Consider the following 72,089-nt stretch of genomic DNA (forward strand, 5'->3'; position numbering starts at 1 on the left):
TTGGAAGTTAAAAAGGCTTCCTCTATTGCAGAAGCATTCATTGAAAGAGAGGACTTGTCTTCGAGTGCCTTGCAATAATTAGTAAAGGATAATTTGAAGGCAATTGCAGAAAAGTTGGAAATAGATTTGAAAGTAGGGGTGCTAAGAAGGCTATAATTGGTGCAGTATTGTCTCAACATCTGAACCTTAAGGAATGAAAAAGTAATTCAAATAAAACACAGGGTGAGTTAGCCAGGATTCAGTTATAATGAAGCAACTCAATTTGCAAAGAGGTAGAGAAAAACAAGAAGTGAACTCAAAAGAGAAATAGAAGAAAGGGGAAAAGGGAAATGTGAAAACTTGAATTAGAATTCCAAAGAGTATAAGAAAAGGAATTGCAAACAGACATGAAAGCCAACAAATTTGAACTGGAGAGAAAAAGCCTTCTATTACACAAACAGGGAATAGTAGACAGACTTGACGATGAGTCAGCTTTAATTCCTGGTTTGATTTGGCGAGGAATATTTGTTTAGTGCCTAAATTCAGTAAGGAAGGTGGTGCAATGTATTTTGTCTCATTTGAAAAAATTGCTATAAAGTTATAATGGTCTAGAGGAATTTGGATGATTTTGTTTCGGGGTGTTTTGGTAAGGAAAGCATTGAAGTTTATTCGACCCTTTCAGATGAATAGCCAGTGGATTATGAAATAACGTTAGGACTGCTGTGTTTAATGCATATGGGTTAGTTCCAGAAAGTTTAGGAATCTGTGGAAGAGACAGAATCAAACTTTATGGAATTTGTCAGAGAAAAATAAATTATATTTCATTGATGGCATAGAGCAATGAAGACTGAGCAATATTTTGCAAACCTTAGAGAGCTGTTATTCCTGGAAGAATTTAAAAATAGTATCCTTTAGGAATAAGAACCCACCTGGAAGACCATGATGTTTCTAAAAGAAGAGAAGCTGCTGTCATGGCTGATGATTACAAATTATCTCACAAACACAAAGGTGGTACCAAAACTTTGTTTGAAACCCACACAGAAACTGGAGGGATAAGAGAAGTGATAATGAACCTCACTAATTACCATGAGGGGGTGGCAGAGATAAAATGACAGATGCTTCTCAGAGTAGTAAAAAGATAGGGGGATAAGTGTGAACCAAGGGGGCCAACATGTTACTTTTGCCATAAGACACGGCATGTAAAAGCAGGTGGCTGGAAATAAAGAGCTAAGCCAGTGGCTTTGTAGGTGTGTCTAGTGTTTTTCCAGAAAATGCTGTACCATTGAGTGAAGCTTGTTACAAACCAATACCATCTAATGTATTTACAGTGGATGTAAATCAGAACATAGAAGATTATGGGAGTTTTATGTTTGAGGATGAAGCAACTCCATTTTTGTCTGATAAAGGGGTCAAAAAGGTTGTTATTCTTAGAGCTGCAGATCAGCTCAATACCTGATGTTAGCAAAAGATGAAATCCTCTCCAGAAGGTTTGCTAAATAAGGGTGCTATAGGGCATTGATTGAAGTTGTTTACCTGTTCTATTTTGTAGATGAATTTAAACTGTGCTTTAGTCAGTGGTTCAGTTAGGAAAATAGGAACAGGAGAAGGCCATTCAGCCCATCGAGCCTGCTCCGCCATTCAATACGATCATGGCTGATCGAACACTTCAATGCCTTTTACCTACATTATCCCCATAAATCTTTACGTTATTGTTCAGAATCTATCAATCTCTACCTTAAACATACTCAATGACTGAGCTCCCACAGCCCTCTGGGGTAGAGAATTCCAAAGATTCACAACCCTCTGAGTAAAGAAATTTCTCCTCATCTTGGTCCTAAATGGCTTCCCCCTTATATTGAAATTGTGTTCCCTGCTTCTAGATGCCCCAATCAGGGGAAACATCTTACCTGCATCAACCTTGTCTACTCCTTTAAGTATTTTGTAGATTTCAAAGAGGTCACCTCTCATTCTTTGAAACTCTAGAGAAGACAGGCCTGGTTTGCCTGTTATTGTGGGAGTGATGACTAAATTGCCTATTAATGATATTAACGTTATCTTGGAGAACAATCTAGCTGAAGACTATGTGCTGCCTCCAGACGTTTCCACAAAATCCACTGAAGTTGTTAAAGATAAGGATGTATCAGCAAGATCAATGGATTTGGAGAAACACACATGCCTGTCTCTGAATTTGTTGTAAAGAACAATGGTTTGACTCAAGAGGTCTCCAAAGAGCCAAAAGCTGAGATTTCTGAAAAAGACACAGCGACCTCAGACTGACAACAAAGAGTTAAAAATAACTAGAAAATAATTGAATTTGTCTGAATTAAGTCTGCCTGCGGACTCTAAACTGCAGGTGTCAAAGCAGAATACAGGAGCAGTGTTCCAGGCAGGTGGTGAAGTAAACAGAGACAATGGCCGGGATTTTCCATGCTCGTTGATGTCAGGCGTGTTCGGTGGCATAAGCAGACACTATGGCGCGATCGGTTTCACAACGGCATGAAGCCAGTTTGCAATCATTCGCTCAGCCTGCCAATGGCGGGACGCGTTTTCCACCATTGGAAGCTGGGAACTTCATTGTAATACCATATCATCCCCCCGCCGCTGGATCGTCCGCCCACATCGGTGGGAAAACACGGCGACGTGTTTCACAACAGTACATCTAAGGCATGCACTTGGCGAGCTGCACTTTGCCCAGGACTTCAAAGTTTGCTTGCCTACCTTGCACTCACAGTCGTCAGCGCCAGGATTCACAGACAGCACCACGTCACTTTTAGGGGAGCTCACAGGCAGGACTCTACCTACCAGATCAGCCATATGTGGGTGGCATTTCAATGGCTGCAGGGCTAGGGCTTGCTTGGGGAAGGAGGAGAAGTGGCCTAAGGCAAGGGAAGAGGCTGCAGGATGAGAGCTATACTGCGGAAGGAGGGTATCCCAGGATGTGTGTGGGGGAACATGTTTATCTGAGCAAGTGGCCTTAAGATGGTGAGGGCTGAGGAGGCAGTCTCTAGAGGAGATGAGGCCAGATGGAGATGTGAGGGTATGTGTGTGAGAATGGGTGGTGATGTTCCTTCATACGCCACTGAAGGTGTGATGGGCTTGAGTGTGTGAGTTTAGAGTGATGAGATGGTTGCCTGGCAGCATGGATGAGATCTTCTAACTGCATTGGATGACAAACCTCTTCTGTGCAGCATTGGCACTGATCACCACTGCCATCGCCTACCAAGCTGAAGTGGTAATGTTGCTGCCCTTCCTGTGGCCAGAATGGGAGTAGAGGACATCACTGCAGGCCTCCACGGCAACCAAAAGGCACTCGAGGGCTGCAGCCTTCTTGACTTTCGGGGCCATGTCTTCTTTGCAGCAGTCCGGGGCTGGATGCTCTGAGCGCGGCTGTACTTTAAATATGGTGCCTGGCGTGATGAAGCGGTGAGATGATGGTGTGGCAGGCAAATCAGACCCCGCCCACCATCAAAACAGCATATATCCCAGGAACGCATAATTGATTGGTTTGGAATGACATCGCGTGAAAAGCCACCATTTTGGCCAGCAGGTAAAGCATGGTTTTTCCACCGGCTAACGTGCTTAGTGCAAATCTGGGGTGATTCTGCCCAATGTTTTAAAACAAAATGACTTAGCTGTAACTAATGCTAATACCATGGAACTGCAAAGACAAGTTCAAATTTTGGAATATAAATTAAAACTTCAGAAGGTTGAAGCTCATTGCTCTTGTGGAGGGAAGTTGATAAAGTTCATGCTGATTGGAGAAAAGAACTTAAAAGAATTCATGAATTGGCTAAAAAAAATGAGTCTCAGGATTTCCTAACTGATCATCAACATGACCTTAATGAGATTCTTAAAGCAGCAAAGGAGAACTCTAATCCTGCATTTAAATAAGAGAAGGATGATTCAGCTGTTTGGCTGACTGAGACTTTTTTTACTTGGCCTGGGCAATAAAAAACCTGCAGCCATGAAAGAGATCTGGAATTAAAACCTAAACAAATAGGTTCATAGACTATGTTTAGAAGTCAACATCCTGTTGACGATATAATGTCTGATTCTAAAGGAGAGCAACAGGACATATTGAAGCCACATGAGCAGAGGAGGTGTGTCAAAGGATTTCATTTTGATTTACAGCTTACACTTAATGAAATTCAAAAATCACAGGGATTGTCAGCAAGCAACAGTATGTTTCTTGACAAAGTTATCCAGACTGAACCAATTACGAGTTTTTTTAACCAAAGGCATAGAAATTTGGGAAATTTACTCAACATGAGAAAGGAGATTTACTGTGACGCATGACAGAATGTGAACTTGCCAGTAGCAGAATTAACTCTCATGTGGAAGAGAGCTGGAGCTCTAAACATCTACATAAATTGAACTTGGCCTCCTAAATGTTGAACACATTTAGTTGATACAGGTTCAACATTGTGATGCTGCCAATACAGACTGTTTAATGGCAAAATGTGACAACATGGGGTGGGGGGGGTGGGGTGGCGGTGAAGGGAAGAACATTTCTTGTGCTGTATATAGCAAGTTAGTTGTTAAAATGTCTACAATGTTATAAGTTGTTATGTTTTGAATAGTGTTTTAGAGAACTCATCACTTCAGTGATGAATTTTCATCTTTTGGGGGAAGGTGTTGCAAATATAAGTTTGTAAGATTGTTGTGTTTTAGGACTGTCACTTTAGTTTAGGGTATGATGCAGGGGCTCATGTGACCTGTGAATCTGCTTACAACAAGCCTGGGTGGCTTGGTTGTTAAAGGTTAAAGGGAGTCCAGAAGGCTCTATAGTGCCTATCAGGTGATTAGATCACCTGATTTTGCCTAGCTCAAAACCTATTACGTTTCTAGTTTTTCCCAGTTCTGATGAAAGGTCACAAACCTGAAGCATTAACTCAGTTTCCAGTCCTGCTGAGTATTTCCAGCATTTTCTGTTTATATTTCATATTTTCAGTATCTGCAGTATTTTGCATTTTTATTCAGGGTGATGGTAGATGTCTCAGAGAATACTAGAAAGCCTGATGATAATACTGCTGATGCTCCTGACCTGGCCTATTAAGACAGGAAGCAAGTGCAATGGCATTGTCTGCTTGATTTCCAGGAGAGCTCTGACAGAATTATTCAGCATGCTTGTGAGGTAGTCCAAAACTTATAGGTAAAAGGGAAGAAAAGAAAGATTTGTATTTATATAACATTTTTCATGACCAATGGATGTCTCAATGTGCTTTACAGCCAGTGAAGTAATTACTGATGTTTAGCCACTGTTATAATGTAGGAAATGCAGAGAGTAGGGATAAATATGCCTTTTGGGTTGGCAAGATGTGAGGAGTGGAGCACCACAGGGATCAGGGCTGAGGTCTCAACTATTTACAGTTTATACCAATGACTTGGATGGAAGTATGGTTGCTAAATTTTTTAATGACACAAAGATAGGTAGGAAAGTAAGTTGTGAAGAGGACATAAGGAGTCTGCAAAGGGACATAGATAGGTTATGTGAATGGGCAAATATTTGGCAGGTAGAGTATAATGTGGGAAAATGTGAACTTGTCCACTTTGGCAAGAAGAATAGAAAAGCAGCATATTATTTAAATGGAGAGAGATTACAGAACTCTGAGGTACAGAGGGATCTGGGAGTCCTGGTACATGAATCAGGAGAAGTTAATGTGCAGGTACAGCAAGTGATTAGGAAGGCAAATGGAATGATTTTGCAAGGGGAATGGAATATAAAAGTAGGGATGTTATGCTACAGTTGTGCAGGGTGTTGGTGAGGCCCCATCTAGAGTATTATGTGCATTTTTGGTCTCCTTATTTAAGGAAGGGTATAAGTGCATTAGAAGCAGTTCAGAGAAGGTTCACTCAACTGATACCTGGGATGGGGGTGTTATCTTATGAGGAAAGGTTAGACAGGTTGGGCCTGTAGCCATTGGAGTTTAGAAGATTGAAAGGTGATCTTATTAAAACATAAAATCCTGAGGGGACTTGACAGGGTGGATGCTGAAAGGATGTCTCCCCTTGTGGGAGAGACTAGAAATAGAGGCACAGTTTAAAAATAAGGGGTCTCCCATTTAAGATGGAGATGAGAAGAAATTTTTTCTCTCAGGTGGTCGTGCATCTTTAGAATTCTCTTCCCTAGAGAGTGGTGGAGGCAGGGCCATTGAATATTTTAAAGGCAGAGGTAGATAGATTCTTGACTAACAAGGGAGTCAAATGCTCTCAGGATAGGTGGAATGTGGAGTTGAGGCCACCATCAGATCAGCCATGATCTTACTGAATGACGGTGCAGGCTCAAAGGGCTGAATGGCCTACTCCTGCTCCTAATTTGTATGTTTGCATTTAAGTGCAGCAGTGATTTTGCGCATAGAAATATCCCCCAAACGGCAGACTGCTAATGACCAGATAATCTGCTTTTGTGAGGTTGATTGAGGGATAAATATTAGCAAGGACACCGGGGATAACTCCCCTACTCTTCTTTGAAATTGTGCCATGGGATCTTTTACTTCCAGCCAAGCAGGCAGATAGAGCCTTGGTTTAACATCTCATCCGAAAGACAACATCTCCGACAGTGCAGCACTCTGTAGGCACTGCACTGGCATGTCAGTTTTGATTTTGTTACTCAAGCCTTTGAACCCAAAACCTTCTGACTCAAAGGCAAGAGTGCTACCAACTGAGCCACAGCTGACACTCTAAAGGTCGTAAGCTCATAAACATAAGATAGTCACTAATAAATCTGATAGGGAATTCAGGAGAAATTTCTTTATCCATAGAATGGTAAGAATGTGGAATCTACTACCGCAAGGCATAGTTCATGAAGCAAATGGCATAGATCAAATCAAGGAGAATCTAAATAAGCACATGAGGGAGAAAGGAATAGAATTTTCCAGGTAATTCTGTTTTTGTTTTGGATTTCCAGCATCCGCAGTAGTTTTTTGTTTTTTATACTGGCAGTGTTAGATGAAGATGGGTACGAGGAGGCTAAATGCCAGCATAGACCAGTTAGACCTGTCCCTGTGCTGTGTACTCTCTGTTACTTAATGTAACCGTCATAATTGAATAGAGCAGTGTTATTTTGAAGTATCAGCCTATCAAACATCTGGTGACTCTCGCCAAACTTTCAATTGTCTATGTGAAATCTTTGCTCCTCACAGCTAATCATCACATCATAATCCAGACTCTAACATCTATTTCCCATTGAAAAGAACAAAATATCAAGCAGGCCTCACGTCAGAGAGTCCAATGATTTATTACAAATATTTACCAAAACATCACTTGATTGTAGCAGTGTATACACCCCTTGTGACTACCCAAGTATTTCTGTGCCCCACTGTTACACTTTTTCTGCATACCACCTAAAGGCTTAGGGTCTGAAATGTAAACAGCTGCTGCAAAATATTATGAACCTTTTTGGCTTATGGCCCTTCTGAGGACACATTAAGCCTTTGTCATGAGTCCCTTGGCAGCCTGGTCCTGCGAAGATGATGGCTTCCATGGTGAGCTGATGGAGTACTCCTCTATGCTGCTACCTGAAGGAATGCAGCCTCTGAGGCATGTAAGCCATTTGTATATGCTTCAGAAGCTGAAATATCATTCCTTCTCAAGCAATGATCTAATAACCATTTTCTCATCTATTATTCTCTCTGTATTGGAATACAGGGCACCCGAGTGGTCGCACGGAATCATAAAGCAGCAATGTAAAGCCATTGAAAGTATTCAGAAAAGGGTTTCCAAACTCATTCTTGGCCCTAATTACCATAGTTCCTAAGATGCCTTATATGATGTGGTCTGGAGATACTCAAGAACAGACACAATCAACGTTATCATTTTCATGAGATTGCTGCCAAGATCCAAACTTCACTACTAGATCAGACAGATCTCACAGTGGCTACCAGGTATGGAACTCAAAACAGCCAACTGAATTAAGATGTAAAATGACAAGATTTAAGAATTGTCCATATCTCATCCGCGCAACAAACAATCTCGGATAAAAACAGAAAATGGTGGAAAAACTCAGCAGATCTGGCAGCATTTGTAGAGAGAGAAACAGAGTTAACATATCAAGTCCGTATGTCTCTTCTTCAATCTCGAATGACTGTTTAACTTTGAAATAAAAACAAAAAGCTAAAAGCTACTGCGGATGCTGGAAATCCAAAACAAAAACAGAATTACCTGGAAAAACTCAGCATCGGTGGAGAAGAAATCAGTTGACGTTTCGAGTCCTCACGACCCTTCGGCAGAACTGAAGTATAGTTAGGAGAGAGGTGAAATATAAGCTGGTCTAAGGTGGGGGGCGGGGGGAGAGAGAAGTTGAGGGTGGGGTGGTTGTGGGGATAAGCAAGCAGTGATAGGAGAAGATAATCAAAAGATGTCACAGACAAAAGGATCAAAGAGGTGTTGAAGGTGGTGATATTATCTAAGAAAAGTGCTAATTAAGAATGGAAGGCAGGATACTCAAGGTACAGCTCTAGTTGGGGTGGGGTGGAAAGACTAACAAAGTTAACAAAGACTAACAAAGACTAACAAAACTAAATCTAAAACTAAAACTTTGTTAGTCTTTCAACCCCACCCCCACTAGAGCTGTACCTTGAGTATCCTGCCTTCCATTCTTAATTAGCATTTTTCTTAGATAATATCACCACCTTCAACACCTCTTTGATCCTTTTGTCTGTGACATCTTTTGATTATCTTCTCCTATCACTGCTTGCTTATCCCCACAACCACCCCACCCTCAACTTCTCTCTCCCCCCGCCCCCCACCTTAGACCAGCTTATATTTCACCTCTCTCCTAACTATACTTCAGTTCTGCCGAAGGGGCGTGAGGACTCGAAACGTCAACTGATTTCTTCTCCACCGATGCTGCCAGACCTGCTGAGTTTTTCCAGGTAATTCTGTTTTTGTTTAACTTTGAACCCTGATAACATAAGGACCTAATCTGATGATCAGTACATCATTCAATTCTGTTCTTTTTTCAGTCACTTTTAGTATTTTATATTTTACTTGGAATGATAGATTGTAAAACTTATCTCCATTTAGCCCTTGACTGTGACAGAAGTTGTTTTTGAAATAAATAAACCTCTGACAACACAAAAATGTACACCAGGTTCTCACCTGGTCCTGGGAGCAAGATTCTGGTTCAGGTCAACTGGCAGGACAATGAACCTCACACACTCAGAAAGTCCCTTACGTCCCTGGGAGACAACCAACTGAATATCCTTGAATCCCTTTGAAATGTTGCTCTGTATACTTTGCAAAGCAATTGATATTAACTTCTCCAGAAAGTCCTCATAGCAGCTGCATTCCTTTGTTCAATTTGAGTAGACTGGCTTTGCTGGGTAGTTTATGAAGTGGGGGAGCCTTTACCGATGCTCTAGTAGCTGCAAATTTCTCAAGGCTGCCCTGTTCTGAGTGGAAACCATCTTGGATTTTGGTGCACTACAGAGCAGTGAGCTCCACCACTATTCCACCCATTTGTTGCACATCTAATGGGGACCCAGCGTGACATTTAAAATCACCAGAGGCAGCTCCCTGAAGGCTGCCAGGAGTTGGTGAGGACCCTCAGGGAGCTCTCCAGGAGAGACTGTAAAAACTTTCAGCAGTTATGGCCTCAGCACCCACTGGGCATGCCAGGCTGGAGGGCAATGCCAGTGGGCACTCTGCCCCCCGCTTCACAGATGAGCGCCTGCGCACTCTAGTGGAGGCAGTGAATGCCAGGCAGGACATTCTCATGCCACGGGGTGGCAAGAGGAGGCCACCACACCAGACAAAGAAGGACTGGATAGAGGTGGCAGCCTAGGTCAGCGGGCATGACGTTGTGAATTATTTCTGGATCCAGTGCCACAAAAAGTTTAATGATCTTCTGCGCTCAGCAAGGATGAGTACCGAGTTGGCGTGGTAATGTGTGCAGATGTCATGGTGCTCAGGGGTGTAAGATTCAGAGTGACCAAAGGCACATACACCTGTGCCGGCCAAGGCTGGGAGATGTGGCCACTAGCTTTGGGGGAATAGAGAGGTGGGATGTGCAAATCTGACACGCTCCAACCCAGTCCTCCAGTGAGGGGGGAGGGGGTTGGCGTGGGGGGTGCGAGGCTGGTATGGTGTTGAAGGTAGGGGGTGGACTAATGAGTACACTTTTTTCCAAATAGAAGAGAAGCCATAATGTCATGAAGCACAGACAAACGGGTGGCCAATCTGCTCATATTGAGCAAATTTGAGATGGATGCCCTAGAGTTAGAGTGCTAACATGGAGCACTGTCCTTAGGTCACGGAGAGGCAGGGGTCCTGGAGGAAGGTAAGAGCCCAGTGGACAGATGCAAGACTGGCAGAGAGTGCAAACAATGTAGGATCATCTCATCTCAAATGAGAAGTTCTAAGCAAGAGTCCCCAGTGATCCAGCAATCACTATGCCACCATATCCCACCAGTTGGCCATAGCCTCACCAGCCCACCTAGCATGCACATTGATGATGTGGTGATTGATAATACTGGTGTATTGTCTTCCTCCCTCAAATGAGCCATCCTCCAGAGGCTGTCGGCACCCCAGGAACCCTCCCTTGCCACCTGAGGAGGAGCCACATGCAGACCCACCAGCTTTACAACCTCTCTCACTACCAGGTACCAACGCAGATACAAGCATGTCAGTGGGCATTAGTTTGTCAGCTCAGATGGTAATGCACTGTGGGGAAGACATGGCACACTCACATGATGAGCTGGTGGAGGCATAGAGTGCCCAGGGCACCAGCTGTTGAAGACTGTTGGAGGCTAGGATGATGCTGAGTCTGAGGCAGATGATAAGCCTCTGGAGTGGCCATCAGGTTGTAGATGCTAGATGTCTAGCAGGATGAGTGGGAAGATCTGGCGGAGATCCCTGAAGGTCTGCATGCCATGGTCTCTGTCATGGAGGAGTCCATGCGGAGCGTGAGCACTGCGTTGACCTGGAGCTCCTAGTGCACAGCCTCCTCCATTGAGAGAGTGGCAACTCTCATGGAGAGGCAGCTCCAGGAACAGAATCAGGGGTTCCTGGGGTCGCACTTGGACCTGCAAACCCAAACACCGGCTGTGACCTCAGGAGGTCACTGCCAGCATGAGAGATGGATGAGGTACCTGGTATCTCCGCTAGGTGCCCGTCCATCAATGGTGAGCAGGGAAGTCTAGACATACCTCACGCTGGCAGACGAGCAGCCTGTCGTCCCTGTGGGCTCCACTCACAGTGCTCTGGATGAGGGCAGCAGCTCCTCCGACCCACTGCCAGTGACCATGGCATCTGATGAGGCCTTGATGACTGAGGAGTGCCTAGCCATATCATTGCTCACACACTCCCAGACGGGGCCTGCTCAGTCCCCGCCAGCCAGAGGACGACCGCCGAGGTCATCGGGGCCAACACGACAGTAGAGTCAACAATCTGCCTCCAATGCCATTGTCAGCAATTGGGGAGTGGGTTTGGGGGTGGGGTAGGGCTTAAAGACGCAGCACTCGCAAGCGTAAGTTTAAGGCACTGTGAGCACAGGATGGGGTTATCACGGATGACACTCTTTCATTTCGTCAGCGTTATGTATTATTTTTGTGTGACAGCAAACACAAAAAAATGTTATGTTCCGTTTTTGCAACTCTGGAAAAGATATAAATCTAGATGTTTCAATGCCCCCAGTGTCCTTCATGTTTCCCACAGGTTCAGGCCCCATCAGTGCCTTATAATAGACGGCAGGGGCAGCAAACCATAATACAGAGGTTGTGAATCGACACTGGGGTCATGGGATTGCCGCCTCAGAAGTATGTGGTAAAGAGGCGGCACCCTTGCCATGAAATCAAAGCCATGCTTTGGCAGCCTAGTTGAAGGTCTGTAGAATCAAGGCCTCCATGGTGACCCTGCCTCCCTGAAGCCTCCTCATGTCTGCCTCCACATTTTCACCCTGTGCCTCCTCATCAGATCCATCAGTAGAGTCACCCTTTGAGGCCTGTGGAGCTGCCTCGCTATTCTCATCCTCCCGTGGTTCCCCCTTGCCAGTGTCAGATTGTGCAGAGCACAGGAGACAAAGACTATAAGCGACACAGGCTCTGCAGGGTATTGCAGAGCTCACCATGATTGGTCCAGGCATCAAAACCTCATCTTCAGCAGCCCGATGGTCCTCTCAACCACTGACCTTGTGGAGGCATGACTCCTATTGTACCTCTCTTCCATTTCTGCCCTTGGGTGCCGGAGTGGCATCATGAACGACCTTTTCAAGGGATATCCTTTGTCACCCAGCAGCCAACCATTCAGCTGAGCTGAAGCCATGAACAGCCTTGGCACTGGAACGTGCCACAGGATGTATGTATCATGGGAGCTGCCAGGGTACTTTGCACAGACTTGCAGAATCTGTGTCTTGCGATCACATACCATCTACACATTCATGGAATGGAAGCCCTTTCTGTTCACAAAGGCACCTGGCTCACCCGCTGGTGCCTTGATGGCCACATGAGTGCAGTCTATGGCACTCTGGATGCAGGGCAACCCAGCAATTACTGTGAAGCCTTGGCTCGCTCAGCCTGGCTGGCTTTGTCTGTCCGGTAATTATTGAATGCCATGGCCCACTTGAAGAGCGTGTGAGTGACCAGCTTGACACAACAAATCCCTACTGACCTCTGGAAAGACTCAGATGTGAAAAAATTGAGATCTCCTGTGACCTTCAGAGCCACTGGCATTGGGTACCTGCCCAAACAGTTGGAGGTGATCTCCAGCCCAATCATCTGGCATATGGATATCATGGTGTCCCTATGAGGTGGAGCCTCCTTTGGCACTGGACCTCAGACGTGCTGATCCCTGCCTGTACACTCTGCCTGCAGGATAGTGGCGACTTCTGTGGTCCCTTCTGCCTTGCTGTCCTTGCTGGCCCTGCACCTCCTGTGGCTGCACCTCTCCCCCCACAGGTCTCTCCCTGCGATGCTGCCTGTGGGCACCTGGCCTCCTCTCCCGTCTGCCCCTCTCTTCCTCTTCAGAGGAAATCCCACCTCCCAGCGGAGTAAACAATCCCCATTTGTTGACTTGCAGATGGCATTATCTTGTGCACTGAAGGGTGCACTCAGCAGATGTCCACCAAGAGAGTTGGAAACATAAAAGAGTCCTCAAAACAAAGCTAACAAAGTAAATACTTCAGCAGAAACCACAGGGAAAGGTATGAAATCTCAACACTAAAGCAGCAGCAAACTCTCACCTGAACTCCTAACAACTCACATTGCCAATGTTCCGGTCCCCTTTTATCCCACCCTTGGATGAGGAATGTGAAAAAACAGATTGGCTGCCTGCCCGTGTTGCCCGTGTGACGAGCGCTAAATCACTTGGGCAACGTAAAATTGTGTTCAATTGGCTTGTTAATGTGCTTAATTGACCGTTTAATTGTTGGCGGGCATGCTTCTGACTCCCATGCGGGCCCACCGACTGTAATATTGCGTGTGAGCGCAAGGACACCAGGATGCGCACCTGACGTCTTCTTGCGCTGTTCCGGTTGGGCGCGGGCCCACACAATCAATGTAAAATTCTGGCCCTGGTGTCTAATCCCATATTCTGTCAGGGGCCTGGCACTGCCTGTTTTCTTCTCCTGCAGGAGGAATGCATAATGTTAATTCATAGCTGCAGTCTCCAGATCTTGCAGTCATAAGCAGTGAGGATCGTCAAATGGATGGTAGCTGTAATAGGTGTAAGAGATCAAGGCCCTAGGTTGTGAGACTTCAGTGTACTAACACGCATTACAGAGTATGAAAAACTGGAAATAAATACTGCCAAAGGTTATTTTAATGAAAGGAAAGATATGCTATGCCATAATCTAAAGGGAAAGATTTGACTAATGTTTTAATACCAAAGTGCCTTTCTGTAATTCTAATAATGATATTCCACTGCTCTCTTTTTTGTGGCAATAACACTTTCACATTAGGTCTTAAAATAGAAGCTCATCTTCTTTTCTTCCCTTTGGCTCCAGCAAGTTTATTCCCTCTTTCATGAACCAGTTCATCCTTTTGACTTCACAAAGTTCTCTAATTAAGCAAGGTACCCTTTAGTTCCATCCCTTCTGCATTTTCCGATTCATCCCACCACCCCCACCATTGTGTATGCCCCCTGCTAGCAGAACTCCTATCCATATTCTTCCAGCAATATTTAGATGAGCGGACTTCAGAATTTCCAACAAGGTCAGTCTTCTCCCATTCCAATGGGCATAAGTATCACTCTGTCTCATTACAGTAACAGAGTGGGGCCCCAAGAATCTCCAGGCCAGTAACGTGTCAGCAGACACACCAAGAACAGTAATGTACCATTACCAAAAAAGATTAAACTGAAGGAAAAAGGTCTCCATTATGTGGACTTTTGATCTGAGGGTGTCATTCAGGTTTCTCTTGCATGAGGGTGTCTATCCTCACTTGCACTACATTTAGCATTTTACTCAGCCTAGCTCATAACTGACACGTAGGTTCCAAGCACCTGAAGTGCTGCAGGGTTACATTATCGAGCAACGTACACATTGAACATTCCATAGCCTTCAATGCCCATAACATGGAGAGCTGGTGCCCATTGTGCAATGGTACTTCTGATGTTATAGATATATCAGCCGCTCAGTGATCTGCCAATACTTGCTATTCTGTAACTCAGTATTTGGGTTCTTACCTTTCAGATATCCAATTTGCCTACCATGAGCAATGGAAAAATAATTCCTCACAATATCCTTCACACTTTTCTTTTCTCCTGTTTTCCTCCCTACATTTATATATTAGCAAAATCTTTGCTTTATATGATGTCACACTCACATCATACAAACTTATGAGGTAAATATTAAATTATGAAGTACAAACCTGAAATGGACACTTTCCTGTAAAATAAAATGGAGTTGAAAGGTCAAGTGACCTTTCCTTTCCTGCCAATATACATGGAACTGCAAAGACCTGACTTAATCTTCATATCTGGGCCAACTTTGATGAAGTCAATAAAATGCATAGAACCTTTCTGAACATAACTTTGAGAAATCATTAAAATGCAAACAACCCTTTCAGTGGTTAATGGGCTGCACTTATCCAACTAATTTTAATGAACAATACTGTTTGCAGACTCTTCAACTCTAAAGTTGAAATCCAGAAAATGGGTGTGCAAAGGTCTATCTCACTCATCAAGACAGTGTGTGGATGAGCGATCCATTGTCTGATAACGGCCCAGCCACCAGAAACTATTTGTGAGAACAATGGAAAGAGATTTAGTCACCTGACCAAAACTGGGTTTCTGATAAGGAGATTTAATAAGGCATATTTTTGGAACAGACAAATTCAGAAACATCTAGACCAGCAAAGGGAAAATACTCTGCCTACGAAACACTGGTAGACAGAGATTCGGGTTAGCCATGAACTCTCTATCTAAAAAAATCTTTCCACACTGTGCACACTGACTGCAGTAGAATAAGAGAAATCTGCTTCTGTGAATTTAAAACAACAGCGGCTCTGTCCTCCTGAACTTCCAGAGCTTTCCTTCAGTGGACCAAAGAAGGATTACAGGCCTGCATCATTTCAACTCTTCACCCCGGAGAAAGGCAAGTGTGACAAAGAACTCTTGAACTCTTAAGACCTAAACGCATCCAGATACACCCTTCTGCATTCACAACCTTTTCTTGTGTGTGGGTGTATCTGGATGAGTGTGCAAGTGGGTGTAGCTGCATAAATAATCGGGTGTTGAATAGTAAACATTTATCTTTCATTTAAAACTTACGAGAAAACCTGTCATTTGTCTGTCCCTGACAGGTACAGCACTCAGGAAATAAAACATTCTTTTTAAAAACATGCTGTCTTCAGTTGGTCATCTCTCAGTACCTGTCAGTAACAATGATTCTTTCTGTTTCCTAAAACTCTTCTGTTAGTGCCTTAATTTAGTACTTATTTATTTTGACTTATCTCTTCATATTAATTGTTTATTCTGAGTGACCGTTACATTATGCTTTTGGTCCTCATTAGAAGGCAGTGTAATTGAATCTTTTAACATTTTTTGAAAAATAATTGGACATTATTCTTCCTTTTACTAATTTTAGCCAAAAGGTAGTCAGACCAACAAATTACATTTATGTAGCTCCTTCCATATACTAAAACTCACTTTCACAACTAAACAGTGTAATACTATGAATAGAAAGTGATAGCATGTTATGGTCAATTTTTCTCTATGGTTAACTGTTGGGCACCTGACAGGAACAGCACATCCAGAGAGAACACATATTTTTCTCCCCCGGGCTTTCTACATAGGCTGCATGGATTCCAGTACATTGAGGACAGTATGAGAGGTGAATGATCTTGATCTTTTATCCTCTCCTTCAGTCATCTAACCTATTAAGTATCATAAATTAATATAAGTCTGTTATTAATGCTGGAGCTGAAAAACTTCCTTGTATTTAATTTGAAAAAAAATTATACTCACTATCTTTCAGAATTAACTGGATGTTTGAAATCTCTCCACTTTATCCTGCTATGTTAGCTGTTGTACCAGAAGATTGCTGATACTGCAAGTCACCTTTTGACTGTAATATCCATGGCCTTGAAAGAATTGGAGAATTCTGCTCCCTATTTATCTGCACTTTCAGTTATCAGAGGAAGTTAGTGGGGTCAGCTTCAGTCAAAGAGCTATATATGACAAAAAGTGAAAAATAAAAACAACAACTTAACCATGTAAAAGCATTGTAGGCATGTTCTGAGAAAACCATTTTTTTGCATTGATGTATATAGCAGCAATCAATAAATGATAACAGCAACTGGCCTGTAAATGCCATAATGTCTTAAATAAGAGTTATACCACAGTTTCTGCATTAATTCAATATGCTTTTCTGTTATCTTAACTCAGTGATCTGAGAATAATTATAACTTTATCAACTTGTGCGAGATCACCTTGAAGACCTAGGCAGCCTCATAGAACTTAGATTTCATATTAGTTTTAGTTGTGTAAGATACTGCTGGTCCATTCTGTTTAAAGCATATATTCCTGATTGACAATATAAATGTATAAGAATTGAAAAGAGACTGCTATTGAAACCTGTCTGTTCAATCAGATGTGAGCACAGTATTCCACATTTAGCATTGCATTCTATTTAGAGTGGGCACTGTAACTTTTGAATTTCACTCCAGAATGCACAGATTTTGCTATGGCTGTTTTTTTTATAATCAGGATAAACAATTACCATCCCAGGATGTAAGCATAAATAAAGTGAAAGCAAGATAACAAGATGGAGTTTATCCAGGAACAATGAAGCATAATGATAATAATATGACCAGATATGACTCTTTTCCACTTTCATCTCTCTTTCCCATCACATTTTGCTGCAATTTTTGGTTATGAAGTCTTCATCTATTGTTATTTATAATGGTTCTTTTTTTAAAATTGTCTATTTTCTCATTCATTGTACAAAAATTCATGTTTGTTTGATGTTCAAAGTCTGATTCCAGTACTAATTCACTTCTTTAATTGCCATATAGCATGCTAAAATGAACATTGCATTCTTTTTTAAGGTTTCATTCTAGAATAATCCAATAACATTCTTCTATTTTTAAACCTTGGAACCAAGCCTGGCTGCTCTGCAAAAGAAAGAATGCATCAGCCCAAACACAACAGTGGTCGTGTTTGCCTTTGAAGTCTTCTGTGGTTGTTTGGAAAACTTGGTATTACAAGGGTGGTTTCTTCCAAAAATAGGAGCGGTGAGACCAGGAGCTTCCTTTAAAAAGATCCTTTAAACGGGCAGAAGTCATTAATTAACTAACACATTATTCAGCTGACACTTTAATCAATCAGCTTTCTTATTAGTATTCTGCTGATCCCCTGACCCTGTGTCTCTGTACTGTCTGCATGAAGCTGCAGAAAACAGACCACACACCAGAGGAAGGAGATTATTCCTCATTTTATCCTGTATGGGACAAGGGAATGAAGTTGAATGCATGGGGGAAGGGCAAGGCTGCATTTGTTTCTCATTGCGCTCCAATAGCCAGACATTCTGCCAACCAATATACATAACGTTAGTCTTTAAAGTTTAAGGTTGCCACCTTACAAAATCCGCTTCTTGTCTGATTTCCCATCCTTAATTTTTACTATTCTACAGTGAAACTGGAATTAATAGTGGAAGTTTTGTGCAATGCTTTAAGTAATGGCGCTATCCTTTACAAACAACTCATGTTTGTATAACAAATATTGAATAAATTTCTGGCAAGTTTAGAACATGCTGACTTACCTTGCACAAATTTATTCTAAACTGCATCATCTTGCAGAGGTATCTGCTTAATAGTTCTAAATATCAACCAGCTGCCAGCTACCGAGTAAACCAATGGTAAACTATCATTATGAATCTATTTTTGACAGATTATCAGTGATAGTTTTTTTTAATATTCAGTTAAAGGTAGTTAACAGGTTAAATAGCATGGTTACCTTCAACAGTAAGAAAAATTCTCACTGTTCAATGTTAATAGTAAGTGGTTCTGAAATTAGACTTGCAGGTTATGCACAGAGCTGTCTGTAATGTCTTACATGGGTGACATAGAATAACATTAAATAACATTAAATGTACAATAAAAGCAGGCTTTATTTGTATATGTGGGTGCACTGATGTAGTGCCAAATTTTGAGGTGCGAGAGCTCTAAGAAAATGTGTTGGCTATATCATTTCTAAATGTACTATTACATTGTTTTCTTGTGTATTAATCATTTGAGTCCATAAACGTCAGTTAAACTATGCTTTTATGTGAAAAATATTAGTGCCGGTAGGCATTTTATTTTGAACAATGTTGTATTTTTAATTATTAGTCTTTAGCATGGCTAGAATTTCATTATGCAATAGCTTAATTATTTAATTCAAGCCTATTAAAAATATGAATTGCAGAAAACTTTGCTTACTTCTGACTGGGGGATGATACATAGGGTGGCCACTGCTTTTCTTGATTTATCTTGATAACCTAGACCTGGGCAGACAGGGCACAATTTCAAAACTTGAAGGTGATGCAAGACTTGGAGGTGCTGTGAGCTGTGAGGAGGATAGCGATAGACTTCAAGAGGATATAGACAGGCTGATGGAATGGGCAGGCATATGGCAGATGAAATGTAATGTAGAGAAGTGTAAAGCGATACATTTTGGTCAGAAAAATGAGGCGAGGTGACATAAATGAAGGGTACAATTCTAAAGGAAATGCACGAGCAGAGGGACCTGGGTGTATATGTGGATAAATCATTGAAGGTGGCAGGGCATGTTGAGAACGCAGTTACTAAATTATATCGAATCCTGGGTTTTATAAATAGGGGCACAGAGTACAAAAGCAAGTAAGTTATGAACCTTCATAAAACCACAACAGGAAGGATGTGAAGGTTTTAGAAAGGGTGCAGGAAAGATTTATGAGAATTGTTTCGAGGATGAGAAACTTTAGTTGTGTGGATAGATTGGCGAAGCTGGGGCTGTTCTCCTTGGAGAAGAGGAGGTTGAGAGGAGATTTGTTAGACATGTTCAAAATCATGAGGGATCTGGATAGAGTAAATGGGGAGAACCTGTTCTCATCAGCAGAATGTCGAGAACCCTAAGGTGATTAACAAAAGAAGCAGAAGCGACATGAGGAAAAACTTCTGTACGCAACAAGTGGTTTGGATCGGGAATGCACTGCCTGAGCATGTGGTGGAGACAGACTCGATTGCAGTTTTCAAAAGCTGGATAATTATCCAAAGAGAAAAGATTCCACAGGGCTACAGGGAAAAGGTGGGGGAGTGGGACTAGCTGAATTGCTGTTACAGAGACAATGTGCTGAATGGCCAGACAATGTGCTGAATGGCCTCCTTCTGTGCTGCAATCATTCTACGGGTAGAATTTTTTGCTGAGCGGGCAGGAGAGCGCCCGACCCGGTTGAGCGTAAAATAGCTCATGATGACATCGGGTGAGCGTCCCAATGTCCACAAGTACCACGCACTTGTGTGGTATTTCGGTCAGCAGATGCACGTGGGAGTTGGAGCCGTGCCCACCATCAATTCTGAGGCCAGTTAAGGCCATTAAAAAGGCAATTAAGCTGTATTTTATGTTGCCTGTGCAACATCGTGCTCATCACACAGACAAAACGGGCAAGCGGGCAGCCAACAATTTTCTAAATCTCATCCAAGAGTGGAATTTAAAAGGGTCAGCAGCATTGCCAGGGTGAGTAGTGAGAAGCTTTGGGGATATCTTGCTGCTAGTTGCTTATTGGTACTTAGCAGCTTCATCTCTGTTCGGGGCTTCATTGTTAGCATTTCCAGGCTTCATTTCAGGATTATTGGTGTCTCCAAGGCCCCTGAGGATTCAGACTGTATGGACCCTTCCAGGTATCAGACAGCCTTCCCTTACCCTGGTAATGGGGACTGTGATCTCCTCCTCTGAGGAGGGAGAGAGAGGCAGAAGGGGGAGGAGGCCAGGTGTCCCTACGCAGCTTCCAGGGGAGGGACCTATGGGAGGAGAGGCACAGGCACAAGGGGTGCAGGGCTAGCAAGAAATCCAAGGCAGAAGGGGCCACAGAAGACGCCACTATCCTACTGCCAGCCTTTACAGGCGGCGATGCAGTTACCTCAATATGTCTGAGGTGCAATGCTGAAGGAGGCTCCACCTCTAAAGGGAGACCATCACCTCCATTTACCAGATGACTGGGCCTGAGATCAGCTCCAAATGTGTGGGTGGACACCCCATGCCAGTGGCTCTGAAGGTCTCAGCGGCCCTCAGCTTCTACGCTTCTGGCTCTTTCCAGAGGTCAATGGGGGATCTGTGTGGAGTCTCCCAATCAGCTGTCCACAGTTGCATGAAGCTGGTGACAGAAGCTCTGTTCAGGCGGGTACTGATCTTTATTCTTTACCGTACGGACGAGGCCAGACAGGCTGAGTGAGCCAGAGGCCTTGCAGCGATTGCTGGGTTCCCCCGCATCCAAGGTGCAATCAACTGCTCACATGTGGCTATCAAGGTGCCAGCGGGTCAGCCCGGTGCCTTCGTCGACAAGAAGGGATTCCACTCCATGAATGTGCAGGTAGTGTGTGATCACAGGATGCAGATTCTGCAAGTCTGTGCAAGGTACCCAGTCAGCTCCCATGATGCTTATATCCTGAGACACTCCCAGGTGCCGAGGCTCTTCAGTGCTCCAGCCCGACTGGATGGATGGCTGCTGGGTGACAAGGGCTATCCAGGAATTTTTAATTCCTCTCTGGCCACGGGGGAGGTGCCAGAGGACTGAAGTACAGCTAATGTGGTTCCGCTATTTAAGAAGGGTTGTAGAGATAAGCCAGGGAACTACAGGCCAGTGAGTCTCACGTCAGTGGTAGGAAAACTATTAGAGAATTTTCTGAAGGAGAGTATCTATCTCCACTTGGAGAGGCAAGGTTTGATCAGGGTTAATCAGCATGGCTTTGTCTGAGGGAGGTCATGCCTAACAAATTTGATTGAATTTTTTGACGAGGTGACCAGGTGTGTAGATAAGGGTAGTGCAGTTGATGTAGTTTATATGGATTTCAGCAAAGCCTTTGACAAGGTCCCACATGGGAGATTTATAAAGAAGGCAAATGCACATGGGATACAGGGTAATTGGATAAGGTGGATTCAAAATTGGCTTAGTTGTTGGAGGCAGAGGATGATGACAGAAGGATGCTTTGGTGACTGGAAGCCAGTGTCCAGTAGCGTACCACAGGGATTTGTGTTCGGTCCTCTATTATTTGTCATTTATATAAACAACATAGATGACTATGTGGAGGGTAGGATTAGTAAGTTTGCAGATGACACAAAGATTGGCCGGGTGGTTGAGTGTCTTGGGCTACAGGAAGATATAGACGGGATGGTCAAATGGGCAGATAAGTGGCAGATGGAATTTAACCCTGAAAAGTGTGAGGTGATACACTTTGGAAGGAGTAATTTGAAAGGGAAGTATTCAATGAACGGCATGGCACTAGGAAGTTCTGAGGAACAAAGGGACCTTGGCGTGTGTGTCTATAGATCTCTGAAGGTGGAGGGGCATATTAGTTGGGTGGTGAAAAAGGCATATGGGACACTTGCCTTTATCAATCGAGGCATAGATTACAAAAGTAGGGAGGTCATGTTGGAGTTGTATAGAACCTTGGTGAGCCCACAGCTGGAGTACTGTGTGCAGTCTGGTCGTCACACTATAGAAAGGATGTAATTGCACTGGACGGGGTGCAGAGGAGATTCACCAGGATGTTGCCTGGGAAGAATCATTTAAGTTATGAAGAGAGGTTGGGTAGACTTGGGTTGTTTTCATTGGAGCAGAGAAGACTGAGGGGCGACCTGATCGAGGTGTACAAGATTATGAGGGGCATGGACAGGGTGGATAGGGAGCAGCTTAGTTGAAGGGTCAGTCACAAGAGGGCATAAGTTCAAGGTGAGGGGTAGGAGGTTTAGGGGGGGATGTGAGGGGAAACTTTTTTAGCCAGAGGGAGGTGACGGCCTGGAATGCGCTGCCTGTGTGGGTGGTGGAGGCGGGTTGCCTCACATCCTTTAAAAAGTACCTGGATGAGTACTTGGAATGTCATAACATTCAAGGCTATGAGCCAAGTGCTGGTAAATGGGATTAGATAGGTAGGTCAGGTGTTTCTCACGTGTTGGTGCAGACCCGATGGGCAAAAGGGCCTCTTCTGCACTGTGATTCTGTGATTGAAAAGGTGGCTTACGGTGCCTCTCCACCACCCAAGAACAGAGGCAGAGCATCGTTACAATACAAGTCATGCCTCCACAAGGGCGGAGTTAGAGTGGACCATAGCTCTTCTCAAAATTCATTTCCGATGCCTGGACCATTCAGGGGGTGCACTACAATACCCCCAGAGCGGGTGTCACTGATAGTGGTTGCATGATGCACTCTCCACAATCTGGCACCGGCAAGGGGGGACCCACTGGAGGAAGAGGATCTTGACGCAGCAGCACAAGCCACAGAGGATGAATCCAGTAGTGAGTCAGAAGTGGAGCGCGGTGAGGAGAATGCTGAGGGCATGGAGGCAGACCTCAGTAACCTCCAGGGAAGCAGGGACACCAGGGATGCATTGATCCAACACTCCTTCAACTAAGCTGCCAAAGATCAGCTTCAACCTGATGCCAGGGCTGCCGTCTCCATCCTGGAAGTCTAAAATGTCCCTTCCATTTGCACCCAAAGTCCACTCAATGCCTGAGCAATAAAGTATCAGGCCATTCACATCCAGCATTACATACTGGCACACCCTGCACTAGAAAACAAAAAGGTGAAGCATACTCAGGCCATCCGAACCAAAGTAAATTTAATGTTATTGTCACATTGAGTGCATAATGACATTACAATTACTGGTGTTGATGTTCACACCAGCAGACATATAAACCAAGCATAAATGAACAGAAAATCACCCGTGAACTGTCCCTCTTCTGCTCATGGTGCCTTTAACTTACATTTCCCACATTTCCGAGTGCTATGTCTTGGACCCGCCCCCTCGCTGGCAGCAGCATTGGAGACAGCTGCTGACTCTGCTGTCTTGTTGGCCTTGATGACCTTGGCAGTCGTCCTCTGGCCAGTGGAGCCTGTGCTGGCCACACCTGGGAGGGAGTGGCCAGTTCCTTGGTTGGCATCTCCCCAGTCATTGCAGCCTCATCAGATGGCACAGTCACTTATAGAGGGGCAGAGGAGCTGCTGCCATCATCGAGTGCCCTGAGAAGAGCCCACAGAGATTGCAGGCAGCTCGTGCGCCAACATGAGGTCTCCCTGGACCTTCCTGCTCACCATTGATGGACGGGCACCTAGCTGGGATACTGGGTGCCTCATCCATCTCCCACACTGGCACTGACCACCTGAGGTCAGTGCCCGTGTGAGAGCTTGCAGGTCTAAGCGCAACTCGAGGAACCCCTGATTCTGTCCCTGGAGCTGTCTCTCCACGAGAGTCGCCACTCTCTCAATGGCGGAGGCAATGCGCTTGGCCATGAGGGTCACCGCAGTGTTCATGCTCTGCCTGGACTCCTCCACAAGAGAGACCATGGCACACATACCCTCATGGAACTCCGCGAGATCCTCCCACACATCCCGCTGGACATCCAGCATCTGCCACCTAATGGACAACTCCAGAGGCTCATCATCAGCCTTCGCCTGAGCATCATCTTGGTCCTTAGTAGTCCTCCGACTGCCGGCGCCATGGGCACTCTCTGCCTCTGCCTGCACCTCAAGCAAATATTAAGTGCCCTCACCGCTGTGCACCGACATTCTAGCCGCAGATCTAACGTCCACCAAGCTGCTGATATCTGCGCTGGTGCCTGGTTCAGTGAGCGGGTGTGTTGCAGGTGCAAATGAAGCCCAGTGGTCCTCTGGCACCAGGGTGGCCCTTTGGGGTCCAGGGAGCGAGTGCGTGTTGGCAAATCTAAAAGGGAGAACAAGGACATGTCATTAGTTAAATTCATCACACTGTCACTGTGCGTGCCAGACACCCTGGTGAGACAATGGAGATCCGCATCGTGGTGCCAGTGTCTTTCAATGATCAATGGGGACTTCAGGTTCGAGGCTCACATCAGTGAAGAGACTACAGTGGAATGGTTGCACAATCTGAAACTCTCACCTCTGTGCACTGCGCTCTTATCTTCGTCTGGTACCCCCACCTCTCCAAGCCCGGTTGCACGTGGAGCATGCCGGCTCTCCAATTCAAGGGTGTCCTGTTCAAACTTGGTGAGCAGCAGCAAGTTGGGCAGGCCTCTGCCTGTATATGACCTCCCTGATTGGTTATGGCTAGTCTTCTCCTAAAAGGAGAGAGGAGCACTGATTAGTCCACTCTCTACCTGCAGCACCATTGCAGCCTGGCCAACCCCACCTGAGGAACACCTTGCAGGGCACATCCGAGTCATGGCCCTCGAGCCGCAAGGCACTCAGTCCAAGCAGCCAGGGCTCACCCCCTTGGCCAGCTCCAGCGTCATTGACAGTTGGCACTCAGACTCTAACACCCTTGAAGTCCACGGGGGGATGGCCACACCTTAACACTTCTGCACACTGACCCATGCCAACATGGTACTCACCCTTCCTGAGAGCAGCAAGTCATTGAACCACTTCCGGCACTGCACCCATGTGCGCCGCACCATGTCATGGCTGCTAACCAGCACTGCAACTTCCTCCCATACCCTCTTTGTGAGGCGCAGTGGCCTCCTCCTCCCATCTCTGGGGACAAGAATGAGTCTCCTGGCAGCCACCTCCTCCAGAAGGACCGCGAGGCACTCATCCAAAAAGCGGGAGGCCAAGTGCCCACGGCCCTGCCCTCCCACCTGACGTCTCCAGCCACACTCGACTCCATCACTTGAGTTTGCCAACACAGAACAGACGTTCTTCCGTGGCAGCCTTCCAGGGGCTGCCTGTGCCATTTTTAAACCAGCTGCCTGGTCGCCATTGGACCTGGCGGCCGACAGACCTCTGCGCAGCCCTTACTGGCCAGTGGGGTGCCACGAAACGCGAAACGTGAAACATACTGGGCGGGCCTTAATTGGCCTGCCAGCGTGAAATTGCAGTCGGGGGCCAATCATGGGCTGCGGCCCATTTCACCGCTGATCTCGGGCCCGCCGACCATGGGCCTGCCAACTGCAGCTGCCCACCGAACTCAAAACTCTACCCTATGATTCTAGTATAGGTATATTCAAGGAGCTTGATAAACACATGGGGAGGAAAGAAGCTGAAGGCTACCCTGATAGCTTGATCAAGAAGGGTTGGAGGAGGCTTGTGTGGAACATAAATGCCAACATAGATGACATGGGACAAATACCCTGCTTTTGTGCAGTAAATTTCATGTAAAGCTGCAGCAGGGAATACAAACGCTGTTACGTTTCACATCCTCAGGCCATCATAGCCAAGGAATTAATGTTCAGTAGGCAAACGCAGCAGGGAGTTTGAGGATATTGATGCTGCTTTAGAGCCCGGGAACCTTGAGCTTCAAAAACCCTGAAATGCTTGTTTATGAGAAAGCTGTGTGCAAGGAGTTGTAAGCTCTGTATTTTTTTACAGTCAGGGAGCTGTACAGGACAGTTACTGCTGCTATTACTGCTGCTGCACATTGACTCAAAGACATTCAGCAGCAGCAACATGAGGTCCGGAATCCTGGGCCCAGCATTCCCTCTGCCACCTCTTAACCTCCCCAGGCTCTGGATTTACAGCCACACCGCGAGCTTCGAATATTGCAGCCAACTCTTACCATCTGGCCTGAATTCAAACTCCAGGAACTCATGGCCAAACTTGCCTTTGTGCGCCACATAATAACTCAGGTACAATTCACTCCACATGGTCCCCACGCCAGCTGCCTCTGCATCACAGGTCACGCAGTCCCACGTGGTTGGGAGAGGATTTCCCTCCAGTTCTGATTGTTGCAGTCAATGAGCCAAATCCCCCGGCATGTGTTACTCACAGAAACAAGTAGTTTCAATATTGGAGGCAGTGAGGATAAAAGTCAACACCAATCTTACAGATTGGAACTCCAATCAGAAATTAATGGAGTGGATTCCACTAAGATCAGTGGAAAGAAAAATCAGGTGGGCGTATAACGGATGGCCAATCTCAAGGCACAAAACCCAAGATATATGAGCAGATGAGAGAGGTGAGTCAGAGAGCTGGTGTCAGAGACAGACACAAAAAGACATTCAAGCAGGAGACAAAATACCAGAGAACAGAAGTTAACTTCTGCAGAAAGTGCAGCTAGAATTTGAATTAGCTGCTTGCTGCTACTTTAAGTTGCTTTCTTAAAAAATAAATAAATGCTGCAAGTATAAAGCACATGGTCTGTTGTGTAACAAATATTTACAGAAACACTGCATTGTATCTCCATCCTTATTTTTTAAAATACCTTTGATACATCAGGATTGCTCAGTGTATCAGCATTGTAAAAACATTTCTGAAGGCTTTCTTTGGTTAATATTTCTAATAAAGCTCTAAGTATGTGTATTTATGATTTCCCTAAGAATACTGACCAAAGGAAAAAGAGTCATCGAGTCATCTATGGCACAGAAGGAGGCCATTCAGCCCATCGAGTCCATGTTGGCTCTCCTTGGAGCAATCTAGTGAGCCCCATTCCCCTACTCTATCCCTGCATCCTGTAAGTTTAATTCCTTCGAGTGCCCATCCAATTTCCTTTTGTAATCATTGATTGTCTCTGCTTGCACCATCCTTGTGAGTAGTGAATTCCAGGTAATTACCACTCGCTGCATAAAAAAGTTCTTCCACACATTCCCCTGCAGTGCTTGCCAAAAACCTTATATCTGTGTCCCTTTGTCTTTCCACCTTATGCTAATGGGAACAGCTTTTCCTTGGCTGGGATTTTCCATGCCCGTCAGCGCTGGGCATGTTTGGTGCCATGAGTGGACAACATGGCGTGATAGGTTTCACGATGGCATGAAACCAGTTTGTGATTGTTCGCTCAGCCCACTGATTGTGGGCCACATTTCCCACCATCAGACGTTGGGAACCTCATTGTAATACATTAGTATATCATTATTAGGCCAGTCCACCAGGATCATTCACCCCTGGCTGGATCATCTGCCCACGTCAATGGAAAAACACGCCAACGTGTTTCACAACTTCACATAAGCAACATCCACCTGGCAAGCTGCACTTTGCTCGGGACTTCAAGGTTTGTTTGCCCACCTTGCTTCGGTCAACACTCGCAGTCATCAGCGCCAGGCTTCACAGACAGCAGCACATCACTTTTAGGGGAGCTCACGGGCAGGTCTCTACCTACCAGATCAGCCATATGTGGGTGGCTTTCCAATGGCTGTAGGGCTAGGGCTTGCTTGGCAAAATGGGAAGAGGCTGCCGGACGAAAGCTGTACTGGAGAAGGAGGGTAACCCAGGGTGTGTTGGAGGGGCACATGTTGATCTGTGCAAGTGGCCTCAAGATGATAAGGCTGAGGAGGCAGAGGAGATGAGGCCAAAGGGACATGTGAGGGTACGTGTGTGAGAATGGGTGGTGATATCCCCTGAGTCGGCAGTGAGTGAGATGCCAGTGAATGTATGATGGTCTTGAGTGTGTGAGTTTAGTGATGAGATGGTTGCCATATCCTGGCTGTACGGATGAGATCATTCATCATCTGTCTGCATTGGATGGCCAACCTCTTCTGTGCAGCATTGGCACTGATCCCCACTGCCACCGCCTCCCAAGCCTGGTTGGTCATGTCACTGCCCAGCCTGTGGCTAGAGCGAGGGTAGGGGACACTGCAGCAGGTATCCACGGTGTCCAAAAGGCGCTCCAGTGATGCATCACTAAACCTGGGGGCTGCAGTCTTTTTCCCTTTCATGGACATCTTCCCTGTAGTTGTCCTGGGCTGGAAGCACTGAGATGTGTGCACGCAGCTGGACTTTAAATATGGCGCCCAGCATAATGAAGCGGCATGGCGGGCGAATGAAAGCCCGCCCGCCATCGAAACGTGTTCCCCGGGAAAGCAGAACTAATCGGTGGGTTTGGGACGATAGTGTGAATACCCGACATCATGGCCAGCAGGTAAAACGTCATTTAACCCGCCCGCTACTGTACTTAATGTAAATTTGGGACATTTCCGCCCCTTGTCTCCCTTATCCAAACCTGTCATAACTTATACACCTCTTGTACTCCATGAACACACTTAACAACATCACTCCACATGGGAGCTGACTTGCCCTGTGTGTTAAGTGATTTCTTACTGAATTCCTTTTTTTCGCAAGGGACTAGGATTTCCAGTGGGAATATCATAAAACAGAATTGAAAGGCTGATTCCTCAAAGTAATTCACACAATTTGACTATCAGCAACATGATATCAATTTTAAAATTCTCATCCTGGTGTTGAAATTCCTCTATGGCCTCACCCCAATCTCTGTAACCTCCACCAGCCCTATAGCCGTACTAGAACCCTGAGGTACTCCAACACTGACCTCTCCTGTGCCCACACCAATTTAGCCCCATCAATGTTGGCCTTACCTTCAGCTGCCTAAGCCCTGGAATTCCCTCCTTACATCTGGGGTGTTTTACTATATTAAAGGTGCTATATAAGTGTCATACAAATGCAAGTTATTGTTAAGCAGCAATAATGAAGATTTCACCAACTGATTTAGGGGAGAAATGGATCACAAGCTATCCTCGAACGTACCACAGGCTAGCTGTACACTGCGATGCTTATAGGGGCTGGCAACTTGGTCGGCCTATTGGCTTAGCGAACAGTTCTCAGCAACAGGAACTTTCAGTTGTAACACAAGGTCTCTGTTCCATCCTATCTGCCCGCTCTCTGTTGGCACCAATAGACTTGGCTTGTAGCGACAGAAAGACCATGGTCTGAATTTTTAGGATTGCGAGGGCTCTGGCCCTCTAAAGAGTGTTGATTGGCATTAGGCAGGACTTCCACCCCTCACCTCAATTAAATCTCCCCCAGCCTCCTCTGTCCCAAAGAAAATAAACCTAGCCTATCCAATCTTTCTTGATAACTAAAATTCTCCATTCCTGGCAACATCCTCATAAATATCTTCTGTAGCCTCTCTAGTGTGATCACATTCTGCCTATAATGTGATATCCAGAATTGTATGCAGTACTCCAGCTGTAGCCTAACTAGCGTTTTATACAGTTCTAGCACAACCTCCCTGCTCTCATTCTCTAGGCCTTGGCTAATGAAGGGAAGTATCCTGTATGGTTTCTTAATCACCTTAAGTACCTGTCCTGCTACCTTCAGAGATCTGCATATGATCCAAGAACCCTCTTTTCCTTTACACTTCTCAGCATCTTATCATCATGTCTCTAAGACATGAAAGAGATCATAAACTGTTTAAGTCAAGCCTTACCTTTTTGCTTATTCAAAAAGTGGACTTTGCTGAACCAGGAGATGGCAGCTCCAGTTTCTGGAAATTTCCAACAGCAGTTCTAAGGCAAAAGCTCAACTCTCATCCTTGTGGAACCTCGCACCTCTCATTGTGACAACACATTACAATCAATGAAATCAGGGACCAGCAGGTGATCTGTCTCCCTAGCCTGGTCGTATAACAAAGGGAGAGACATCGAAACTCATTATACCTGCAGAGGTGCTAATAGCCGCCAGCTATCTCCTAAGGTGAACAATGGATTTTGACCAGAGGCATAGAAACTGCTTGTTAGCCTGCAACTGACTCATTAATGGACAACACTAGAGGACCTAAGCTTCTGGCCTTTGGAAAGTTTTAATGTTTCATTCCTAGACTCGCAATTCAGTTTGCTGTTTAATCTCCAGCCTGCAAACAACAAAGCAGGGCTCCAGGTTGACTAACAGCCATTATCAAGTCTAAGCCTCTTCAAAGCCTGTTTCTCTGGAAGATTCCTGCCATTACCTGCTGAACAGACCAAGTCTCTGTATACCAAAATCATCTCACTGCGTCACCATCAACTTTCAAGGAATTCTGCAACTCCAGCTTCAGCTAACTGAACCCTCTTGAACTGTAACTCCTTTGTGCAGGAACGCTCAGTGGACTCTAACTTTCTGGACTCTGGCAATCACATGAACTGATATCTATACCTGTGGTTCTTTTTCTTTTAAGTTATTCATAGTTGTAGAAGCTCCTCTTTCCTTTCCTTTTATTGTGTGCTTGTGTGTGCATATATGAAGTTGTGATCATTCTTCAGATTTGATGTATGAATATTTCTGATTTAACTGTAAAGAGGGTTTTCTACAAGTTTGGTTTGGGAAAACACACCACAAAAAATTAAAACACCTCCGCTTACAGACAGACGGTGAGAAAAATAAATTAGTTCAGGTTTGCCTCTCTCCATTGTCCATAATGTTACAAAATAGGGGAAGTAGGGGTGTAGTGGTATCTTCACTAGACTAGTAATGCAGAAACTGAGGAATAACGCTCTGGGGGACCTGGGTTCATAATCCCAGCACAGCAGATGGTGGAATTTGAATCCAAAATCTTAAATTAAAAGTCAAATAATGAATGTGAAACCATTACTTTTTGTCATAAAAACCCATCTGGTTCACTAATGTCCATTAGGGAAGGAAATCTGCCATCCTTACCTAGTCTGGCCTACATGTGACTCCAGATCCACAGCAATATGGTTGACTCTTAAAAAAAATGCCCTCTGAACAAGTGCAATTGTGGATGGGAAATAAATGCTAGCCGAGCCAGTGATGCCCACATCCCATGGACGAATACATTTTTAAAAATTCCCTTACCTTACTTGTCCTCCCAACACACATTACCTCACACTTCTCTGAATTCTATTTGCTACTTTCTGCCCACCTGATAAGTCCATCAATATCTTCCTGCAGTCTCCAGCTTGCTTCCTCACATTCAACAGCAAAGGTAATTTTCATTTCATCTGCAAACTTCATAATCATGCCTCTACATTTAGGTCTAAATCATTGATATATATCACAAACAGCAAGACTCCCAGTTCTGAGGTCTGCAGAACTCCACTGGAAACAGCATTCTATTCACAAAAACACATGAACACATTGCCAATAATGCATTGCTTCCTGTCACTGAACCAGTTTTGGATTCAACATGCCACTTTTCCTTGGATCCCCTGAGTTTTTAATTTACCGATTAGTCTGTCTTGTGGGATCTTGTCAAAAGACTTGCTAAAATCCATGTAAACCACATCAAATGTGATATCCTCATAGACCCTCCTTGTTACCTCCTCAAAAGATTCAATCAAGTTAGTCAGATGTGACCTTCCCTTAGAATCTTACCAGGATTTAAATGATGGAAAGTAAGCATCAGGGCAGAGAGATGGTACTAGTCAATTAGGCGATATGGTGTCGGGACAGCACTGCTTCACAGGTTTCCGGCGCATGCTGGAGACACTTCTGCAGGCACCATTTTGATCGAGCCTCATCCTGTGGGCCACACTGAAATCCACTGGTGGTGCTCCATGCCCCTTGAAAGCGACACTGGGCCTGCATGGTGCAACTGAATTTCATGCCCAGATAATTATATATCCAACTTTGCAAATGACACTAAGTTAGAAGGCACAATAAATTGTGAAAATGGCAACAGGAAGTTACAAAATAAATTAAATTAAGTGGATGAGTAACACTATGACAGATGGTGTTCAATGTGGGGAAGTGTGAAGTCATCCAATTTAAATGTGAAATAGACAAATCAGAATATTTCCTAAATAGTGAGAAGTTAGGCAGAGGATTGGGAGTTGGGTGTCCAGGAACACAAATCTCTTAAAGCCAATGCACTTAGTGCTGTCTTGGGCTGCATTTAAATGCTTCAGCTGGATTTTGGTGAGTGAGGGGGTTTGGTGAAGAGGGAAGGAGGTGGTTCTTTCATTTTCTACCCTTCCTCAGAAAGAAGAGCAGCGGTCTTGGTAAGTAGGACTTGATGAGTATTTTTACTATCTTTAATATTCTCTAAACTAGAGGAAGTAAAAGAAAAGGGAGTAATTTAAGGGTCGGTCATGGCAGGGCAGCTCGGTCATGTGGAATGCTCCTCCTGTGCGATGTGGGAAGTCAGGGACACTTCCAGTGTCCATGGTGACCACGTGTGCAGGAATTGTCTCCAGCTGAAGCTACTCGAAATCTGCATTTCAGATCTGGAGCAGTGGCTGGAATCACTGTGGAACATCCACAGGGATGAGATCTTTGTGGATAGCATGTACAGTGAGGTGGTCACACCGCAGGTAAGGAGTGCACAGGCAGAAAGGGAATGGGTGACTGCCAGACAGATTAAAAGCAGGAGGTGATGCAGGAGTCCCCTGGGTCCATCTCACTCTCTAACAGAAATATCCATTTTGGATACTGCTGGGGGAGATGGTTTCTCAGGAGAATGCGGCGAGACCCAAGTCCGTGGCACCATGAGTGGCTCAGCTGCACAGGGCGGGGGAGGAAATAAAAGAGTGGGAGGGCAATAGTGACAGGGGATTCTATCATAAGGGGAACAAATGGATGTTTCTGCGGCCGCAGACGTGACACCATGTTGCCTCCCTGGTGCCAGGGGCAAGGATGTCATTGAGGGGCTGCAGGACATTCTGAAGGGGGAGGGTGACAGCCAGAGGTCGTGGTCCATATCGGTACCAACGACATACGTAAAAAGAGGGTTGAGGTCCTACAAGCAGAATATAGGGGGCTAGGAAATAAATTAAAAAGTAGGACCTCAAAGGTAGTAATCTTAGGATTACTCCCAGTGCTACATTCTAGCGAGATCAGGAATAAGAGAATAGGTTGGGTGAATGGCTGGAAAAGATGGTGTAGGAGGGAAGGATTTAGATTCCTGAGGCATTGGCACCGATTCTGGGGAAGATGGGACCTGTACAAGCTGGAGGGGTTGCACCCTAGCAGGACCAGGACCAGTATCCTCTCAGGGGTATTCACTAATACTGTAGGAGAGGGTTTAAACTAGATTAGCAGGGAGGTGGGTACCTGAGCAGGGAGACATGAGAGGGAAACAAAAATAGAAATGAAAGACATAAGAGTAGAAAGCAAAAGTGGAAGGCAGAGAAAACAGGGGCTAGCAGCAAATAGGGCCATAGCACAAAAAAAGGTGTGTAAAAAGACCAGTCTAAAGGCACAGTATCTGAATGCACGGAGCATTCGCAATAAGGTAGACGAATTAACAGCAAAATAGATGTATATGGGTATACATCTACAATTTACAATTTTAGAGGTGTGGCTGTAGGGTGACCAAGGCTGGGAACTGAATATCCAAGAATGTTTAGGAAGGACAGGCAAAAAGGAAAAGGAGGTAGCATGGCATTGTTAGTTAAGGATGAAACAGCACAATAGTGAGAGAGGATACTAGCTTAGAAAATTTAGATGTAGAATCAGTCTGGGTGTAGCTAAGAAGCAACAAGGGATGGAAAACATTAGTGGGAGTTGTCTATAAGCGTCTAAACAGTAGTGGTAAGGTAGAAGATGGTATTAAACAGGAAATTAAAGATGCATGTAACAAGGATACTATAGTGATCATGGGTGACTTTAATCTACATATAGACTGGGAAAACCGAATTAACAATAATACTGTGGCAGATGAATTCCTGGAATGTGTACGAGATGGTTTTTTAGACCAGTACATCGAGGAACCAACTAGGGGACAAGCTATCCCAGATTTGGTCTTGCGCAATAAGAAGGGGTTAATTGATAATCTTCTTGTGCGGTGTCCTTTAGGGAACAGTGACCATAACATGATAGAATTCTTCCTTAGGTTGGAAAGTGAAGTAGTCCAATCCGAAACTAGGGTCCTAAATCTAAACAAAGGAAACTATAAAGGTATGAGGCGTGAATTGGCTAAGATAGTTTGGGGAACTTCATTAAAAGGTATGACGATGGATAGGCAATATTTAAGGAATGAATGCATGCATTGCAACAGTATATATTCCTTTCTGGTGCAAAAACACAACAGGAAAAGTGGCCCAACCATGGCTAACAAAAGAAATTAAGGATAATATTAGATCCAAAGAGGAGTCATATAAAGTTGCTAGAAATAGTAGCAAGCCTAAGGATTGAGAGCAGTTTAGAATTCAGCAAAGGAGGACCAAGAGATTGATTAAGAGGGGAAAAATAGAGTATGAGAGAAAGTTTGCAAGGAAAATAAAAGAGGGCTGTAAAAGCTTCTATAAGTATGTAAGAAGAAAAAGATTGGTGAAGACAAATGTAGGTCCCTTACAGTCTGGAACGGGGGAATTTATAATAGAGAACAAGGAAATGGCAGAACAATTAAACAACTACTTTAGTTCTGTCTTCACAGAGGAAGACACAAATAACTTCTCAGAAATACTAGTCTAGTGAGAAGGAGGAATTGAAGGAAATTAGTATTACATTAAAAAACAGTGTTGGAGAAATTAATGGTACTGAAAGCCGATAAATCCCCAGGCGGCCATGGAAATAATGGATGCTTGTTTGACATCTTCCAAAATGTTGTTCTTTTTCTGAAAGGAGTTGGAATACTAAGGGAGGAAGTTATGCTTAATTTGCACTTTGTCAAACACATTGTAGCATTCAGTCCTTAAAACCACTTTTATGTAATCAAATAGTAACTTATCTTTCAGTAGTAAAGAAGGGAAGCATTAGGATCACATAGGGCTGGATCCAATTGACAGGAAATAGCCATAGTTTTGCTACTAAATAATTTTACTCATGAACTAGATCAGTGTTACCTAACATATTTATTAATTTCAAAATAACTCCACAACACTGCATTTATATAATAACTTTAACATAGGAAAATGTCTCAAAGCCCTCACAGGGGATTAAATAAGCACTCAGCATAAGTGGGAAGAATCAGGAGAGGTTTCCAAAGGCATGGTCGAATAGGTGGCTTTGGGAAAATATTTAAAAATGAAAGAGAAAAAGGTGAAGGCAGTTCCAGAGATTAAACTTAGTCAGCTATCAATTCTACCACCAATCACAGAATGTATGGAGGAGATGTTTGGAGGCCAGAGTTGGAGGAGCAAATGGTTCAGGATGGGATATCAAGGTTATGGAGATTTGACTGGGGCAAAGTTATGGAGAGATAGATGAAGATTAAAATTTTTAAATCTGATGCATCTGATGTGGATAAGCAACTAGCATAGATTGACGGAAATTGGACTGGTAAATAAGCAGAATTCTGGATGAGTTGGATCTGTGGAATATGGAGCTTGGGAGATTGGTCACAAGTATGGTGGAGAAGTCAAGTCAGAGGTAACAAAAGCACTGTTAAGGGTTTACTGCTAAAGTGAGAATGAAGCAAGAATCGATTTTTTGATTCCTTATCAATTTTTCTGGTAATCTTTCCCCCATAGAACTGTTTTTTTTAAAAATCTGGGTTATAAACTAGTTAATATCAAAATATTTTTACCTATCGAGAACTAAAGTAAATAACTTTGTATTTTTTGATTCCTTATCAATTTTTCAGGTAATCTTTCGCCCATAGAACTGTTTTTTTTAAAAATCTGGGTTATAAAATAGTTATTATCAAAATATTTTTACCTATCTAGAAAATGGCGTAATTAGCACACACCCGGTTAAAAATCTCTGCTATCAAACTTGTGACCACAGATTTCCTATTCCACGGTTGCAAGGCCATTTTTTAGCACTTTCTTTCACTTATTTATGGTTACCCATCACAGAACAGCATTGTTACATAAACCAGAGGATTTAGTCCATTTAAGCCAAACAAGACAACCCAATGATATTGGGTTGCATAGCATGTTCATAATTTCTAAGTTAATACACCAAGATAAGAGATATATATTATCATACATTGGCTCCCGGTTAAGCATGCCTTGATTTTAAAACTCTCATCCTTTCTTTCAAATCCTTCCATGGTCTCATCACTCCCTTCCTTTGTAATCTCCCCACAATCATCCAAGGTATCTGCACTCCTCTAATTCTGGCCTCATGAGCATCCCCAATTTTAATCGTTCCACCATTAGTGGCCATGTCTTTAGTTTGCTGAGACCCTAAGCTCTGGAATTCTCTTCCAAAACCTCTCTGCCTCCCTGCTTTGCTTTCCTCTTTTTAGATGCTATTTAAAACCTACCACCTTGACCAAGATTTTGATCACCTGCCCTAATTTCTCCTTATGTGGCTCTGTATAAATGTTGTTTTTTAATGTTCCTGTGTTATTATGTTAAAGTTGCTATATAATACAAGTTGTTGTTATATATTGAACAAAATAAATCTGATCATAAATACTGGCCTGTGCATTCATTTTTACTGTAAATAAAGCAGCTTAATGATTCAAAATGAGACTCACTTTCTTTACATTTTGGCATTAGCTTTAGCTCAGTGATAGCACTCTCAGCCAGGAGGTTATTGGTTCAAATCCCAATCAGAGACTTAAGAATATAATCTAGGTTGAAAGTACACTACTGAGGGAGTTCTGCACTGTTTGAGGTGTCATCTTTCATATGAGACATTAAACTGAGCTCCCATTTGACCACTCAGTAAAAGATCCCATGACACCATTTGAAGAACAAGAGTGTTTTCTTGTTATCCTGGCCAATATTTATTTTTCAAACAGCATCACTAAAAAGACAAATTATCTGATTATTGATCTGAGTGTTCTTTGTGAGACCTTGCTGTGCACAAGTTGGCTACTGCGTTCACTAGAATACAAGATTAACCAAATTTCAAAAATAATTTATTGGTCTTGGGATACCCCAAGGCCTTAAAAGGCCCTGAATAAAAACAAATTCTTTATTATTCCGCTTTTGTTATTGTTAACGCAGTCCACCTTTTAAAAGCTTAAAGAAATATAAGTGCAAATGATATGGATATCTCGTTTAGGTTACGAGGCGCTCTGTTGTTACACCTCTCGAATCTGACATGGTAGGTGTAGAGCTGTGAATCAACTCCAATAAAGTAAGGCACTCAGCCTCCTTGCCTGAGCATCAGATGTCACTGAATCTGAGAAGGCGTCTACATCAAAATTGGTAACAACTGGTGACAGTTACCTGGGATACTGAATAGGTGATGAAAGTGATTTGAAATGGTTAGCATTTAAAGATGAACAGAACAGAAAGAGTGCTATCGATAATGTGACCACAGACTGATCTCTCATCCATCACTGGTGTGCAGCATTAGAAGGGCAACAGAAAGAAAAAGAAGAAAATAATAAATAGTTTCCAATTGCACAAAATATCTATTATATAGGATTGTGATATATAGGGGATATTTCAGCTGGGAAAACAATGTTTGTTTCACTGGTGTGAGGTGTTACCATCAAAGATTGAAAAAAAAACAGCATGCCAATAAAGTACAAATGGATCTTAATTAACAGTCAGATTTGATTGGCCTTGTCCACTCTCTTGTGGGCATTCATGAATGGTTCATTGTAATTCTCCCAAAATTGGTAAATTAAGCTGGAAGACAATTGTGACTAGGCTGATTGTGTCAGAAAACCGATAATGCTCTGAATTTATCTCCAAAATAAATCATTCTCTTTCTCCCAGTTTATTTAAATATGAATGCATCACATGGAGTTGAAGCTATAACAGGGAGATATCAGCAGCAACATCTGTGTGTAAGTACAAAAGCAGAATGTATTCCACTGCTAGGTTTTTATCATTTTTATGGTGATAATGTTAGTCTGTGTACTAATGCCCAACTGCTGGGCAGATGCTGGCTCAGTAAATTTCAGTACTGCCCATAATGAGCAAAGCCACAAGGAAATAATATGATTCTGCATAGAATGAAAAAGCTGTTTTGGGGTGACAGTTTAAAATGTTGTTCAAATAAAAGACTGCCATATTTTAAGTTTTGTTTCAAAAGCAGGTTATTCAACATTGTAACATTTAACAAGTAGTAAAATTACAAACAGTAAATATGCCAGTTAATGGAAGTGTTTGTTTAAAGAGAGTATTTGTTCATGCACGGGTTCATTCCGCATGCATTCAACAGTGTTTGCTTAATGGAGAACAATAGAAATGACTGAAAAACTAAGAAGTTTTCTCAGGACTGATCATAGGTACCAATTAATAATGGTAAAGTAGAATAGAAATCTATTAGTTCCCCATTGAACTATGTCCTATTATATTTTACATGCCCTTTATTTTACAATGCTGACGCCAACTTCAACAGCAGTGTGACAACATAAGTGCAGTGATACTGTCTGTGGCACCAAGGAGCACCTCTGTATTTGTTTCTGAGGCTCCAGCAAAAGCAACAGCCATTTGTTTTGGCAACGTTGCTGATGCAGAGTACTTTTAAAAAGAAAGATTTGCTTCTTTCACAACCACTGGATGTCTAAAAGGGCTTTATAGACAATTAGGTACTTTTGAAATTTAGTTATTGCTGTAATGTAGGAAATGTAGCAGCCATTCGCACACAGCAAATTCTCAAAAACAGAAATGTGTTAATGACCAGATAATCTGTTTGTGATGTTGTTTGAAGGAAAAATATTGGCTAAGACATCAGCAATAATTCCCCAGCCCTTCTTTGAAATAGTGCCTTGGGATCTTTAACATTAACTGATAAGGGCAAACAGGGCCTTAGTTTAATACAAAAACAAAATTACCTGGAAAAACTCAGCAGGTCTGGCAGCATCGGCGGAGAAGAAAAGAGTTGACGTTTCGAGTCCTCATGACCCTTCAGCAGAAGTTTTTGTTTTGGATTTCCAGCATCCGCAGTGGTTTTTTGTTTTTGCCTTAGTTTAATGCCTGATCTGAAAGACAATACTTCTGGCAGTGTCTAGATTTTCACACCTAAGTGCTGGTGTGGGACATGAACCTTGCCACTCAGAGGCAAGAGTGCTACCTACTGAGCCACAGCTGATTCAAAAATGCAACTGTGCATAGGAGGTGATATTTCAGTTGTCTTGGTGCTCTGAAATCCTCTCTCATTGTTAATGGCTAAATTCCAAGCATTAGAAGCCAGCACATAACTACATAAAGAATTGTTTATAGATCAGAAATAAGAAATAGTATATGCAACTATTACTCTGAATCTTGAGAAAACTCACAACTATCATGACTTTGAGTACCTCACAGAAAAGATAACTTTCTGAACAGTTTAGGGTTTAGTGGGGGAAAATAAATTAAATCAGACCTTTGATGACTTTTACTATGACACCTAAAATTGACCCTGCATCTGTGCATTAATGAGTATCTCCCTTATTATACACCTAGATATAATTAGTTTCTTGTATATTTAAAGCATAATTCTGATACTGATGATTTCTACAAAGAAACCATATGGCTCAGTAATCTTTTTGATAAATTTGCCTATAACCTGCAATTTCATTATCATTCAGAGCATGGATAGCATCATTAGGTTCACTACTCGACAGCAAGAAGTAAAACACATTATTTATGGCATAATTGGTTTAGTCAAAAAGATCTTGCTGGTGAATTATTTACCACATTTCCTTGTAAAAATTCTTTTAAACTCATTTTGATAACTCTTTTTGGTACCTATATTTTATGCCATTTGTTTTTGAGGTTCAGGCCATTCAGAATTTGAATGTTCTGAAAAGACCTTTGATAATATAAGAAAGCATGGAACAAGAAAAAAAACATCCAGCCCCATCACACTGCTCCTAATCCATCCTATTATGGATTCTACTCCATCTATTTAATCTCCTCAGTAAAAGAGTATTCAGGTTTTTTTTTAAGAAATCATTAGGAATTTAAAAATAGTGTTTACTAATCCTGGAGGTTTAGCAGGTCCTTACTGTTGTACTTTATACAAGTTACTGTTACTAATGTACTGCCTATGTTCTGTTTACCCAACCATGAGGTAGGGAAATATAGAAGAGATACTAAATATATATGTTAGAGGAGGGAAATTAGGTAAGAGGCCTGTTAGGTTGAACAAAGAATTTAACATTCATGTTTCCATCTAGCTGACTTTTTACTGTTTAGCACATTGTCATGAATAACATGTTGAGTGTAAGAACACAACAAACCTTTAGCTTTATGGGGTTGTGCTTTCAAATTCGTATTAAAACTCAGTGGATGATTTGTGTCTATATGCCACATTTAAGAGGTTCTAAAATTTTCCAGCCCAAAGTTTAATAAAGAAAAAAGAATTTAACATGGGAAAGAACAGTCCTTAGCTTCAGACTACCTACTGGCTCTATTTTTATTTTCCCAACCTGTTCTTTAACAGCTAGTGGCTAAAATAAAAGACAACAAGCAAAGTAGTGGACATCCCACAGAGAATGCCTGGAATGGTAGTTATTGGCTGGCAGCTTCTTAAGTCCCTCACAATTGTACAAGTCATAAAGCCATGCAAGAGACCACCTAACATCTATTAAAATACTTTCTTTCATCATGTTTTTCAGGATGTATTTTGTACTTTCTGCATTTTCTTTGCCTCCTGCTGACTGTAACTACATTATTAATATTGCTACCAGCAGGGCACCATAGACCACGGGGTCCAAACCTGCCTGGATATAAACTTAATGACATTAGATGACTTCTGTAAATTGCTTTGTGACCCGAGGAATTCAGCAGGTTACCCATAGTTCTAGCATTTATTCCGGTTCATTGCTCCTACCCCCTGCAGGCCACTATTCACTGGTCAAAGTCCAAATATTGAGCTTTATGTTTTTATCATTATTACTGTTCATTATACGTTTACAACATGTAAAACTTGTCTTTGTCCCTTGAAAATCTTGAATAAGAAACATTATGATAAAGTATCAAAATGTTTTCTGAATCAAATTCATGGCACAAATAAGTGATTATTAAATTTTCTTGGGAGTAATTACTGAGATAAAATGTAAATACATAGATTTTTAAAAAGAAATAATGATAAACTCAGGAAGATGTTCTCAACTGTTCCTACATATACATTTGTAACTTTAACAGTTATTGCAATATTTTAATTGGTTAGCTTGAATGTAAGTCAGCAACTTGTCACAGATGTCTTCAAACAAAAATGTGGGATAGAGGTGCATGTATTCATACTTTGGGCACAGTGTACAACAAATAATCATTATTAATAGGTCAGTTATTTTATTCAATGTCAAGGAACAAGGACAACTAAAGTTGGGCAAGAAATGCTGGTTTTGCCAGTGATGTCCATATCCTGAGAACTGTAATTCAAAATACTACAAAATTAGTAACAATAGTAATAGCTAACACACCAGCCCATTGATGAATCTTAAACTATGTGGGTTTAAAAAAAATCCTAGGCTCACAAAATGAATTTTAATGAATTGTTTGTAATTACTTCTGTTCTTAATGGTTTTGTATTTATGTAACACAAGAAAATTCAAGATCTAATTTTTCCCTTTCATTTTTGTTGCACATTTTCAGACTATTGAGTTCAAACCAAAGGTAACAATGATCACTAGTGCTTGATATAAAACTAAAACAAATTTAGAAAGCCTTTGAAGTTTTATAACAATTGCAAGAGCTTGTTTTGAACTAAGTTACATGAAGATTGTGCAATGAAAGTGAAAGAGAAAATGAAATGTTGAACTTTATAGAGCTGCGTAAATTCAAAGCCTTAAGAATTAAACTTAAAACAAGGCAGAGTGAAAGACAAGAGTGACAAAGACAGTTATGCAGACATTCCCAAAGATTAATGGATGTTCCGGAGGGCTCCTGACCTTATCAATAAAACATGAACAATCAAGGCAAAAGAGAACAAAACTATTATGCAATGATTTTGGAAGAATATTGAAAGCATAAAATGAAGAAGAGTATAAAGAAGGATCAAACTCGTTGGATCAATAAATAGGTGGAGAAGTGTAAAAACTGTGATATGGAAATCAGAAAATACTTTGCAGCTGCAGGCTGATTATCAAAGCAGAGAATCGTAAAGTGTGTGTGTGTTTTGAAGAGGACATGGACATAATCTGACTCAGCCAGATCAATGAAAACAAAGACAAGTCGGCTATTTTAACACATTGTTAAATTGCCCAGAGCTGGTGAACTTCATTGTTTAACAGTCAGCAACATTTCAGAAAAATGTTATTCACAATAGATAACAGGGCATTAAGACAATATATTTGCATCCAGCTACCATTTTTTCAATATTTGACACAAAGTAATCAAGCAGTACATCCTTAAAGTGAAAAAACATAGATCACCACTCCATTTCATTAGCTCTTCAACTGGGTGCTGTCTACTCTTTGGGACGAGACATTAAACTCTTTTCAGAAAGATGTAAACAATCCCAGGCACTAGTTAGGAGAAGAAATGTGGAGTTAATGGCCAAGGTCTTTTTTCAAAGGGAACAGTATTCCAGAAATACTTTCCAGACTGTGAATGATGTGAGTCAATGCTCCTGAATTTTCCGAGTTTAACAATTCTATTCCCTTAAGGGATCAATATTCAGATCAAGTGGAAACTACATGAGATCCTAATATGCTTTAATGGCACACATTGAGATTGACACACCAAAGTGAAAATTACTTTTTATTACATTACCACGCAAGCACTTATCAACCTAGTACTAAGTTCCTGTCTGTTATTTTATTTGTGGCATTGACATATTTATTAAAATAAGTGAATTAACCTGGAAGATCATCAACTTGCTGCCCGGGCATTAAACTGGCATTGTGGATTGGCCGCATGTTATATAACCCACCAACATTTCCACTGGAGATGATACACAACGCCAGGCTTACAACCATGTGGCAATTTGGAAATCTATCCCAATGTCTCTATTAAAATGACAAAGTGTGTAATCTGTACAGAGTTGTTTAGCATTTGTGAAATATTATTTCTAACAGTAATATCCATCCTATGGTGTTATTCAGTCAATCATTGACACTCATAGAATTATCAAAGAGAAATAAATCAGATTCCAAATCCAAATGTTAATTAGATTAATGAGGTAAAGTTTGACCAATAGTTCTCTGATTATTGAATGATTCCTCTGCTTCAATTACACAGATACATATAAGATCAAGAAAATGAAATCTGCAAGTTTCCAAATGAGACAAAATCTCCAGATTTTGGAAAGGCTGAAAGCTGAAAGGCTATCTTCTCTTGGCCTAAAATAAGAGTTGTTCACACAGCCGTGCCAATGTTACAACAAAGATGGGCAACAGCTATGTTACTTTGTTAAAGCAGCTTGATCAACCTGAAGTAGTCAAAAGTAATAATATTATTTTTATAAATATGTGTTACTGATAACACAACAAATCAAACCGCAATATTAAAAGAATCAGAGTGTAAAAAAATATTGGTTTACTTTTGGCAACATATTGATGGCAGCTGTTCCAGTAGCGAGACACTGCCAAGATAACTGAAATTGTGTGTTGTCTAAATTGGCATATAATGAATCAGTATGCATGGCAGTCAACATAAACCTGATCATATTAGCAGTATGTATATATCTTGGAAAATAAAAGGATTTCTGTGTGTATCTTGTTTTTATTTAATGACCTTTTAGATCTCAAGTTTCCAGGAGGGATCGGGTGACACTGCGGTTTTAAGACTCCCTTTGGAATCACAATAGCATCCAACATGTCAAAAACTTGGTGATTTACCTCTCAGGCTGATCAGTGAGCCAGGCTATTGCTAAAAAAGAGTAGAGTACCCATAATACAAAGCTACACACTCTGGATACTGGGAATCTGAAATAAAAAGAAGTGCTGGACTGAAAGTCCACAAGCATGACACCAAGCTTCCCACTGCTTGTCATTTTAATTCTCCACTTTACTCCCATCTGACCTTTCTGTCCATGGCTACAGTGTTCCAGTGAAGCTCAACAAAAACTCGAGGAAGAACCTCATCCCTCGACTCATCACTCTACAGCCTTCTGGAAGCAACATTGAGTTCAATAATTTTAGGCATAACAACTGCCTCCATTTTCTTTTTTTTTGCAGGTTAGTCTTCTCTCATTTCTCTCCTTATCTCTTTATGTTGCTTTCAGATGGCTGCTATGGAGCCATTCATACCTCACCTGGACACATCTTTTACTATAACCATTCGCGCACTCTTTGGCTTTTGGCACCATGATATTTTTTGTTATTTAATATCTCCTGTCCTCTACCCTATCACAGAGTTTCCCTTTTGTGCTTCTTGCCCCTTCCCCCCTTCCACTGGCTCAAAGTCTATAACGTTCCTATCTTCAGTTCTGGTGAAAGGTCATAGTGACCTGCCAATTCTGTTTCTCTCCACAGATGCTGCCTAACCTGCTGAGTATTTCCAGCATTTTTTTATATAGATTATAGAAAAGTCTCAAATGTCTTCAAATGAGAAACGAGACAGTTTATGTCACTCCAGAGTAGGTTTTAGTGAAGTATTGTATTTAACCTATGGTTAAAAAAGTGGGTTTCACACATTCTCTTTATTAATAATTCAAATTTTGGTGATTTTATCAAGTTGAATGGTATGAGATTTTTCACACCGACTTTAATAAAGTGTGTCTGCATTTTGTGATCTCTTATTGGCAACCTGCTGGGCAAGAGAAAAGCAAAACTTAGACTGAATTGAAAACTAAAGGCATTCAGCCAAATATTGCAATAGACAAGGTAGACAAAATATCAAGCTGAAGCATTCCATATCCATCTCATTAACACTATTGTTCCAGTTTTAGACTTTATTATCTTGTTCTTACCCATAACTAATCAAATTTATAATTTCTTGCCTTTTAAGGGGCTTCCATCAACATTTTTTGGGAGGAGAGAGAAGGATGAATGTGCTGTTTTCATAATGCAATCATATATATTTCGATGCAGCTTACAGAGATGAAAAATCAATCATTCCAAGCTTTGGGTGAGTCTTCTTCATTTCAAAAATGATATAAATTTGAAGGAATGTGCTATGTTCCATCCCTGTCATTTATCCTTAATAGCCTACATGTGTATGAACTTTTATAAATTGGAAATTGATTGATAATCATGGAAAACCTGATCTGTGTAAGAAATGAATCAGGCTAGATGCTATTGAACCATTTTTGACTCATGGGACTGGAATAGATAACTTATAGGTCCAGTCTAGGCCAGGCACTAACAGGACCAACCTGGGTCGGGTTTTGACACAACCAGTCTGAGTCGGACTCCATCAGGGCCAATCTTGGTCAAAATCTGACAGGATCAGTGTGGGTCAGCCAACAGAACCAACCTCAGTCAGACTCTGTCAGGACCAGTCTAGCCTTAGGAATGGGGGGGTTCAAGCTAATTTCTTTTGAATTGCATTGCTAGTTATTGGAGGAATGTAGATTTTCCTCCCAGGCTCTGGTTTGAAAGATGAAAATGTCCTCTATCTGGGCCCAGAATTAAATGAGCAGAGTAGACCCACTGCAGTTTCTAGTAAACAGGGATCTATGTCACAAAGAATGTACTGATTTGGTATTAACTTGGTGAAGTCATTCAAAAGTACTACTACAAGATTGTTGATACAGTAAGGGATAAATAAGATGATACTGGAACAGTAAGGGTTTTTTTTCTGAAGTTGGGACTGGGTAGTAACATTGAGAGAACTTTAATCTCTGTCTGATATTAAATCTGATTTGGAAATTCCTGATGCTGACACTAGATGCCTGAAATGGAAGATTGCAACCTGACTGGTTGCTTGTAACTGAGACTGATATTTAATAAAGCAGGAAAATATATGTTTCTAATTTTCAAGGTCTTTTTGAAAAGCCACCTTAAGAAACAGTTGCTGCTTGAGCTCCCGTGCTTTCCAGTAAAACTGTTGTAATCCCTTCAGTTGGCAGCAGAAGAAAAGAAGTCACACAGATGTAGCTGAAGCATTTTACTGAGGTCATCCGTACTCAGACGCATTGCCACTTCTGTACCTCCTTCAGAAGAGATACTCACTGAAGAATGAAAGGGCAACAAAAATACAATTATACAAGTGCCTTGTTCTCCTTGAAAAATCATGGTCATCCCTTTTCCGATTAGTATTAGGTTGATTTTCATCCCCGCCAGTGAGTAGGAATAGTATGATTAAAATAGCAGCAGTACTTATTCCCACCAATGAATGTTGGGGTCACCAATGGTTCATGTAATTTTGAAGTACCAATGGGTGGAGCCTGCGCCATGCACACTTTGCTCACTTGCAGCCACTCGAGTGACCCAACCACCAGTCCTGAAAGAGTTGGGTACAGGTTGCTAAGAAAAAGTTTCAAAAAAGGTTTGTAAATGTTTTTTGTAGAGTTAGAAGGAGAATTAATGCTCCACTTGGCCATGCCAAAATGAAACCTCCAATTGTCTTTTCTTGGTACTGTCTCTCCCCTCTTTAATTTACCTGCACCAGCCAGGCTCCATGATAGAGCCCATGAATTTTCAGCCCCTATCAATTCGTAAGCTGCTGTACGTACATGGGCAACTGGCTCATGGCATGCTAATGAAGCCTGAAATGGATCAGGCCACGGACTGCTCACCCCTGTCTGTCACTTGTCTGATGGAAGCAGTCAAACAGCAATCTACTCGCAAATTTTTCCAGTGTTCTGAATTAAAAGTCTTTGGAAGGAATGAACCAAGACCAAATGGACTGACCTGCTTATTCAGTGTTCACCAGAACTACATAAATTATAAAGTAGTAAAATAACATTCCAGAATGCAATGACCTTACATCACAGTAATTCTGCATTTGTGTCACCCATTAGGTGGAATTTTCCAAGCCTGCTGGCGACGGGCATGATAGGTGGCGTGCGTGGAAAATATGGTGCAACCTGCTTCACAACACGTAAAGGTAGGTCACGATCGTCCACTCAGCCCACCAATGGTGGGCCATGTTTCCGTTCAGCCCACCAACAGCGGGGAGCTAATTGTAATACATCAGCATATAATTAAAAAGCCATCCCGCCAGGCTCTTGGAACACCGGCATATCGTTCGTCTACATCGGCAGGAAAGCACGCCAATGTGTTTCACGACAGCACGCAGGCGACATGCACCTGGCAGCCTTCACTTTGGGGGAACTGAAGGTGAGTGAGCAGCAGCGTTCTCCACAGCTCACCCATTATTTACAGGCCTCAAGGGTGCCGAGGGTGGGGGGGCAACTGATGCCTGGCCCGGAGGCGACTGCTGAGGGGTGGGGGGCATGGTGTCTGGGCCAAGTGCTGGCCAGCCTCAGAGGCGACTGTTCTTGGTGGGGATGGGGGGGGCTCAAGTGCTGTCCTGGCACAGCATCTCATGCACAGGCAATCGAGGTGGGGGGGGCAGGGTAAATGTGGGAAGAGGTCACGCATTAAGGACACCAGTACAAACTGACCACAGTGATATGATTGTGGTCGGGCTCCTAGCCTGCCCATTCATGCAAGGAACGCGGTGGCATCAAAGGGCCACCAAGCGCTCCATACCTTACCCCCCCACCCCGCTCCCAGCACAGGTTTCGATTCCACCACCACTTTATGGGACCGTGGAGCAGTTGGGCTGCACACATTGTGCAATCTCCTTGCCAACGCTGGCCATGTAGCAGTCACTGCTGGAGGCGCTGAAATCCTTTGCAATCTCAGCGTCCCGATTTGGACCAGTGTCCCTCATGTCGCAGGTTGACAGGGCAGTCATGCAGTGCACTCATCTCTGGCCATCCGAGGGGTGACCAGCACTCTGCAGGGAGGATTAAGGGGCCATCACACAGGGCCAGGAAAGGTGCTAAGTACAGCCATGATAACCATGTCTCTTTCTCTTTCATGCTGCAGGAGGACCGCATCAGGATTATGGATCCTGGTGGCCTAGCTGTATGCCTGATGGCCTATAGAGACCGTAGAAGACGGAGGAGAGAGTGACTGAGGCACCTGGCTGCACAAAGGCAGGAGCAGCAACTTCATGAAGAAAGGGTAGCAGAGGCTCCCACACACGCTGCCCAGGATCAACAGCGAGCCGTGGCTGGTCAGCGCCTAGCGACACCCAGGAGAGAACTTTACCCCCATCGGGGGGTTTGTGTGGGGGTGGGGATGAGGGCGAGCGTGGAGCCGATCGGTGCCCCAGTCGGGCCCGTGCAGCCATTTTACATGAGCGGGCCAATTAAAGTCTACCCAGCGTGATGCGTGCCTGGAAGCGCTGTGCGCTCTCTATGCAGGCAGGAGGGGGGGGTTCCCTGAGTCGCGCATGCACGTGAAAGAGCACAGAAATCTCCCTGAGGCACCCATAAGTTTTAAGTTTTAAAAATTTTAATAAAGAAAAAGAAAAATTTAAGACGTGTCCCCTCATATGAAAGTATCACATGAGTTGGGACATGTCAATGAACTTTAATGAAAAACTTCATTTAATTTATAAACCCTTCATGAAACCTCATCCCACCCATGGATGATGTTCCATGAAAAATGCGAAGTCCGCTTGGGCTCTTCACCTGCCCGTCAGCCTTGTTGGATGGGCAGCTTTCTCAAATATGGTTAATTAGTTAATTAATGGCCTTAATAGGCCTTTGACATTTCAGCAGGTGCGCAGCCAACTAGGCTCCGTGCCTGCCGAACTGAAAATCTAAATGACACGCAGTGATGTCAGGGTGCACACCCAAAAGCTCATTTTACACTTCGGCGAACGGGCCCCGCCCCTGCTCGCCAAGCTGAAAATTCTCCCCCCCAGGGTCTATAGACGCCGTCTGCCATTCCTGCAGATGACTGAGAACCAGTGTTGCCGATGACTGCACATGTCTAGGGTTAGACACCTGGTGGCTCACATCTGTCATTTACTGCAGGATTTGGCGTCAAGGGGACATGGAGGGCATCCACTGCCAGTGGCTGTGAAAATGACTGCGGTGCTCAATTTCTATGCCAGTGGCTCCTTTCAAGGCTCTGGGATTTCGCAATCCGCCACCCACAAATGCATCCATGAGGTCACGGATGCCATCTTCTCCATGGCACACTACTTTGTGCATTTCGACCAGGACCAGGACAGACAGGATGTAAGGGCCATTGTATTCGCCCTGATCTCGGGATTCGCACAGGTGCAGGGTACGATTAACTGCACTCATGTGGCGCTCAGGTCTCTGTCGCTACACTCGGTGAACTTCAACAACCGCAAGGGCTTCCACTCACTGAACGTGCAGCTGGTATGCAACCACCAGAAAAGCATCCTGCAGGTGTGCGCACAGTTTCCGGGGAGTGTGCACGACATCTACATTCTGAGTCACTTGCAGATCCCTGCAGTCTTCCAGGATCCACAGAAGTAGCAGGGTTGGCTCCTTGGGGACAAAGGCTACCTACAGAGGCCGTGGCTGATGACACCCATGCGGTGGCCTCAAGCTGCAGCAGAGTGATGCTATAATGAGCCTCATGCAGCAGCTCACAACTTGGTGGAGCAGACCATCAGGATGCTGAGATGCAGTTCCAGTGCCTGGGCTGGTCTGGTGGAGCCCTGTAATACAACCCGCATAGAGTGTCACACATCATCATTGTCTGCTGTGCCCTTTACAACTTGGCACTGCTATGGGGAGATGAGCTGGCTGAGGAGGAGATGGAGGAGCTGCACATCTCCTCCGATGAGGAGGACGCCAATGGGGATGAGAGTGAGGGGGTCCTCAGTGGTGACAATGACAGGGATGAGGCTGTCGCACTGGCTAGACGAGGCAGGTGCGCTTGGGAGGCCCTCATAGCTGCCAGATTTGTGGGGGATGATGACGACATGCAGTGAAGTGTTCCCACAGATCCTCACATTGCAGTTGTGAACGTTTGACTCCAGTCTGGCTTATGGCAGCGCCAATACCCTCTGTGAGAATGCTCCTGTCATGGAGATGCAGGCCCTAATAGTCGCTCGATTACAGGAGGGTGATGACAACATGCAGTGAGGTACTCCATAGATCTTCACATAGCCTATGTCTGGTCAAGGGCAGCTCGCTTGCACTCCATGATCAGAGCCATCTCAGAGACACAGCCACGAAACTTTAGACGCATCGGATACTGTGTCCGCCTTCAGCACCTCAGCCCTTCAGGAGCTGGTGCACAGCATCACTGGTCGCAGATGCTGGTGTGACGGGGGCCAGCCCCACTATAAAGGTGCTGAGAGCACACAGAGAATATGAGATAACTCTGTGGTGCCTGCCCACTACATTCTGACAGCAATGGCCAGCACCATCGAGGTGCAGGCATCAGTAATATTTCCAGGGAGTGTGAGGCTGGACCTTCACTGTTGTCTGAAGGCTGCACAGAGCACAGGGAAGAGGCCCTGGACTGAGACACCTGCCTTTATCTTGTGCAGAAAAGTTTCACATTTGAGTGACAAGAACACTGCTCATCAGAACAAGGAGACATAGGCAGGGAGACAATCTTAGGAGTTTATTGACAATAGTGAACAGTATGTACAAGTGATCAACACCCATGCCCAGGCTATGCAACTACTTTTACTTAATTTTCCTAACCCTGCCACTACATCTTGGTGCCCCCCGGACATCCACAGCAAAGGTGAAGGCAGCCTGCTGACTGTGACGCCCTGTCTGTGATGACTTTGGCAGGTGTCCTCTGGAGGGCTGAGACTTGGAGGGCCCCGGCCTGCTTTCGGGGTCCTGCTGTGTGGCAGTGGCACCCTCCTTGGCCTGTAAAGCTGGAGATGTGGAGGTCACAGGAAGATGGGATTCGGATGGACCAGTCACTCCCAGAGTCTCTTGGGTGGATGACCCTGGAGTGTGCACCTGCTGATCCTCCTCCCTATGGGTGCCCGAGGGCCCATGGCTGACTCCGTGAGCGGACGGAGTAGCTAGAGTGAGATCGAGCTGCCCAGCAGCCCTCTCATGTACACACTGTTGGAGGCCAACTACGGTATCAGCGATGGAGTTAAGCCCTCGCACCAGTGCAGGAGTGACATCCTGGACCAAGGTCTCCATGGTGGCCGCCATCCTGCCAGTGTTGACCTCAGTGCGCTGCAATGCCGGTGCTATCGCCTCAGCCTGAAGACAGGCTCATCCATCATGCCCTGCAATCTGAGGAATGCAGCGGACATCCCTTCCTGATGTTCCCGAACTTGCCTTTGCAGCTCCAGCAACTGTGAAAAGACCGAGTCCAGAGGCTCATCACCTTACTCAGGCTCAGCAATGTTCTGGCCTCCAGCAGTCCTCCGAGTGCCCGGGAGACCTGGGAAGTCCCTGCCACCGCCTGCTGTGGATCAGAATGTGTGATGTGCTACCAGACTGTGATACCTAGGCTACTCTAAAGCTAGGTCCCACCAAAGTGTATCTCTGCACTGGTGGAGAGTGTGGGTGAGCGCTGTGACGGGACCTCCAGGAGGGTGCCTTCAGATTCCTCTTCAGAGGTTTCTTCAGAGCTTGATTGGAGGCCCTGGGTCTTGCACTCTGTCAGCTGTTTGGCAGATGTGCCTGCGAAAGCAAGGAGAGACAATTATTGCATGGCAGTGGCCTGTGAAAGAGGACACATCACTCACAGCATGGTTATCTGATGGATGTTGCACTGCTGGATCCTCACTTGGTAGAGCAGCGCCACTGTCAGCACAGGAACGGTCCCAGTCATTGCCAGCCAGCTGGATGGCTCTGTTTTCGAATTCTGTCAGACTTTGATCTCCAGCATCCCTCCACCTGTCTGCAACCTTTCCCTCCTATGTGAGCCAGTTTGTCCTGCATGGATAGAGATGGGGACAGTGTATCAGGACTCGCCTGCCGGGCCCGATGATAAGTATGCCTGGCCTGTGCTGATGTTATGCAATGACCAAGGGCAAGGAATTTACAACCCCATTTTCACATATGTATAGTCAAATTCTATAACATATATTGGATAGTTTATAACCAATTGGGGCAAAATCTTTTAAAAGTTACAGGTGGTGTGACATTTATCAGAGAAAAGCAAGATAAGGATAAATGAATTGTTTCTCTGATTAACAGCTTATGGATAGTATGTGCTCCGGGATTAGTGCTGGGACTTCTTTTATTCCATTTGCATAAATGATTGAGACATAAGCAGATCTTGAAATTTGTTAATAATATTAAATGAGTGGGCATGACTTTGAGGGAAAAAGCAGTAGTTTCTAGAAGGGCATGAATAAGTTATTGTAATAGGCAAACAGGTGATAGATACCAATTAAACAATGAAAAAAGTATGATTTTATATTTATATAGCAACATCGATGTACCACAGTACTTTACAATCATTAATTGCTTTTGAAGTATAGCCACTGCTGTTCTATGGGAAAAAATGCAGCCAACTTGCACACAGAAAGTTCCCACAAACAGCAACTGTTTTAATGTTATAGGGTTAGGAATAAATGTTGACCATGAGAACTCGCCTTCTCTTCAAATAGTGCCATTGAATATTTTACGCCCACCTGAAACAGAAAGAAAGGGTCTCAGTTTAATATCTCATCCAAAAGACAGCACCCCTGACTATGAAATGCATCCTCAGTCCTGCACAGAAGACTAGACTGAAATATTTCCAAACATCTTCAGCCAGAGGTGCTGAGTGGATAGTCCATCTCAGATTCCTCCTTGACATGCACAGCATCATGGATGCCTGTCTTCATGGATGCTACAACATTGGCATCTACCTGGCAATGTGGAAAATTTCCCCAGGTGTGTCTTGTCCATGAAAAGCTGGACAAATCCAAGCTAGCCAATTATCACCACATTAGTGTAATCTCGATCATCAGCCAAGTATTAGAAGTTATTGGTGACAGTGCTATCAAGTGGCACTTACTTAGCAATAATCTGCTCACCGATGCTCGTTTTGGGTTCCACTAGGTGCACTCAGCTCCTGACCTTATTACGGCCCTGATCTAAACATGGACAAAACAATTGAATTCCAGAGGTGGGGTGAGGGTGACTGCCCTTGAGACCAAGGCAGCAATTGATCGAGTGCAGCATCAAAGACTTATAGAAAAATTTAAGTCAATGGGAATCCAGAAGGAAACTCTCCACTGTTTGGAGTCTTACTAGCACAAAGAAAGATAATTGTGGTTGTTGGAGGCCAATCATCTCAGCCTCAGGATATCACTGCAGGAGTTCCTCAGGGTAGTGTCCTAGGCCCAACCATCTTCAGCTGGTTCATCAATGACCTGTCCTCCATCATAAGGTCAGAGAGGGCATGTTTGCTGATGATTGCACAATGTTCAGTAGCATTTGAAACTCTTCGCATACTGAAGCAGCCCGTGCCGGCATACAGCAAGACCTGGACAACATTCAGGCTTGGGCTGATAAGTGGCAAGTAACATATGCACCACACAGGGGCCAGGCAATGACCATCTCCAATAAAAGAGAATCTAAGTACCTCCCCTTGACATTCAACAGTATTACCATCACTGAATCCCACACTATGAACATCCTGGGGGTTACTATTGACCAAAAACTGAACTGGACTAGCCATATAATTACTGTGGCTACAAGAGCAGGTCAGAGGCTTGGAATCCTACAATGAGCAACTCAGCTCCTCACTCCCCAAAGCCTGCCCACCAGCTACAAGGCACAGTCAGGGGTGTGATGGGGTACTCTCCACTTGTGTGCATGAATACAGCTCCAACCACACTCAAGAAGCTTGACATCATCCAGGAAAAAGCAGCCCACTTGGTTGGCACTCCATCCACAAACATTGTCTCCCTCCTATATCAACACACAGTTCCATATACAAGATGCACTGCAGCAACTCACAAAGCACCTTCCAAACTTGCAACCTCTACCAACTAGAAAAAGGGCAACGGATGCATGGGAACACCACCACCCAGAGCCAGGGAGAGATATCATGAGCCCTGGTGCTTCCCTTCTTTCCGGTCACCTTACTCCCTGCACCGCACCCACCCCCCACCTCACCACCAGTTAACCCTCACCCTGAATCATACATGATATATTTCCCCCTTTCAAGATTCACCAATCAATTCACAAATCGCAGAAAGGTATTAGTAAACTGATGACACCCATTGTCGCCATCTGGTTACTAAAATTGTTCGATATATGCAGCATTTGTCATTATTATTAAGAGCAGCAACGACATCATGCAGTGTTAGTTTGTGTGTGTCCTTTAAGTGATCCCACTGTGACTATTAAACAAATGAGAAAGTACAAATTTTACTTAATTAGCATCATGCAATATTGTTAATTTGACAGGAAAATATCTTATTGGTTATTTATAACACTGTGCAGATGATAATACTCATTTCGGTGACTGCCTCAGCCCTCATTAACATGTTCTGCACATTGCACCATATGAACATGGTGACAGTAAGTTCATATTTGCAGGAAAGATTCAATACTTGCAATCCAAATAAACTGCACAAGATCTCTTCCAGTCTGTAAAAGAATTAGACGGCTTTCCCCCTGTCTGGGTGCATGGTATTATTCAACATTATTATTTCATAGAAGGGGTGTAATTGGATTCTATTTTATCAGTAATCTCACAGGGTAGAAAGGTCAAATGACTCCTGATCAACAAAGTGGAATGATTGAACAACATAGGTCTTCACTGTCAATGGAAGCACTGGAGCCCTCAGGTGTCTTTATGCGACACAACTTTTAAGAGGTTTTCTTGATCAGCAAGTCTGAAGACACTGCTGATTGCTGCTTCTCACTATAATACATTTTCAATATCTACCATGCGACACAACTTTAACACAATATTTCAATGCCTCAAAAATCTCATAGAAGCACCAAAATAGAGGCTGGAATTGTCCAGCCCCATTGGCACCAGGGGTAATGGAAGGCAGCGGGGGAGGAACAATATGGCGAGAAGGCCAAACATCGGTTTTGCATCATCGTGAAACCAGTTTGCAATTACCCGCTCCACCCGTCAATGGCTGGCTGTGTTTCCCACTGCCGCACATCAGGAAATTAATTTCAATACTTTAGCATCTCATTGAAAGCCCTGCTCAGCAGGAATCATCCCTCCATGTCGAATTTCTGCCCACTTCGGAGGATGATGATGACATGCAGTGAGGATGCTCCATAGATCTTCACATTGCCTCTGTGAATGTCTAACTCCTGTCTGGCTGAGGGCAGTTCACTTGCACTCTATGCTGAAGGTCATGTCATGGAGACACAGCCGCGAAACTTTAAATGCACCTGATCCTTTGTCAGCCTTCAGTACCTGTCCCCTTTAGGAGCACAGCATCACCGGTCACAGATGCTGAAGACATGGGACCAGCCCCACCTCAAAGGTGATGAGAGCACACAGAGAGAATGACGGAACTCTGTGACGCCTGCCCACAACATTCTGGCAGCAATGACAAGCGCCATAGAGGTGCAGGCATCAATAATATGTCCAGTGAGTGTGAAGCCGAATCATCACTTTGGTCCAAAGGCTACACACTGCACTGGGAAGAGGCCCTGGACTGAGACACCTACGTTTATCTTGTGCAGGAACCAAGGTTTCACATCTGAGCGACAGGAACACTGCTCATCAGAACAAGGAGTCATAAGCAAGGAGACATTCTTGGGAGTTTATTTGCAATAGTGAACATTATGTATAAGTGATTAACACCCATGCCCAGGCTGTGCAAAGACATCTTCTTAACCCTGCCGCTACATCTTGGTGCTCCCCGGACATTCACAGCGGAGGTGGAGGCAGCCTGCTGACTGCTACACCCTGTATTTGATGACCTTGGTGGGCATCCTCTGGAGGGCTGAGACCTGGAAGGCCCGGCCTGCTTTCAGGGTCCTGCTGTGTGGCCGTGGCACTCTAGGACTGCCTGTGGAATTGAAGCTGCTGGGATCACAGGAAGAGGGGTTGAGGATGGGCTGTACACTCCCGGAATCACATGGTGGATGGCCTGGGATCTGCACCTGCTGATCCTCCTCCCTATGGGTGCCCGAGGGATCCCTGGCTGACTCCTTGAGGAGAAAGGGAAGCTGGAGTGAGATCGAGCTGCCCTGCACCTCTCATGTTGACACTGCTGGAGGCCAACTATGGTATCAGCCATGGAATTTAGCCCGCGCAGCAGTGCAGGGCCGATATCCTGAACCAAGGTCTCCATGGCAGCCACCATCCCACCAGTGTTGACCTCGGTGTGTTAGCATGCCAGCGCTATCACCTCAGACTGAAGGTGGACAGGTTCCTCTAGCGTGCCTTGCAATCTGAGGAATGCAGCAGACATCCCTTCTTGATGTTCTCAAGCTTGCCTTTGCAGCTCCAGCAACTGAGGTATGACCGAGTCCAGAGGCTCCTGATCTGACTTGGACTCAGCAGATTTCTGGCCTTCAAGTGCCAGAAACCTGGGAAGTGTCTGCCTCCACTTGCTGTGCATCAGGCAGTGTGATGCGCTCACCAGATTGTGACCTCGAGGCTACCCTAGAACTGAGTCCCACCGAGGTGTGTGCCTCTGCATTGGTGAAGGGTGTGGGTAAGTGCTGTGATGGGTCTTCAATGAGGGTGTCATCAGATTCCTCTTCTGAGGTGTCTTCAGGGCTTGAGTCGAGGACCTGGCTCGTGGACCCCCTCGGCTGCTTCCCAGATGTGCCTGTGAAAACAAGGAGAGATAATAAGTGCATGGCAAGGGACTGCAGAACAGGAAAACTCACTCACAGAATAGTTATCTGATAGATGTTGCATTGCTGGATCCTCACTTGGTTGAGCACTGCCAGCCTCATCGTTAGCACAGGAATGGTCTAGATTGTTGCCAGCCAGCTGGGTGACTCTAATCTCAAATTCTGTGAGGACCTTGATGTTGGGCATTCCTCCACTAGTCTGCGACCTCTCCCTTTTGTTGTGTGCTTGTCCTGCATGAAGACAGATGGAGAGAATGTAAGCAGGACACCTGCAGGCTAAATGAGAAGGACGCCTAGCATGGGTGGGTGATGAGTGGTGCCATGGGTGGGATGAGGATATGATCTACAGGGCAGATGAAGGTATGTGTGAGAGAGTGAATGGTGATGTCCCTTGAACTGGCAGTCCCTTGAACTGATCTGCAGCTCTGCCTCTGGCTGGTCAGGCTGGGGGACAACAAGAAACTGTCCGGAGCCTGGAGCCCAGCACCCCCCCAGCCCCAGGCTCCAGTGTTTGGCACAATTTGCACCCCCTCTCCCAGGCCCTGCCACCACCTGCAAGTTCCCCTCCAAGCCACATAGCATTTTGACCTGGAACTATATCAGGGTTCCTTCACTGTCACTGGGTCAAAATCCTGGAACTCTCTTCCTAACATACGGACTACAATAGTTCAAGAAGGGGGCTAAGCACCACCTTCTGGAGGGCAAATACATATAGGCAACAAATGCTGGCCTATTCAGGGATGCTCATATACCTTGAACAAATAATAAAAATGTGAAGTGACACATTTTTGGAAAAAAATCAATAGCAATTCTGTAGTAACTACATGGCATCACCTCAGTTGATCATTATGGTCAGCTCTGTGGAGATATGTGAGTTTCTTAGCTAGCCTAGAACTTCATAATTCACTCCCAGATATCCTTTGTGTCTTCAATTGCATTAAAATATGTAATCCCTGACAAAAAAGGTACTCACCAGGACTTTACAACTAAACATTAGTTTAGCTGACAACCAAACTTAGCCAAACAATGATTCCATTAGAATTGGCTAAGCTTTTGCACCATATCCACTTAAACTGTAAAAATTGCCTAGGTGGAAAATCATTTTGAGTTATATAAAATTAAGGTGGTGATTGCGGGGAAAAAATTGTTGGGATGAATGAAGATTATTACATAAAACATATTTTGTATAATGTAAAGCATATAGGGTAAAATTTCTCCTGTAGTTGATTGTTATCAATGCACAAAATAATCCTAGTGACAACACTTGCAACTTTGGCGATTGTGATTTGGTTAAATTTTGTTTTTGACTCGTGGTAAAATTCTCCGACCTACAGGACATCTGGACCCAAAGTAGCAAAAATCTTTTAGCAGGATTATGTTCACCTATGCAATTGGCTTTAACAAAGTAATTTCAGCATATCAGATTGGCTTCTGAATTTGTAATGCTGGCGATTTGATTGAGAAATCTCAGTTAAGGCAGTTTCACTCACTCTTTCTAGATAAATTAGTAAACATAAACCATGGCTAAAGAGTTTTTGAAATATTAATGTTTTTTTCATTTTTGTTTTAAATTAATGTAAATACTCATTTGCTAAGCACCAAATTTACAGTAAATTATATCCACTGAATTTACTGGCTAGTTTCAATAGCAAAGATTTGCTTAATAAAATTAGATATTCTGTTTGTGCACCAAACAATCAAAAGAACTGCCAGGTCTTGGCAATATACCAAGGAGCATTTTATTGGGAAAATTCTAGGCCTCAAAGACTCTCTCCAGTGCTTTTGTACTGTTTTGAAGAAAAAGGCCAATGGGTGACTAAAGCTGCAAATAGTCCCTGCCTCCAGAGACTAGTGATTTACACCATAAAACAGCAATTGCTCCTTGGAGCATCTTCCACCCACATTAGAGAAGGGATTAAGCAGATACATTCAGTTCTGCCAACAGATTTCTCTTCTCTAAGCCCTCAATAGCCCTCTCACAGTCACTAAGATAATCACATTAGTTTTGTCATTAAAGAAGCTTCTCTTTTAGCCACTGTTTAAACTGCTAAAACCACCCATAGAGGTGGCATATATTAAAAGACAAATATCTGTATTTTATGGACTGTGACTTTCACTGCTGCTCTCATAAGTTGAAACTTTGCAAAGTGCAACAACTTGGATAAAATATTTTAATTGCTGATTTTGCTATCATTTGTCACATGACATGATCAAAATATATATCTTTAAATGACTATAAACAGCTTCTTGCCTCATTGTGTTTATTCCGGTTGTAATTTGCAACAGTTAATGTACAGTTTGAAGTCAGTCAAGCAAAGATTTCATGAGGGAAAGACCTCGCTGACTTAGTGTGTAAGCTTTGATGAAAGTGATTTCAATGAAAATTTTTTTTTTAGAAAATTGTATTTATTGTATATGCACACTACACAATCAAGACAATAGCATAAAACTTTATTGCATATTCAGTGAGGTAGCAGAATGATTTATTGGTTGTCAAGGAGTCCTTTTTCCTCACACCGAAAAATATCACTGAACTATTTAGAGGTTCAAGGACATTACCAATGAAACTAAGGTTTTAAGAAGTTGCAGCCAGTTTCAAAGGGCCTTAACTGGGCCGTGGGCAGAATTTTCCGGTTGGTGTGTGGGGGCAGTAAAATGACGCACACTGTCGTCAGGCATGTATCCCGACGTCATCACGCGCCATCACGATATTTTGTTCAGCGGGCATGCACCGGAGTCAGCTGCGCACCCGCCAAAATTTAAACGGCCTATTAAGGCCATTAAGAAATCAATTGAGCCACTTGGGAACACTGCTCATCCAACCTTAAGGTTGGTAGGCAGGCAGAAAGCCCAAGCAGCCTTTACGTTTTTCAGGAAACCTCATCCACGAGCGGGATGAGATTTCCTGAAGCATTTATTAAATAAATTAATTAATTATTTTTCCATGAATATAAAAACATGTCCCCACTCATGTGACACAGTCACATGAGGGAACATGTTTAAATAATTTTTTACATCAATTCTTTAATTATTTTAATTTCCATTAAATCTCCGTGAGGCAGCTCCATGCCTCAGGGAGATTGCTGCGCTCTTTTGCGCACATGCACGAAAGAGTGCTGGCCCCGACTCTCCCTTCTCCCCCTGCCCGCACAGGTAGCGCTGAGCGCTACTGGTCGCATATTGTGCTGGGCAGGCCTTAATTGGCCCACCCATGTAAAATGGCGGCACGGAGCCGATTGCGGGCGGCGATCGGCTCCACACCCGCCACCGCCCTCTCCCGCCCACCATAGGAAAAATCCTGGCCTGTACTTCTAATAACAGTGAAATATGTTCAAAAATGCAATGTCCAAGCATTACATTCACATTTGCATTGAAAATAATTACATGTCTTGCAGTTAATTGGGTTGTACCTCCAATCAAGAACCAGCTGAATTCTGATCAATTCAAAATCAGTATTGATGAATCATGCTTGATAAAGCTATTCTGAGAAATAGGGTATTTGATTTTCAGTTACCTCTCTAAATAATAGGCTCCAATTTAATTAAAAATATGAATGTAGAATAGTTTGAAAAAATAATAATGCTGTAATAATGTTATGAATTAGCCTTCTTTTATATCTTTTTCAATTAATAATATAATAATTGTAACATCTGGTAGGATGTTGTTGTTTAAATATAGCACCAGGACCTTCGGCCCCATGAGGTAACGATAGGGCGGATGAATCCTTGCTCGCCCCACCATGAGATTCGAAGGGTTCCTCATTGATGCATAATTAATAAGCTGAAAAATGGAAAATTGCGCAGATTAATCCAACGCGCCAACCAGTGGCAATCATGCCGACTTCCCCGCCTGCCTCTACACTAAGGCTCCAGAATGGAAAATTCTGCCCCATGTATAAGCATGGAATGCAGAGCTGCACACAAAGTAAAACTACACACATATAGCTATATGCAATGTATAACCATATCCCATTTATAATGGCATGCATTATAAAATTGCATGCCATAGTGCATTTTGTATAAAATCCACTATAAAAAAAAAGTTCTAATTAAATAAACTCTGACAACCCTTTGTACTAACACTTACCTTTTAACAGTTGGGTGTAATTGACTATCCAAGTATCAGTTCTTCTTATTCGTTGAAAAAAAATCCTACCAGTAGTCAATGGCTGCAAGCAACAATGCTATATATGTGTTTGAGTACACATATTCTGAGCTCTGTTGTATGATGGTGTATGTGCCTGCATGCAATTGTAATGTAAAGGTGCTCGGCAGAGCAAGGATTAATGTGGGATTGGAGATTAGCACCGCCCCCAGTATGATGTATAGAGTCACATGGTAATAGACTCAGAGAACAGTCTAGAGAGAACACTCTTGAACCAGCCTGCAAGGAGGTAGCAGCACCATGCATGGCAGTAACCTGGGATCTGTAAATAGTTAAAGGCCAGCAATAAACAGCTCATGTTTAAATATACAAGCCCCAAGATCTCATCATTGAGAAATGTAAAGAACCCATATTACAACAAGCTCAGCCTTCCCCACAGTGCCACAGTGAAGGTATAAACAGATGGTACAACTGTTATTCCTCATTCACCTCACCCCTGATTTTATTGTGTGTACTGCAGTGACTGGAGCAGTAAAGCAGCACCAATATACTTACGGGGAAAAGGAGAATTTTCATCAACATAACTATGACAGGATTTTGCAGCACCAGGTTGACATAGTTGATGACCCATATTTAGGCCTATATCATATGTAGAGACACTGAAACATGGTTTTAAAAAATGGCTAACATGGCTAACTGCAGAAAAAAATGGGAAATCTTGAAATACTAAATTTTTAGGTACATTGGCATTTGACGGCATAATGCAAATGCTTTAGATTAACATTACTGAAGCAGCAATGTTATTTTTTAAATAACATGAATCAAAGCGAGTTCGAGCCATGTCATTTGTTGAGAAAAAATGCTGTACTTATAGAGTACCTATCAAACCATTTTAAAAATGCAAAACACTCCATGCAATGAAATAGTTTTTGATTACAGTGACTATCATGTAGTGATCTGTCCATATGATTCCTAGGATATATTTTCCAAGTGGCAAATATTTAACATATATTTGACAACATAATCTTTTTAATCTCGATTTCTGGGTTAACACCTGGCAAAAATGATGCATTGAAATATCATGTGAGCATGTTAATCACTCGTATCTAATCTTCACCAAACACAAAATATATCCTTTAATTTCACATGTTTAAAATAAAACACTATTAAATTAAATATTATTAAATAAAACACAATCCATAATGGACTCCTTGTTATAGCTTTCCATCAATAAAAATTATACTTTGACAGGTCACAGATCTGACTGAAAAATTTGAAGCAATAACTCTTCCTAATGACTTGGCTGATTGCAATTCAGCTTGCCCATTGTTTTCCGTTACAAGGCCGGTGAACCAGTGGCAACTTCCACCCCCACTACGTGCGGGTCCTCAATGCTCCCCAACTCTCCCCAGCTCTCCCTTTCCTGAAATCTCATTGAGCGTCGTGAGATTTGTTTTAATGTCATTTCCTGTGTGACTGCCTGGCGCCACTTTGGGAGAGCCTCTCACCACTTCCTAACCTATGAGTTGTGGCCACTCCCCAACCTACGAGATGTGGCCTACCCCCCTCCCCGGACTCCAAGTTGCAGCGGGATCTTGATGGAAATGCAAGTCCAGGAAAGGGAAGCAGTGAGAGGGTGGATCAGGGAGAGGGAGGTTCTGTGAGAGGGTAAGTCAGAGAGGGGGAAGAGGCCACAGCTCAAAGGTAAGGGTGAGGGAGAGACTGCAATGCTGAGGGTTGGGGAGGAGGATGATCTGCAGTGACCAGGATAATCAGGGAGTAGGAGGTTCAGTAAGCAGGTTTGGTGGCAGGCAGGACGTAATTTAAGTAGAAAGCTACATTTTTCTTTTAGAATAAAATATGTTTAAAAATATAGAAGTTATTTCATTTACCAGTGTAGGAATTTACCAATGTAGAATATAGCAACTTAGATAGTATAATGTTTTAATATTTGTTTTTTCTTGGTAAGGAAGCTCCTACAGAATCTAACATTGATTCCTATGGGAACCAATGATTCACTTAAAAGTCATTTCACTTAAAGTCACGATTTTCAGGAACACAACCACAACTTTAAATAAATACATATGTATTTATTTTTAAATATATGTGGTTTTGTTTTAGTTACCCGCACCGCTCTGTAACATTACATCACAAAGGAGTAGTAAGCAATGATAATTTAGTAAAGTAGTCAATGTGGCTCTCACGTTACAGGTTTTTTGCTAAAGTGGCCCTTGCTTGAAAAATAGTGAAGATCACTGAGCTGACCAATACTGTTAACTAAGTGAATTGTCCCGAAGTAAATTTGTAACATGATTTGCAAATCATTTTTAGATATGTAATTTATTTGATGATTATTTTGAAACTTTTTTTAACCAGCAATAAATGTCATATGTCAGTTATTTGTTGAAATTAGTTTTGTTATATTTTCTTCACTAAAGTGCAGAGTGTAAAATCCCAGCTAATGGGATACAATATAAGGTCCATAAAACTGTCATAGGGTGTGTTTGAGATTATTCCAGGTCAAAAAATACAAAAGCTGTAAGATTGCAATATTAAAATAACAATGTTCTAAAAGTTCTTAGATTATAACGTTATAACTTCTAAGCATGAGATCATTTCAGCTGTGTTCTAATGTTTCCTCTAGCATGGCAGATTTTTACTGTACTGAGCTGGCAAGTACATTAAACCTCTATCTTCAAATGCTTCTCGCATAAAAAAGGCACGGCAGTTTAGAAATGTTTAGAATAAAGAAAGACAAAAGGAAGGCATCTAGTAAAACATGAATGGCTCAATTGTAAAGAATAAAAGTGCAATCTTCATTTTATCTACTTGTTTCTAATTTACAGCTAACATCGATAATTTGACTTTCAAGCGATCAGGTTCATCATGATTTTTTTCAACATGGTAATTCAGTTCAGCAAAGTTAAACAAAAATATCTTACATCACTTACATTTCAATCATTCACTCATATATGCCTCCTTCACTCTAAGGTGTAACATGCCACCTAGTGGATTGACTAGCACACCATGTGTGGATTTCCAGGTTCCACCTTGAATCATTCTGGAAGCGACAGATGGGCAACAGATTTGGTTAAATTCAGGTGAAGTTGGCATTGTTGGTGTTCTCACCAAACCACAGCACAGAACAGTAATAGCACCAGAACACATGCGATGATACTTCTGGTTGAAGCAAATCACAGATGAATACAGTTTTTTTAAAATAAAACTGGTGAAAAAGAAGCAATTATTATCAGAATACTTAAAGACATTGGACTAACTAAACATTTATGTCAAGATACATGGGATACAATGGTGATGAAGCACACTGTGAAGCACCAATGAGAGGTTCCACTGAAAAGTGAAACCCATGTCAATTCTCACTCTTTAACTCATCGGAAATCTTTAGTAAAAGGTGAAAGATCTAGCCAATCTGGTGAAATCAGAATGCACCTGGCTCAGTTACATAGTAAACAGAAACATTTTAGAAACATGATAAAAGTACAATACAAGTAGGTAAAGTATACTATGGTGTTTTCCATACACAAGAAATATCCAGTAAGCTTATAAAAGATATTTAAGACAATTAAAAAATATATATCATCTAAACTAATCACTAATAGTGACTGTGGGCAGAAGATTCAACAAAAAAAAATCAAAAGAATAATGGCTGCGAATAGCATCATGGTTGGTTATGATGGATTCTTCCGTCACTTCGAAGGATGAATGGTCATCCATGGTTGACCCAGCAAAACTGAGCTCTGATGAGCATGCTCTCGATTCCAGGTATGTGGCACTTTGCAAGAAATTCAGCGTTAGGAATTTTGACCTGATACTTGATGTTGCAGATAGACTTAAGCAGCAAAGGTAGAAAGCATCTAGTTGCTATATTTTGTTATGAAAGTATAATATTTTTCATAATATTATTGCAATTTATTATAAAAGTAGGCTAATAGTGGGGTTTGGATAGTTTGCGTGTATGTGGGATTCAATTGAATTGGAGACAGCTGGTCTGGATGTTTGGAAGTATCAAAAAAAGTTAGGTAGAGAGGTATTTGAAATGCTAAATACGTAAACATGGCTGAAGTCTTAGAATGTAATGTGTGGGGAGAATTTGTATTTTTAGATAAATTAGGGCAGTTTGAATTTTAAAGAGATAGTAGGATGTTTACACCTAGCCAGAAACTAGACCAAGCAGTGTGTTTATTTTTCCCAAAGGTTACTGACAATATTAGCACCATGAAAAGTTTTATATTATGGGAAATTACATTTTCAAAAACATGTGGGACAATGGAATTTATAGATTAAAAAGAGAAAAAACATATACAAGGGAGAATGAAAGGCTATGTTGGGAGAGGCTTTGTGAGATCTAGCAGAAGCTGGCAAAACATCCTCAGAAAAGCCTCCAACCATGTATGCATTAGTCTGCTGCATCCAGCCTTAAAGGTGATAACTGTGCTGGCCTGTCTGTCTAACTTTAAAATCTATTTTGGACAGTTGCCTTAAAACGGAGTGTATTTGGGAGTCAGGTTAGTAGAAATTTCAGTATTTACTATAGTATTAAGTAACTGGAATCTTATGTATGTGTTTGACATCTTTTCTTTTGTTAATAAATATTTTAATTTAAAACTTTAAAACTCTAAATGTCTCATTACTTCTGATTTCAGTGTTCAGGCTTCTCATAATAAATACAAATTGCAAAACCGTTGTGACTGCAGAACCAAGTTTCCCTTGTGGATTTGAGTCCACCTGGCACATATCACCTGCCACGTCATAACAATGTGACATTGGTAGGTTGCCTCAGAGCCATTGAGAGGTGATGTGAGAACAACTGCCTGGTAGACTTTGATCTTTGTTTTGAGACAAACTCCATGCACTCTCCAAAGCCTGTGGGTGAGCCTGTTGAATACTGAGCTTCCTTTTGCCAGGTGATGGCAGGTTGCATCATCCAACCTGGTCTTGTTGGAGATGATACTTCCAAGATAGCAGAACTTCCAAGTGAATTGTTGACAGTGACTATGTGCTGGGTTCCTATATCATGAAAAGAAATCCAACACTATGTTCAAAATGTTATTCTTATTGCTTTTATTTAAATTAATTTTCTGCTGAACCAAAAAGGATGGCTACTACAAGTCACATGACTACAGAGTTGGCCCTTTGTTCTGGGAGCTACCACCAGGAGTTTCTAGAACAAGATAATTTTTCACTCAGCCTGTGGAATCTCAAACCTCATGGTACAGACCCCTTGTTATCAACAAAAGCAGAGGAAGTGTAGATGAACTGGCTCCCACAACCAGAACTATCACAAAAGAGAGAGATCAAAACTCATTACACTGAAAGAGATGCTAATCACCACTTTGTCTCCCTCCTAAGGAAGAACCATGGAATTCTGGCCGGAAGCACAGAAACTGATTGTAAAACTGCAATTCAGAACAACATCCTCAAAGCCTATTTCTACTGGAAGATTTCCTCCCCTGACCCGCAGAACTGACCCAGTGTCTGTGTATGTACTTCATCTTGCAGTATCAGCAGCAACTGTAAAACAAATCCGACAGCTTCGGTTTTTAGCCAGCTGAACTCAAAAAGAAATTCCTCATTGGATGTTGACTCTGGACTCAGGAAATCATGTGAACTAATAATTATTTGAGGTCCTTGTACTGTTACTATCCATAGTTGTAAAACTCCTTTATTTATCCTCCCCTTTACTCTGTGTATGTGTGTGTGTGTGTGTGTGTGCGTGTGCACACATAGTGGAGTGGGAATTTGCAAACACTTCTCCCCCAGGTTTAGAATGTGAAATAAACTAACTTTCTGAGTTAATTGCAACACGAGTTTGTTCCAGATTATTGGCAAATTGGATCAGGCAAACTGAAGATTTGGGAAAACACGCCACCACGTACTTTAAAAATAATTCAAAACACCTTCTGCTTACGGACAGGTGGTGAGAGGTAATAAGTACCATTCGCCTGTCCATAACACTATGGGTCTTGAAGTTTGTGGCCAGGAGCTGGTTGGTACAAATTTCCTGTCTTTTTCTGACTTATTATAAGTCCAAAGCATTTGCAGGCTTGGGCAAAGCGGTCAACAAGCTGGATGTCCTCCGGACTGTGTGCAATGAGAGCACAATTTTCGACAAACAAGAGATCATTTAGCAGCCATTCTGTGATCTTTGTGCGAGTCTTCAACTTTGCAGATTGAAGAGGGTGACGCCTGTCTTGAATTGTGTACTCCTATGTCGAGATCGTTGAGTGATTACGTTACTAGACTAGTAATCCAGAGGCCTGTACAAATGATCTGAAAGCATGAGTTCAAGTGTCATCACAGCAGCTGAGGAATTTAAATTCAGTTAACACACAAACATACAAAATAGGAGCAGAAGTAGGTCATTTGGCCCCTCGAGCCTGCTCTGTCATTCAATAAGATCGTGGCTGATCTATTTGTGTTTCGAGTTCTACATTCCCATCTATCCCCGATAACCTTTGATTCCCTTGCCTAACAAGAATCTATCTACCTCTGCCTGAAAAATATTCAGTGACCCCGCTTCCATTGCCTTCTGAGGCAGAGTTCCAAAGTCACACAACCCTCAGAGAAAAAAATTCTCCACATCTCTGCCCTATAAGGCCAACCTCTAATTTTAAAAGAGTGCCCCCTTGTTCTGGACTCACCCACAAGAGGAAACTTTCCACTTCCGCCTTGAGACACCATTCAGGGCCTTATATACTTCAATCAAGTCACCCCTCACTCTTCTAAATTTCAGTGGAAACGAGCCCATTCTGTTCAGCCTATCCTCATAAGACAACCTGCTCTATCCAGGTATCAATCAAGTAAACCTCCTCTGAACCACCTCCAAAGCAATTACATCCTTTCCTAAATAAGGAGACAAAAAACTGCACATTGTATTTGAGATGTGGTCTAGCTAATGCCCTATATAACTGAAGCATAATATTCTTATTTTTATGTATAATTCCTCTCATAATAAAGGATAGCATTCCATTAGCCTTCTTGATTACTTGCTGTACCTGAACACTAACTTTTTGTGACGTATGCACGAGAACACCCAGATCCTTCTGAACCTCATAATTCTGCAGTTGTTCTCCATTTAAGTAATACTCTGCTTTTTATTCTTCCTGCCAAAGTGAACAACTTCATATTTTCCCACATTATACTCCATTTGCCAGATTTTTGCCCACTCACTCAACTTATCTATATCCATCTGCAAACTCCTTATGTCTTCTTCACAACATACTTTCCTACCTATCTTTGTGTCATTTGCAAATTTAGCTACCATGCCTTTGCTTCCCTCATCTAAGTCATTGATGTAAATTGTAAAAAGTTGAGGCCCCAGCACAGACCCCTGTGGGACTCCTGTAGACACATCCTGCCAATCAGACAAAGACCCATTTATGCATACTCTGTTTTCTACCAGCCAGCCAATCTTCTATCCAGGTTACTATGTTACCCCCTACATCATGAGCTTTTATTTCCTGCAATAACCTTATCAAATGCCTTCTGAAATCCAAGTACAGTATGTCTACAGGCTCCCTTTTATCCACAGCACACATTACTCCTTCAAAGAACTCTAATAAACGTGTTAAACATGATTTCCATTTCACAAAACCATGCTTACTCTTCTCAATTACCTTGTATTTTTCTGAGTGCCCAGCTATAACCTCTTTAATAATCGACACTAACACCTCGCCCACAACAGATGTCAAGCTAACTGGCCTATCGTTTCCTGTTTTCTGCCTCACTCCCTTCTTGAATAGAGGGATTATATTTGCTACTTTCCAGTCTGATGGAAACTTTCCAGAATCTAGGGAATTTTGGAAAATTAGCACCAACGCATCTACTACCTCATTAGCCACCTCTTTTAAGGCCCTAGGATGAAGTCCATCAGGACCTGAAGACTTGTCAGTCCACAGCTCCGTCAGTTTGCTCAGTACTGTTTCCCTAGTGATTGTAAATTCACCGAGTTCGTCTTTCCCCTCCACCTCCTGATTTACAGTTATTACTGGAATGTTTTTTGTATCCTCTACAGTAAAGACAGAAGCAACATATTTGTTCATTTCATCTGCCATTTCCTTATTATCTATTTTAATTCCCCATCCTCACTCTCTAGAGGACCAACACTCACTTTATCTATTCTTTTCCTGTTTAAATACCTGTAGAAACTCTTGCTATCTGATTTTACATTTCCAGCTAGCTTCCTCTCATAATCTAACCTTTTAGTCATTCTCTGTCGCTCTTTACATTCTGACCAATTATCTGATCTGCCACTTAGCTTTGCATATGTGGTACACCACTTGGAAGAAGCACTGAGGGTAGCAAGTGCTCAGAACATACTCTGGGTAGGGGACTTGAACATCTGTCATTAACAGTGGCTCGGTAGCACCACTATTGATCAAGCTGGCTGAGCCCTGAAAGATATATCTGCCAGGCTGAGCTTGTGGCGGTGGTAAGAGATCCAACACGAAGGAAAAACCTACTTTCCCTCATTTTTACCATTTTATCCATTGCAAATGCATCTGTCCATGACCAAATTTGTAAGAGTGATGACTACACAGTCCTTGTGGAGACAGAGTCCTGTCTTCCCAATGAGAACACCCTCCATCGTGTTGTGGGCACTATCACTGAATTAAATGGTATAGATTCAGAACAGATCTAGCTGCTCAAAACTGGGCGTTCATGGGGTGCTCTGGGACAACAGCACCAACAGAATTGTACTCCATCACAATCTATGACCTTATGACTCAGCATATTCCTCAATCGGCCATGACCATCAAGCCAGGCAATCAATCCTGACTCAATGAGGAGTGTAAGAGAGCATACCAAGAGCAAAACCAGGAATACCAGAAAATGAGATGCGAACCAGCTGAAGCTACAGCACAGGACATAGGCATGCTAAATTGCAGAAGCAGTATGCTATTGACAGAGCAAAGTGATCCCACAACCAATTGATCAAATCAAAGATCTACAGTCCTGCCACATCCAGTCATGAATGGTTGGTGGACTTAAGCAACTAACAGGAGGAGGAGGAAGAGGAGGTGGCTCCAGAAACATCTCCATCATCAAGGATGGTGGAGCCAGCACGTAAGTACAAAAGACAAAGCTGAAGCGCTTACAACCTTTTTCAGCCAGAAGTGCTAAGTGCAAGATCCATCTCGCACTCCTCCTGAGGTCCCCAGCATCACAATGCTAGTCTTCAGCTAATTTGGTTCACGCCACGTGATACCAAGAAATGGTGGAATGCAATGGATACAGCAAAGGTTATTGGCCCTGATAACATCAAGGCTAAAGTGCTGAAGGCTTGTGCTCCAGAATTAGTCACACCATGAGTCAAGCTGTTCCAGTACAGATACGACACTGGCATCTACCTGACAATAAGAAAAATTGCCCAGCTATGTCCTGTGCCAAAAAGGCTGGATAAACCAATCTGGCCAATTATCTTCCTTTCAGATACACGCAATCATCAGCAAATGATGGAAGACCATCAACAGTAGTATCAAGCAGAACTTACCCACCAATAACCTGCTCACCAATGGTCAGCATGAGTTCCACCAAAACCACTTGGCTCCAGACCTTATTACAACCTTGGGTCAAGCATGGACAAAAGAGCTGAATTCCAGAGGTGAGATGAGAGTGACTGCCCTTGACATCAAGAAAGCTTTTGACCAAGTGTGGCATCAAGAAGCCCTAGCAAAATTGAAGTCAATGAGAATCAGCAGGAAACTATCCACTGGCTGGAGTCATACCTAGCACAAAGGAAGATGGTTCTGGTTATCAGAGGACAATCCATGTCAGCCCCAGGGTATTGCTGCAGAAGTACCTCCTTAGATAATGCAGCAATGCTTGCCTGTATGCAGCAAGGCCTGGTCAAGATTCAGGCTTGGGCCGATAACTAACCAATAACATTTAGACTCCAAACTGATCATCTTCAACAGGAGTCTAACCACATCTGCTTGACATGTAATGGGATTACTATCACTGAAACCCTCACTATCAATATCCTTGGGTCACCATTGCCCAGCCACATTAAAAAGGTAACTACAAGAGCAGGCGAGAGGCTGGGAATCCTGTGGCAAGTAACTCACCTTCAAACTCCCCAAAGCCTGTCCTCCATCTTACAAGGCACATGTTAGGAGTTTGATGAAATACTCTCACTTGCCTGGGTGAGTGCAAATCCAACAAGCTCAAGGAGCTCAACATCATCCAGGGCAAAGCAACCCGCTTGATTGGCACCTTATTCACCACATTAAACATTCACTCCCCTCCATCAGAGGTGCACAACATGCACTGCAGCAACTCACCAAGGTTTCTTCGCTCGCACCTTCCAAGCCTGCGACCTTTAACGCCTACTACAGTGATCTTCATTATTTTTCATGAAAAGGGCCACTTTAGCAAAAAACCTGCAATGTGAGAGCCACATCGACTACTTTACTAAATTATCATTGCTTACCACTCCTTTGTGATGTAATGTTACAGAGCAATGCGGGTAACTAGAACAAAACCACATATTGTACTTAAAAATAAATACATATGTATTTATTTAAAGTTGTGGCTGTGTTCCCGAAAATCATGACTTTAAGTGAATCATTGGTTCCCATAGGAATCAATGTTAGATTCTGTAGGAGCTTCCTTATCAGGAAAAAACAAATATTAAAGCATCTTACCCTCTAAGTTTCAATATTCTACATTGCTAAATTCCTACATTGGTAAATGAAATAACTTCTATATTTTTAAACTTATTTTAAAAGAAAAATGTAACTTTCTACCTAAATTACCTCCGCCTGCCACCAAACCTGCTTCCTGAGCCTCCTGCTCCCTGATCCTCCTGGTCGGTGCAGATCATCCTCCTCCTCAGCATTGTGGTATCTCCCCCTCCACAACCTTCGAGCTGTGGCCTCTTCCCCCTCTCTGATCCACCCTCTCGCAGAACCTCCCACTCCTTGACTCACCCTCTCGCCGCTCTCCTCTCCTGAACTTGCATTCCCGTTCAAAATCCCGCTGCAACTCGAGGTCGGGGTGGCGGATAGGCTGCAACTCATGGGTCGGGGACCGGCTGCAACTTGTAGGTCGAGGAGCGGCAACTAGGAGGTCGGGGAGCAGCGAGAGGCTGCTTCAAAGTGGCACCAGGCCAGTCACACAGGAAATGGCATTAAAACAAATCTCACAACGTTCAATGAAATTACAGGAAAGGGAGAGTCGGGAGCTGCACTTAGCGAGGTTGGGAGCTGCCACTGGCTCATGGGCCTTGGAACAAATAACAATAGCCTAGAAGAACAAGGGCAGCAAGCACATGGGAGCTCCACCATTCTCCTTCAAGGCACACACCATCCTGACTTGTAAATATACCTCCGTTCCTTCACTGCCGCTGGGTGAAAATCCTGGAGCT

This window comes from Cetorhinus maximus, chromosome 7 (assembly GCF_964194155.1).
Source record: "Cetorhinus maximus chromosome 7, sCetMax3.hap1.1, whole genome shotgun sequence".
NCBI lineage: Eukaryota > Metazoa > Chordata > Chondrichthyes > Lamniformes > Cetorhinidae > Cetorhinus > Cetorhinus maximus.